General features: G+C 41.5%; 1 protein-coding gene across 1 annotated transcript; it reads left to right on the plus strand.

The window, feature by feature from the left end:
- The first annotated feature begins 30048 nt into the window (after positions 1-30048).
- On the plus strand, positions 30049-60631 carry atp7a (ATPase copper transporting alpha). Its single transcript, XM_017485902.3, has 23 exons — positions 30049-30311; positions 32071-32197; positions 34773-35238; positions 38148-38873; positions 39793-40005; positions 43203-43366; positions 43451-43612; positions 43786-43862; positions 45125-45347; positions 46870-47103; positions 47598-47692; positions 48899-49026; positions 49197-49351; positions 51333-51467; positions 51994-52188; positions 52386-52568; positions 52686-52896; positions 53710-53856; positions 54055-54197; positions 54920-55123; positions 55365-55482; positions 55661-55763; positions 57829-60631. The coding sequence occupies exons 2-23, from the start codon at positions 32078-32080 to the stop codon at positions 58100-58102; spliced, it is 4476 nt and encodes a 1491-aa protein (XP_017341391.1). The 5' UTR covers positions 30049-30311; positions 32071-32077; the 3' UTR covers positions 58103-60631.
- The last annotated feature ends 317 nt before the right edge of the window (positions 60632-60948 follow it).

Consider the following 60948-nt stretch of genomic DNA (forward strand, 5'->3'; position numbering starts at 1 on the left):
ATGCTAAACCTAACGTCTCATTCCCTTCTCAGGGAACAGGGTTACATGCGTAAGCCACACTCTTCCTGTGTTTTTCCTTGGTCCAGTCTGAAAAAATCAAAAACCCACATAAAATTATCCATCCATCCATTTTTTGTACCACTTATCCTACACAGGGTCGCAGGTAGCCTGGAGCCTATCCCAGGGAACTTGGGGCACAGGGTGGCAGACACCCTGGACCATTCACACACTACAGATAATTTGGAAATGCCAGTTAGCCTACAACGCATGTCTTTGGACTGGGTGAGGAAACCGAGTACCAGTAGGTGAATTGGCTACACTAAATTGCCCCTAGATGTGAATGTGGATGTGCATGGTGCCCTGTGATGAACTGGCATGTATGGACTGTCCCACCTCCTGCCCAGTGTTCCCGGGATATGCTCCGGATCCACCACAGCCTTGGCCAGAATAAAATGGTTACGGAAGATGAATGAAAATGAATGAATGAAGTTCTTGATTAATTTTTATCATGTGTATATCTACTAAACTAAACTATCCAGGAGGAGGATATTTGTTTATTGTGGATTAATTATGCCAGTAATAACAGGAAATGGCCTACATGAAAGTAAATGAAGGAGTAAGTAAATGTCATTTGGAAATGCCCTAACATAGGTTGAATGGAGGTGCCCTCCCATGCAAAGTAAATTAAATAAGGCTTACCAGGAAGGAAAGTACCTGTTTGGCGAGACTCACCTGCTCGACGTAGTTGTGTTTACTGTAACAGACCGTAGCTTTGTTTACTGCTCCTCCTTCTCTTAATCCAGCTTGCATACCTTTAAGACTTCACATACATACCCAGGCTGTGTGTGAGTCAGTAGTTGTTACAAAACTAGATGCTTTTTATTACACCCACAAATGTAAACAAGGTTCACAGGGTTTAAAATGATAAAGAAGCCAAACAGGAGTAACATGACCACTTTATCATTACTACACATTGTGATTCGTTTGCATGATATATAAGAACAAGTCATACATAACTTAAATGACAAGACCAGAATGTAAACTGTTGGGTGAAAATAATTGAAATATCTTCAGGGAAGAGAAAATATTTCTGTCAGAATGTGTGGGAATGAACAAGTTGATAGCTTTGTTTTCTCTCAAATGCTGTATGCAGGGTTCAAGAGGTGTTTATTGTGTGCAATGCAAGATTTCATTTAGCACAGTTAAGGAGTCTTTTGATTGATTTTGATTGTCACATGTACATTACAGCACAGTCAAATTATTTTCTGCGCATATCCCAGCTTGTTAGGAAGTTGGGGTCAGAGCACAGAACACAGAACACAGTGTCAGCCATGATATAATGATTATAGCACCCCTGGAGCAGAGAGGGTTAACTCAAGGGCCCAACAGAGGGAGACCCAGAGCCTTAACCGTTGACCTCCAGTGCCCAGAGCAAATGCTTGTTAGTTTTTTGTACCTTTAGTTTGTGGAACATTATTAAGGCACATAATTTGACCTTAAGGATCAATGTTTTACCTTTGAGGATAAATTAACAATGTTTGTTCGTTGAGGAACAAAATGTACAGACTTATTTTCTTTGATAGTATTTTATACATTTTAATTAAAATGTCAAAAAGCTCATAATGCCAAGTTGTGTAGACTGTAGTGTGTGAGACAGGTATGAATAGACCTATATTAAGCCTTGGTCAGAGCCTTTCAGAACAACGCAGCATTTCAAACTGTGACACTGTGGCATTTAATGCTTAGTGGAATGCACTGAGCCCCCATTTTGGCCAGCCACGCCCCTGTTGATGGAGCCTCTGTGGGGCAACGTCCTCTAAGTTCGAGGTTCATGCGTGGTGTCAGGCGGCTGAGGCCCATCTGCAGGCCACGCATACCTTCCTGGGACCTTTCTGTGGTCCTGGAAGGTCTGTCAGGGGCCCCATTTGAGCCCTTAGAGTCAGTCCCTGAGAAGCTTCTGACTCTAAAGATAGCTCTTCTGCTGGCCCTGACATCTCTCCAGCGAGTAGGAGATCTACAAGCTCTCTCTGTTGCCCCTTCCTGACTTGACTTTGCCCTTGGATTAGCCAAGGCCTTCCTGTCTCCTAAGGTGCTTACATCGGCTGCCCACTCTGTGGTGTTGCAGTGCAGGCTTTCTGCCCTCCTCCATTCCCCACACTGGAAGAAGAGAGAATGCACCTGCTGTGTCCAGTAAGAGCTCTCTGTACTTACGTCCACCACTCCGGCCAGTGGTGTAAGTCGGAGCAGCTGCTGGTCTGCTTTGGCGGCAACAGTAGAGGGGATGCTGTGTCAAAGCAGCACATCTCTAATTGGATAGTGGAAGCAATCTCTATTGCTTATGAGGCGTGCGGTCTCGCTACACCTCTAGGCATAAGGGCTCATTCAACTAGGGCAGTCGCCTCCGTGAAGGCTTTGTCCAAAGGGGTATTCTTACAGGATGTGTGCGCTGCTGCAGGGTGGTCTACGCCACACACATTAATTCGTTATTACAGCCTGGATTTTCATTCCACCCCGGGATCAAGTGTCTTGCAGTGACCCTCTGGCTTGGCTCTTTTTTGCCATATTTATATCACGCGACGCGCTTAATTGCCATCCCCCATAGTGTTATGCTAAACCCAATGTCTCGTTCCCTTCTCAGGGAACAGGGTTACATGCGTAAGCCAGACGTTCTCTTCCTGTGTTTTTCCTTGGTCCAGTCTGAAAAAATCAAAAACCCACACAAAATTATCCATCCATCCATTTTTTGTACCACTTATCCTACACAGGGTCGCAGGTAGCCTGGAGCCTATCCCAGGGAACTTGGGGCACAGGGTGGCGGACACCCTGGACCATTCACACACTACAGATAATTTGGAAATGCCAGTTAGCCTACAACGCATGTCTTTGGACTGGGTGAGGAAACTGGAGTACCAGTAGGTGAATTGGCTACACTAAATTGCCCCTAGATGTGAATGTGGATGTGCATGGTGCCCTGTGATGAACTGGCATGTATGGACTGTTCCACCTCCTGCCCAGTGTTCCCGGGATATGCTCCGGATCCACCACAGCCTTGGCCAGAATAAAATGGTTACGGAAGATGAATGAAAATGAATGAATGAAGTTCTTGATTAATTTTTATCATGTGTATAACTACTAAACTAAACTATCCAGGAGGAGGATATTTGTTTATTGCGTATTAAATATGCCAGTAATAACAGGAAATGGCCTACATGAAAGTAAATGAAGGAGTAAGTAAATGTCATTTGGAAATGCCCTAACATAGGTTGAATGGAGGTGCCCTCCCATGCAAAGTAAATTAAATAAGGCTTACCAGGAAGGAAAGTACCTGTTTGGCGAGACTCACCTGCTCGACGTAATTGTGTTTACTGTAACAGACCGTAGTTATGTTTACTGCTCCTCCTTCTCTTAATCCAGCTTGCATACCTTTAAGACTTCACATACATACCCAGGCTGTGTGTGAGTCAGTAGTTGTTACAAAACTAGATGCTTTTTATTACACCCACAAATGTAAACAAGGTTCACAGGGTTTAAAATGATAAAGAAGCCAAACAGGAGTAACATGACCACTTTATCATTACTACACATTGTGATTCGTTTGCATGATATATAAGAACAAGTCATACATAACTTAAATGACAAGACCAGAATGTAAACTGTTGGGTGAAAATAATTGAAATATCTTCAGGGAAGAGAAAATATTTCTGTCAGAATGTGTGAGAATGAACAAGTTGATAGCTTTGTTTTCTCTCAAATGCTGTATGCAGGGTTCAAGAGGTGTTTATTGTGTGCAATGCAAGATTTCATTTAGCACAGTTAAGGAGACTTTTGATTGATTTTGATTGTCACATGTACATTACAGCACAGTCAAATTATTTTCTTCGCATATCCCAGCTTGTTAGGAAGTTGGGGTCAGAGCACAGAACACAGAACACAGTGTCAGCCATGATATAATGATTATAGCACCCCTGGAGCAGAGAGGGTTAACTCAAGGGCCCAACAGAGGGAGACCCAGAGCCTTAACCGTTGACCTCCAGTGCCCAGAGCAAATGCTTGTTAGTTTTTTGTACCTTTAGTTTGTGGAACATTATTAAGGCACATAATTTGACCTTAAGGATCAATGTTTTACCTTTGAGGATAAATTAACAATGTTTGTTCGTTGAGGAACAAAATGTACAGACTTATTTTCTTTGATAGTATTTTATACATTTTAATTAAAATGTCAAAAAGCTCATAATGCCAAGTTGTGTAGACTGTAGTGTGTGAGACAGGTATGAATAGACCTATATTAAGCCTTGGTCAGAGCCTTTCAGAACAACGCAGCATTTCAAACTGTGACACTGTGGCATTTAATGCTTAGTGGAATGCACTGAGCCCCCATTTTGGCCAGCCACGCCCCTGTTGATGGAGCCTCTGTGGGGCAACGTCCTCTAAGTTCGAGGTTCATGCGTGGTGTCAGGCGGCTGAGGCCCATCTGCAGGCCACGCATACCTTCCTGGGACCTTTCTGTGGTCCTGGAAGGTCTGTCAGGGGCCCCATTTGAGCCCTTAGAGTCAGTCCCTGAGAAGCTTCTGACTCTAAAGATAGCTCTTCTGCTGGCCCTGACATCTCTCCAGCGAGTAGGAGATCTACAAGCTCTCTCTGTTGCCCCTTCCTGACTTGACTTTGCCCTTGGATTAGCCAAGGCCTTCCTGTCTCCTAAGGTGCTTACATCGGCTGCCCACTCTGTGGTGTTGCAGTGCAGGCTTTCTGCCCTCCTCCATTCCCCACACTGGAAGAAGAGAGAATGCACCTGCTGTGTCCAGTAAGAGCTCTCTGTACTTACGTCCACCACTCCGGCCAGTGGTGTAAGTCGGAGCAGCTGCTGGTCTGCTTTGGCGGCAACAGTAGAGGGGATGCTGTGTCAAAGCAGCACATCTCTAATTGGATAGTGGAAGCAATCTCTATTGCTTATGAGGCGTGCGGTCTCGCTACACCTCTAGGCATAAGGGCTCATTCAACTAGGGCAGTCGCCTCCGTGAAGGCTTTGTCCAAAGGGGTATTCTTACAGGATGTGTGCGCTGCTGCAGGGTGGTCTACGCCACACACATTAATTCGTTATTACAGCCTGGATTTTCATTCCACCCCGGGATCAAGTGTCTTGCAGTGACCCTCTGGCTTGGCTCTTTTTTGCCATATTTATATCACGCGACGCGCTTAATTGCCATCCCCCATAGTGTTATGCTAAACCCAATGTCTCATTCCCTTCTCAGGGAACAGGGTTACATGCGTAAGCCAGACGTTCTCTTCCTGTGTTTTTCCTTGGTCCAGTCTGAAAAAATCAAAAACCCACACAAAATTATCCATCCATCCATTTTTTGTACCACTTATCCTACACAGGGTCGCAGGTAGCCTGGAGCCTATCCCAGGGAACTTGGGGCACAGGGTGGCGGACACCCTGGACCATTCACACACTACAGATAATTTGGAAATGCCAGTTAGCCTACAACGCATGTCTTTGGACTGGGTGAGGAAACTGGAGTACCAGTAGGTGAATTGGCTACACTAAATTGCCCCTAGATGTGAATGTGGATGTGCATGGTGCCCTGTGATGAACTGGCATGTATGGACTGTTCCACCTCCTGCCCAGTGTTCCCGGGATATGCTCCGGATCCACCACAGCCTTGGCCAGAATAAAATGGTTACGGAAGATGAATGAAAATGAATGAATGAAGTTCTTGATTAATTTTTATCATGTGTATAACTACTAAACTAAACTATCCAGGAGGAGGATATTTGTTTATTGCGTATTAAATATGCCAGTAATAACAGGAAATGGCCTACATGAAAGTAAATGAAGGAGTAAGTAAATGTCATTTGGAAATGCCCTAACATAGGTTGAATGGAGGTGCCCTCCCATGCAAAGTAAATTAAATAAGGCTTACCAGGAAGGAAAGTACCTGTTTGGCGAGACTCACCTGCTCGACGTAATTGTGTTTACTGTAACAGACCGTAGTTATGTTTACTGCTCCTCCTTCTCTTAATCCAGCTTGCATACCTTTAAGACTTCACATACATACCCAGGCTGTGTGTGAGTCAGTAGTTGTTACAAAACTAGATGCTTTTTATTACACCCACAAATGTAAACAAGGTTCACAGGGTTTAAAATGATAAAGAAGCCAAACAGGAGTAACATGACCACTTTATCATTACTACACATTGTGATTCGTTTGCATGATATATAAGAACAAGTCATACATAACTTAAATGACAAGACCAGAATGTAAACTGTTGGGTGAAAATAATTGAAATATCTTCAGGGAAGAGAAAATATTTCTGTCAGAATGTGTGAGAATGAACAAGTTGATAGCTTTGTTTTCTCTCAAATGCTGTATGCAGGGTTCAAGAGGTGTTTATTGTGTGCAATGCAAGATTTCATTTAGCACAGTTAAGGAGACTTTTGATTGATTTTGATTGTCACATGTACATTACAGCACAGTCAAATTATTTTCTTCGCATATCCCAGCTTGTTAGGAAGTTGGGGTCAGAGCACAGAACACAGAACACAGTGTCAGCCATGATATAATGATTATAGCACCCCTGGAGCAGAGAGGGTTTACTCAAGGGCAGAACAGAGGGAGACCCAGAACCTTAACCGTTGACCTCCAGTGCCCAGAGCAAATGCTTGTTAGTTTTTTGTACCTTTAGTTTGTGGAACATTATTCAGGCACATAATTTGACCTTAAGGATCAATGTTTTACCTTTGAGGATAAATTAACATTGTTTGTACGTTGAGGAACAAAATGTACAGACTTATTTTCTTTGATAGTATTTTATACTTTTTAATTAAAATGTCAAAAAGCTCATAATGCCAAGTTGTGTAGACTGTAGTGTGTGAGACAGGTATGAATAGACCTATATTAAGCCTTGGTCAGAGCCTTTCAGAACAACGCAGCATTTCGAACTGTGACACTGTGGCATTTAATGCTTAGTGGAATGCACTGATGGGGGATGGATGGATGGATGGAGGTTCTTAAAGTCTTTACTCATCAGACCCACCTGAGAACCACAAATCAAGTAGTCCCTCAAAAATCTCAAAAAGGGTACTACAGATTTAGAGTTTAATTTACAAACACCACTGAAAGGATAAAAAGATAGCTTTACTGATGAAATCAGTAACTGTAACTCAGTACGGAACATTGATGATTCCAGGCGAAGACTCACATGTAGTACCAGATGTGGCTGACGTACCACCTGAGGAAGTCCCTGCACCTCCAGCCCCTATTCCAGACCCAGACTAGATTCCTGAAGCCCCTTTCATACTTGACGACGAGACAGGGGAGGGAGTGGTGCAGTTGTTAGAGAACGACCGTCACCTGTACGAGCAGCCATTGGGACTCTACATCTACAGGATCTGAGAGATCTCGATAACCTTGCTTATCCCCAGCAACCCCAACGGCACCTGAACACTGTCCCTGTCATTGACATAAACCAGCTAATTCTACAGCTCCTTTCACCTGAATTTTTCACCGAAATTTTCACCAATTCCACAGGTAGCTCATGCAGTTGGACCAGATGTCATTCCCCAAGCTGGCCCAGAGACCATACCCCTGGATGTGCTGAACCGCACCAGCCATCACATTAATACCTGGGTGCTACTTGTAGCCATCATTGTAATAAGTTCTGTCGTAACCTGAAGATAAGACTGTATAAATAGGTCATTGAATCTGTGCTTAGATTCAGATCACTTTTGGGATATCTCATGAGGGGATTTCATGTTGTTTTTTGAACAGTATACTGGATTTTTGCTTCTCTCATCTATCTTGTTCATGGCATCATTTTGATCAGTAAATTGAGGATTATTGTATTGACTAACTAGAGGAAATTCAGCAACCTAGTCGTTTTAGATATGACAGCACATATTTCACAATTTGTTAATGTGTGGTCAATCATGTGACCTAAAAATGGTGACCACCAAGATTCTTTTTACCACTTCCCCCGGCGCAATGGTATAAACCATGTGCAGTCTTAATCAGTGTCGGCAACAACGACAAAGGAGCTACAAAATGTCCCCCTGGCCCCCGCCAGAGTCCGGTGCTGCTATGCTTCGTTGCTCCCATTTCTTTCCATTGTGAAAGTTCATGGACTGACACTGTGTTTTGCGTTTCTGCAAGAGATGCTAAATTTGTCTCGGGTGGAGGTGTGTCCTCTGGTACCAAGACTGGCATTACGTTTGTGTGCTGTAGTGCATCTGCTGCCATATTACCCTTAGTGACAAATGACCCATCTGATTTGTGAGCAGCACATTTAACAATAGCCAATTTGGATGGCAGCATCACCGCATGTAATAGCTCAGAAATGGCCTCACCATGAGTTACAGGTGAGCCATCTGCTCTATGGAACCCACGCTGTGCCCAAATTGGACCGTATAGATGGCATACCCCGTACGCATACACGGAATCTGTATAAATTGTACAAGACTTCCCACTTGCCAAGTTACAGGCTGCTGTTAGAGCCTTTAGCTATGCCAATTGGGCTGAGCATGGCTGACTGACCGGTGTGGTCAGAACCATATCAAACGATGAAAGGTCAGGGCTAGGAGCCATGATAGCGTATCCCGCTGTGTTCCCATCCATCCCCCTGAAACATGACCCATCTATGAACAACGTCAGAGAGGAATGGGACAGGGGCTGGTTTTCTGAGATCCTGTCGTGCTTTTAAATGCCTGATAGAAGTAATGTGACAGTCATGTGGTTAACCCTCCAAGGGGGTTACCATCCTGTCTGCAAGATTTACTGTCTGGCACCTTTGGATGAACAATTCCGGTGCAGAGAGTATTACATCATATCCTGTCTTACGTGCATACATGATTACAAACGCTGGTCTTGTTAGAAGTGCATTGAGGGCATGGGTGGTGTATAAGGTAGTGGGTGGCCCATAGTGATTGCAGAAGCTTTTTGATAAGCAAAGGCTGCTGCTGCTAACTTCCGATAACAGGGTGGCATTCCCTTTTCCACAGTGTCAAGGGAAGTACTGAAATAGGCAGTAGGATGCTTACCTGGGCCTTGCTGCTGAGTTAACATGGCATTGGCGAATCCCTGATTTTCAGAGACATACAAATGAAAAGGCTTCCTGTAATTAGGACCGGCCAGAGCTGGCCCAGAACAGACATAATTTTTTAACATTTCAAAAGCTGTTAATGCCTCTGGTGTCCAGTCAAGGGAAGCATTTTCTTTCTTTTGGTCTACTGCTCTTATCAAAGCCTGTAAAGGAGCCATTTTCAGTGTGACGTCACAGATCCACTGTCTACTATAGCCTACCATCCCAAGAAAAGAAAGCATCTGTCTTACTGTTTGAGGTTTTGGGGCGGTTCTTACAGCCTCAATATGGGCTGGGGCGGGAGATCTATTTCTGCCATGCAACATCCTGCCCAAGTATTCTACTTCTTTTTTTACATGTATTGTTGTCCCTCATAGGTAAATGCAAATAAATGCCTTTAATAAGGATGCAGCAGTATACTAAAGAAGGCTGAACACAAATCTATCACCGTGTACCACTTAGTATCCTCAGGAATGTTCGACAGGAGGGTGTGTGGGTCAGGCACTATAGGCGTTTCTGCCTGCACAATTTTGTTGACTGCACGTAAATCGTGTACGAGTCTCCATTTTTCAGAGTTGGGCTTTCTGACAGGAAATTTGGGAGTATTGCATGGGCTTTTGGTCAGGATCAGTACTCCTGCTTCCAGGAGCCCCTGAATTGTAGTTTTGATTCCTTCCCTAGCTTGTGTAGTCAATGGGTATTGTCTCGGATAGGGTAAACTGACATTAGGTATGACATCTATCCTTACCTGTCCTGTTGATCTGACTAACCCAACATCTGTCTGGTGTTTAGTTCACAAGGTGTAAGGCACTGTTTTGAGCAATGTCTCCTCTTCTTTCCTGTCAGCTTCTGTTGTGAGTACTGGTGAGTGTAGTGACAACGGCATGTGTTTATCTACCCAAATGTGTGTAGCTGCCATGCTATCTACTCCCTTTTGTGAAATTCTTATATACTTGTTGTCTGGTGAGATGTATAAGTAGAGCTTTTTGGTAGTTTTCTATTTCCTATCCCGTCCTGCCTCTCTAACCATAAATCCTAAGTCCTTAGACTCGAAACCCTCTGCTATTATGAGGGAAACATGTGGGACGGCTCCTGGTATGTGATGCCATTCCTTTATGTCATTTTTTAGGAGTACTATGGCCGCACTCCTTGTGGTCCTATTACAATGTCCCCTGTTATCACCTCAAACTGTTTTTGTTCCATCATCTCATTCCACAGCTGCCCATACTCTACATTTTTGCTCTCTTGGTTGAAGTGCATTGTGCAGTGTAGGGGACTTTTTGTTTCTCTGCAGTCAGGTCGTGTTGCTTATATCCACATTTTCCATTGCATAAAAGTTTGTTTCAGTTCAGATGAATCTGGGTCAGTGTATTCCAGCCAATACACTGTCATGTTTTTGTGAGAGCCGGAGCCTGGAGACTTCCTGGCCTACACATGAAAATATGGCACTTGGGTCTATCATAAACGGGGCTATTTTCATGCCATTAAGAGACACCATAATTGTTGGTTCTTGTCTCGGATGCAGTGTGGTGACATACTGCATATGCTCCCCCTCCGAACTCTCTGGGCATCTTCAACTCCAGTTAGCTGTGAGTCCTATCCAAGGTCCTGCTTGCTCATGCCACTGGTTTGGGCCTGGCGGCCCCCTGTGCTGGCTTCTTTGCTCTTGCTGCCTTGGCCGGTTCTCCCACGGGCAAACTTGGCAGTTCCTTCTGATGTGTCCTTTCTCTCCACATCCCCAACATTCGAATGACTGTGTCTTGGGTGCATTACCTTCTCTCTGAGGGCCTGCTGGTGGCCTCTGACCTTGCTGCGGTGCCTGAGGCCACTTCTGCCACTTCCCTGGTCCTTGCCTTTGTCCTTGTCCCCTCATGGGCCTACATTGTGGTGGTCCCTGTTGATTGCTGAGATGGACATGTATCAGAGTGTTGGCTCGAATTTAGCCTATTACCCAAAAACATTTAAAATTCAACTTAGAAGCCAATACTCACATCTACCTCTGAGACCAGTTGGAGATAGAAAAAATACACCAGCCGTGAGTGAGAAGAAGCAAGGGTCCAGCTTTATTGTTTCATTCCACCACACGAGATCCACACCGATGAGAATTCTCAGAAGTGATCCCAATACCCTGAGCTTAAGCTCCAGTATTTATACTGTATTTACACACTAGATAACCCATAGGTTTCCAGAAAAGGCCTATTTCACTTACCCATAGAATTGAAACCAGGGGTTTTACTTTACACATAAAATCAGAACCCAGGCATTTCCAACAACCCAGGAAACAAAAACCCAGGGTTTCTAGTTACCTAGGTTGTCAAAAACCAAGATTCCCATTTACCTAGGTTTTCAAAAACCAGGATTCTCATTTACCTAGGTTTTCAAAAACCAGGATTCTTATTTCCCTAGGTTAAAAAAATGACGTAAGCAAGACGACTAAACAACCGGGAGGGACCTTGGTCTTATCGTTATCTCGAGGGGGGGGCAGCCACCCTTATAACTGGCTTTCTTCATGGTTCTCTAAAAATTAAGGCTTTCCTTGCGAGACGAGAATCTTCACCATCTGAATCATGAGTAAGTTATATTTTCCTTTTTTTCCTGTATTTCTCGTTTATAATTTATTTTCATATTTGCACTATGTTTCTTAGTTTATATATATTTATACTACTTGAAAAGCGGTTTACTGTACTTCCAACTTCTTAATATCATTACAGTTCTACTGTCCTGCATATCCTACTATTCTGTTTTTTATAGTTTCTCTATTACTATAAGATATTATTAAAGTTATTCATGTGTGTTTATGTATGTTGTGTCTACTTGCCCGCCCTTGACTGTACGAGTGTGTGTGTGTGTGTGTGTTTTTAGCACTCCTCAGCTCGTACACTTCTTTTTGACTTTTTTTTGACTATTACTGCTCTTAAATTGCTCGTAATTCCAATCTGTCAATGTCCGCCTAATCCCGCTTCTACGTGTCTAGGTGCCCGTTTTTCCTTCTTCTCCCTTATGTTTATTTTATGACATTTTTTATCCACAACAAGAGGCATCGGCATTGGTGCTGGACCAGACTGTTGCATGTACGTCTGTAGCTGAACTGGATGTTGCATGGGGACCTGTGGAGGTGGTACATAGGCCTGCACTGTCTGAGGTAGGTTGGGAACGGCAGGAACTATTACTGCTGCTTCCATCGTCGGAGCCTGCATGGACGGCTGTAGTTTTCCAGCTTTTTCTTTTTCCTTCTGAGCCTTTGTAAGTTCTCCAAGCTGTGTTTTATACAGGTGTGTTACCAACGCTTCAGTGGCATCCCTGGCTTCTTTTTTCTTCTTCCTGTGCTGTTCCACATGGTGTACCAGATGGGCTTGGAATGTTTCCCATGGTAAGGTGTTAAGTCCAACCACATGTTCGGCTACAGGCATGCATCTCTTTAGCATCATTTTGAATAAGCTTTGATTTGTCTCATTCAGGTTCCACCCTGTTCCCGTTTCTTCTCTCCCCTTGTTCTGGAAATCTTGGATGTACTTTAGCACTGTAAGGATAAAGCAAATAACAGCCTCTATTTGTCCCTCTTTCCTCCGTTAGCCTTTCAGCCTCTTGCTTCATTTACCTGAAAAAAAAACTAGCGCATGTGGTTTATCACGGAGCGTATTCAGGCCTAGAGAGTCTAAATGAACACACTGGCAACTAGAACAATTCAGAGAGACATCTGGTTTAATGCAGATTTCACAGAGGTTTATATACATATACAGAGGTACAAATAGCCGGGGTAGGCGTACTGATGTGTGGAAATAATATGCCAGTTGAACTGTCTGGCCACGTACGTGAAAAACATATTAGGCAATACAAGAACGTACAGGTTTCTGAACATATATGGTATGGTTCGCTTAACAGAAAATAGGAAGTGACATGTTTGCTGTCACGTACACAACAGACAGGTCTAGAAAAGTTCATGAGACAGAAATTAAACTATAACCTAAACATACTTATACATATCTGAGGGAATAGAGAGTTTCCAACAATCACGTTTTCCTCTTATCCCAGCATCATAGCTTCTAGCTTTCCTGGATCCATCTTGGTGGGGTATGCATCTTGTATTACATCCCATACTTGATTTCTGTGTGTTACAAAAGCTATGTGGTCTGCTTTTTCCGAGTCCATTACATTCCTCAGACCTGCATCAGCTAGTATTTCAGCAGCATTGCTTTTCCCTGCCACCTGTGTAAGTATGTCTTTAATGTCTCCTACTGCCAGCAGGTGACCTGTTGTTTTTTCTTCAAACTTAGTTATCCATTTTTGTCCTCCTTGACATATATCTGGAAGTTGGCTTGTCAGCCTTGTCATGTCCATGAATGACCATGGTATGTATTGTATACCTCCTCCTTTAAACACTTTAACTGCAAACAAGCTTCCCTCATTTTCTGTACAATACTTCTGAGGTGGTTTAATGGTTCTTCCGAATCTTGTCTTTTGTGAGTGGCCATCCACATCTCCTCTAGGCATCCTTCCTTCCTCCAGTCCATCAGTGTCCCGTGTAATCTCTTCCTCTGCTTGCCGTAGTCTTTCATCCATCTCTGCAGCACTTTTCTCCAACATTTCTTCTGTTGCCTCCATCCTCTTTTCTACTTGCCTTATGTGTTGATCCACATGCATGAGTGTTTGTCCTAGCTTTTCCATCAGCCTTTTGTCTTGTCTTCTGTGTACTTCTGATTCAGGTTCTGTATACAATGGTCCATTCACCCTTCTTGCCACCAGTTGGCTTCCATCCAGTTAGTTGCTGTCACCTGATGTTAGTGGGCTCTGGGCAGCTCTCTTAAGCCATCCGTTAATTTCTCGTACATTTCCAGGACGGCTTTCGCTATCAAAATTTTCCAGTGTGGTTCTGCCTTCTGGTTGCATGGAAACTCTTCCAGTGGGTTGAGTGTTGGATAGTTGACTGATTATCCCCTTCTTATTTCTCTTGCTGCTGGAGCGATGGTGTGCTGGTAGGTATCCCTATCTCTCTCAAGTAGACATTACTTCCCTCTTTTAATTTCCTCAATTCGACTTCCGTTTTTGCACTTAAAGAAACCCTTGGATTTCCTGTAACACTACTCTCATCTCTTATTGAGCTTTCCCTACATTCTTCTCCCTCTCTTACTATTTTTATTCTACCTACTAACTTTCCTTCTATCAGCATGTCTCCCTCCATTTCCTTCCATTCTCCCTTTCCTTGAATTACTGGCATCTGTGTTATATTAGGGTACAATCTTTCCCTCTCGTAGTGATGCTCCACATAAAGTGAAGGTCCCTCTTCTCTCTGCTCTTCTGTCACTCATTTTCTTTTCCATACTCTCTCATCTTGCCTTACCTTTTTTAATGCTTCCTCTCTCTTCCTCAATTCTTTCCCTTCCTCTTCAAACCAGCTTAGTACTTCTAACTTCTTTACCCTCTTTCCCCTAGTCTTATCATCATTCTTCCCCACTTTCCTCATCATTTCCCTCACCTCTTCGCACTGCTTTTCTGCAAATGTCCCCTCCTTTGGCCATTGCAATGTTCCTTGAGTCCTGTCATGCCATTTTGCCATACGCTTCCTGATATATTTTTCATCATCTTTATGTTTTACCGCTACTATGTCTGCTGGTGTTCACTGACTAGACTTTATCAGTTTGCCGATGACACACCCTTGTCGAGCCATGTGGGTGCTCCTTCTTTCTCCTGGATTTTGGTTATGTTTCGACCAGACCAAATGGACGTTTATCCTACTAACTGTTACCGCTGAACTTACTGGATTCTTTCTTCTGTATTTTTCCGCAAGCGAGTTAATTTTGTCTATTAATATAGATACAGTAGATCCTCTTTCCCACTCTACCTTCCTGAGGTCCACTGTAACTATTACAGTTAGTCCTGAGCAATAGTTATATTGGCTAGGTCTATCTTGAAATGGATCTACTAATAGTTCGTCATCCTCGTTATCTGGATCTTTTATGTATTCAAATAACAGGATGGCAGCCCTAGTTGACCTTGGATCTTCCACTAACCTTCGCAGTACCGAACTAAGCAGCTTAGGTGTCCAAAGCCTTTGCAGTGTTTTAACCCAATCAACCTTGATAAATTCAAACTGTAAATCGGCTAGATTATCCCACTTAGTTATACACCACAACTTAGCCGCAATTAACTCATCTGATTGCCACATTTCAATTCCATTTTTGTCCTTAAATACTTTTTCGTCCCAAAAATGTGTTCTTACTCCTGTGGTTTCAGCAAGTATATCTTGTTGTGCCATTCATTCCTATATGCCTGGTTGAATTCTTACTTCTTTTACAGCCTATAAAACACAGAACACACAACCACCAGAGAAAACTGGGTATGACCAGAGCATAAATTATCCCCACGTGTAACGATACCTGTTGGAGACAAGTGCAGACAGGCAGGGCGGCGTGTGCAGACGCGACGTGAGAGGAATAGCAGAAAACAGACTAATACAGGCGAACAGTCCAACTGGGATAAGGCAAGGAATCATAAACGTGAATAACAGGCAAGAAAGTTCAAGTACCAGGGAAATCTAGATTAAAGCTAAGGCTTGGTAATATCACTAAGTTACGAGAACTGAGCGTTTACTTCGCGAGGGTGCGAAGGTTAACAAGGCCTTTTATAACTTATCAGCCGCACAGGTGTTGGTGATCAATACCCAGGTGAACTTGAGCGCGGGCATGGCTGGGAAGTGTAGTCCCTGTCTGCCATGTTTGTAAGCGGTGCTGCCATCTGAGTATTGCGGCCGCGAGTTCGCCGTGGCGTAACAGCGCCCCCCGCAAAGGGCTCACTCCGGTGGCCGAATCCCTCAGAGGCCTCCCTGTCCTCCGGGGTCCTGGCCTCTCTGGATGAGCCGCATGGAAGTCTTTGCGCAGACTCATATCCAGGATGTCCTGGGCTGGGACCCAGCATTGTTCCTCTGGGCCAGACCCCTCCCAGTCTACCAGGTATTCGAGTTTGCCCCTCCTCCGTCTGGAGTTCAGGAGCTCGTGGACATGGTAGGCTGGGCGGCCTTCAATCTCTAGTGGTTCCGGCGGGTGGTCCTCCGGGACCGACGTGGCCCAGGGGCCCGTTATCACTGGTTTGAGAATCGAAACATGGAACGACGGGGTGATGCGACTGTGCTTCGGTCTGTCCAGCCGGTGTGTCACCTCATTGATTTGCTTCATGACTCGGAAGGGGCCAATGTACTTAGGCTGGAGCTTCTTGCTTGGGAGGTGTGACTTTAAATCTCTGGTGGACAGCCACACTCTATTCCCTGGTTGATAATTGGTGATGCGGGAGGCCTGCACTAGCCATTGGTGGGCGCGTTACCAGACCTGCTCACTCCGGCGGAACCACTCATCTACCGCAAGTGAGGCAGTGGGGGAGGCATTCCAGGGGAATAATGGTGGCTGATAGCCCAGGACACACTGAAGTGGGATTAACTGGGTGGCGGAATGCCATAGCGAATTCTGCGCATATTCCGGTCATGGCAAGAAGTAGCTCCAGTTTCCAGGATTGCTGGCACAGAAGGTTTGGAGGAACCGTATGACCTCCTGGTTAGCCCATTCTGCCTGGCCGTTAGCCTGGGGGTGGTACCCCGACATGAGGTTAATGGTGACCCCCAGCTTCTCCATAAAACTGGCCCAGAAGCGTAATGTGAATTGGGGACCCCTATCATTTACGATCTCCTCTGGGATGCCGAAGTATCGAAACACATGTTGGAATAGGAGTTTGGCTGTGGTGAAGGCAGAGGGAATGGCCTCTAGTGGAATAAGGCACAAGGACTTCGAGAACCAATCGATGATTACGAGTATCACAGTATTCCCCTGTGACTCGGGTAGGTCCAGGGCCAGGTGGGACCACAGGCGGTCAGGCGTGGGTAGTGGTACCAGCCTCCCGGCAGGTAGACCTTGCGGAACTTTGGACTGAGTGCACGGAGGATACAATGCGCTGTACCTCTCTGGGCATATGGGGCCACCAATACTTCTCTGCTAACAGGTAGTATGTGCGACGGGCCCCCGGATGACCCATTGCTAGTGTTGTGTGGGCCCAGGTGATGAGTTCCTGAAGGTACAGTGAGGGAAAAAAGTATTTGATCCCCTGCTGATTTTGTACGTTTGCCCACTGACAAAGAAATTATCATTCTATAATTTTAATGGTAGATTTATTTGAACAGTGAGAGACAGAATAACAACAAAAAATCCAGAAAAACGCATGTCAAAAATGTTATAAATTGATTTGCATTTTAATGAGGGAAATAAGTATTTGACCCCTCTGCAAAACATGACTTAGTACTTGATGGCAAAACCCTTGTTGGCAATCACAGAGGTCAGACGTTTCTTGTAGTTGGCCACCAGGTTTGCACACATCTCAGGAGGGATTTTGTCCCACTCCTCTTTGCAGATCTTCTCCAAATCATTAAGGTTTCGAGGCTGATGTTTGGCAGCTCGAACCTTCAGCTCCCTCCACAGATTTTCTATGGGATTAAGGTCTGGAGACTGGCTAGGCCACTCCAGGACTTTAATGTGCTTCTTCTTGAGCCACTCCTTTGTTGCCTTGGCTGTGTGTATTGGGTCATTGTCATGCTGGAATACCCATCCACGACCCATTTTCAATGCCCTGGCTGAGGGAAGGAGGTTCTCACCCAAGATTTGACGGTACATGGCCCCGTCCATCGTCCCTTTGATGCGGTGAAGTTGTCCTGTCCCCTTAGCAGAAAAACACCCCCAAAGCATAATGTTTCCTCCTCCATGTTTGACGGTGGGGATGGTGTTCTTGGGGTCATAGGCAGCATTCCTCTTCCTCCAAACACAGCGAGTTGAGTTGATGCCAAAGAGCTCCATTTTGGTCTCATCTGACCACAACACTTTCACCCAGTTGTCCTCTAAATCATCCAGATGTTCATTGGCAAACTTCAGACGGGCATGTATATGTGCTTTCTTGAGCAGGGGGACCTTGCGGGCGCTGCAGGATTTCAGTCCTTCACGGCGTAGTGTGTTACCAATTGTTTTCTTGGTGACTATGGTCCCAGCTGCCTTGAGATCATTGACAAGATCCTCCTGTGTAGTTCTGGGCTGATTCCTCACTGTTCTCATGATCATTGCAACTCCACGAGGTGACATCTTGCGTGGAGCCCCAGGCCGAGGGAGATTGACAGTTCTTTTGTGTTTCTTCCATTTGCAAATAATAGCACCAACTGTTGTCACCTTCTCACCAAGCTGCTTGGCAATGGTCCAAGCCCATTCCAGACTTGTGTAGGTCTACAATCTTGTCCCTGACATCCTTGGAGAGCTCTTTGGTCTTGGCCATGGTGGAGAGTTTGGAATCTGATTGATTGATTGCTTCTGTGGACAGGTGTCTTTTATACAGGTAACAAGCTGAGATTAGGAGCACTCCCTTTAAGAGTGTGCTCCTAATCTCAGCTCGTTACCTGTATAAAAGACACCTGGGAGCCAGAAATCTTTCTGATTGAGAGGGGGTCAAATACTTATTTCCCTCATTAAAATGCAAATCAATTTATAACATTTTTGACATGCGTTTTTCTGGATTTTTTGTTGTTATTCTGTCTCTCACTGTTCAAATAAATCTACCATTAAAATTATAGAATGATAATTTCTTTGTCAGTGGGCAAACGTACAAAATCAGCAGGGGATCAAATACTTTTTTCCCTCACTGTACCTCTTCGGAATGAACTGTCTCCCAGTAGGTCAGGTTGCCGGGTTATGTGACCTGGGAACACGGGCTAAGGCTCGATCTAGGGACCACTCCAGGACCCCTACAATACTGGATGGGGGCAAGATATACCCTTCCTGGTCTTCCCGCCCCTCTGGGGAGTGTATGTGAGACAGGGCATCGGCTTTTGTGTTCTTTGTTCTGGGCCGATAGGACAGAGAAAACTGGAACTGGGAGAAGGACAAGGACCAGCGGGCCTGGCGGGACGTGAGACATTTGGCGGTTCTCAGATACTCTAAATTCTTGTGGTCGGTGTAAATAATAAAGGGATGTGCGGCTCCCTCCAGCCAGTGTCGCCACTCTTCTAGGGGTAACTTCAGGAGTTCTCGGTTCCCTACATCGTAGTTGCGTTCAGTGGGTGACAGCTTCCGAGAAAAGAATGCTACGAGGTGCAACTTTGGTTTGTCTCCAAATCTCTGAGACAGGACGGCCCCGACTCCTGCCTCTGATGCATCGACCTCTACGACAAATGGCCTGGAGGGATCTGGGTGCCTGAGGATGGGGGCTGTGGTAAAGGCCTGCTTAAGTTTCTCTAGAGCCTCCTGGGCGCTTGGGGTTCAGAGGAGCTGCCAAGATTTACCTCTCAGGAGGGATGTCAGGGGTTGTGCCACCTTACTGAAATCTCGGATAAATCGTCGATAAAAGTTTTCAAGGCCAAGAAAACGTTGCAACTCCCTAATGGTTCGAGGAGTGGGCCATTCAACAACCACTTGCACTTTGCACTGGTCCATGGCGACTCCCTTCGGGCTGATGATATGTCCGAGAAATGAGATTGTGTGTTGATGGAACTCACACTCCTCGGCTTTCACATAGAGCTGGTATCGCAATAAATGGCGCAGGACCTGTCGAACACATTCGACGTGTTCCTCTAGGGACATCGAATACACCAGAATGTCGTCGATGTACGCGATGATGAACCTCCCCAGCATGTCCCTCAGTACATCATTGATCAGGTTCTGGAAAATGGAGGGAACATTAGCGAGCACATACGGCATGACCAAGTATTCATAGTGCCCGGAGGTAGTACTGAAGGCTGTTTTCCACTCGTCCCCCTCATTAATGCAGATCAGATTGTACACACTACGCAAGTCCAGCTTTGTAAAAATGGTTGCGGACTGAAGCTGTTCCAGGGCCGAGGAAAGAAGAGGCCGGGGATATTTGTATTTCACCGTCACCTGGTTGAGGCCCCGATAATCTATACATGGACGGAGGCCCCCTCCTTTCTTCTCTACAAAGAAGAACCTGGCCAACGCGGGAGACATGGAGGGTCGAATGTACCCCTGCTGGAGAGCCTCCTGGATGTATTCCTCCATGGCCCGCTGTTCAGCTTGAGAGAGCGAGTACATGTGGCCCCGAGGTGGACTGGCCTCGGGTAGGATGTCGATGGCACAGTCATAGGGTCGGTGAGGTGGAAGGTTGCTGGCTCTGTCCTTACTGAACACCTCCTGGAGCTCACTATATTCAGGGGGGACTTTAACCGGGACATGGGACAGGGGGCTCTCTACTGTCGTCGTGGCTACAGGGACCGAAGGCCCCTCAGACAATTGTGTACGCATTACGGGGGACCAGTGGGTAATTTGTTGGTCCGCCCAAAAGATTTGGGGGTTGTGCAGCGCTAGCCAGGGTAGGCCGAGAATGACTGGATGTCTGGTGGAAACAGTAAGGTATAACACAATGGTTTCATGGTGGAGGGTGCTGACTTTGATGTTAATGGGCCAATGGGAAATCTCTCCTCCACCGATAGGGGACCCATCTATGGATTGTCGGAGCAGGGGATGTAAAGGGAGGCCGAGCTTCAGCGCAATCCCTTCATCTATAAAATTCCGCTCCGGAGTCAACTAGCGCTGAAAGCACAAAAGAACGGCCTGAGTGTACTAGTGATATAGGTAACTCAAATGTCTGAATAGAATAAGACTGGGTTAGACTCACCCGGCGACGCAGGGGTCCTTACTCCCTTCGGTCTCTCGAGGCCTCTTGTGGGGGCACTGATGAATGACGTGGGTGTCCTAACCACAATAGAAGCACTGCGAATCGCGCCAGCATCTCTCTCTCTTTCCTCCTCGTGAGTCCGGGCATGCCCCAGCTGCATGGGTTCGGCTGGCAGGACCGGCTCTGTAAGCAGTGGATTACCCAGCGTGTAGAGGTTGGTACGGCGGAGACGGTCCAGCCGGATAGCTAGCTCTTTGAGCTCATTGAGTGACATCTGTTCGCCCCGACAGGCTAATTCTCGCACCAATTCCAGGTTCAGCCCCTGCCGGAAAGCGGTTTTGAGCGCTGGTTCATTCCAACCGCTTCGGCAGTGATGGTGCAGAACTCCAGGGCATAATCCACCGCATCCCGTGAGCCCTGTTTGATCCACAGGAGCTCCTGTCCGGTCTCCCACCCATCAGGGGAATGGTCAAAAGCTCGCAGGAAATGGGAGAGGAGATCAGTGAGTGAGGGTCTGGCACCGCCTCCTTGCTCCCATTCCGTCGTAGCCCATGCCAGAGCCAGAGCCATGAGTCAGCTTACAGGTCTCCGACATGTCCAAGTGACTCTCAAAGAAGAGGGGGCACTGTAATAGGAAGCCCTTACAATGCTCCGGTTCCCCAGCGTATCACTCTGGTGTAGGCAGCGATGGGTGATGCGCTACTGGCGTGACCGGAATGTGCATAGCCGGCGTGACCGGAACGTGTGCAACTGGCGTGACTGGAATGTGTGCAGCCGGCGCGGGCTGGAAAAACGCTGGGGCGGTCTGAAGTGGATGTATAGCTGTAGCGGAAGGAAATGTGGCAGCATTCAGATGTGAAACTTGTTCTACTAATTGCGAGATCTGGTCCCGATGCATAACGATTGCGCGATTCTGTCCATAAAACCTGCGTTCCCACTCTGGGGTGTCCGCTGCCTCCATAGTTGGCGAAGTAATCTGTAACGATACCTGCTGGAGATAAGCGCGGACGGGCAGGGTGGCGTGTGCAGATGCGATGCGAGAGGAATAGCAGAAAATAGACTAATACAGGCAAACAGTCCAACTGGGATAAGGCAAGGAATCGTAAATGTGAATAACAGGCAGGAAAGTCCAAGTACCAGGGAAATTTAGATTAGAGCTAAGGCTTGGTAACATCACTAAGTCACGAGAACTGAGCATTTACTTCGCGAGGGCGCGAAGGTTAACAAGGCCTTTTATAACTTATCAGCCGCACAGGTGTTGGTGATCAATACTCAGATGAACTTGAGCGCGGGCATGGCTGGGAAGTGTAGTCCCTGTCCGCCATGTTTGTAAGCGGCACCGCCATCTGAGTATTGCGGCTGTGAGTTATGCCATGGCGTACAGGAATTCTTTCCTGGCTTGCCTTGCTCCGATATCTTCCCGTCGCTCTACCATTCAGCCCTGTATGTGAAAGATAAATAATACAGAATTTATTAATTATTATACTTTTTGCTTATCATGGGAAAAAATAATACCTTAACGTGTTGTTTATTTATTTATTTATTTATTTTTTATGCCGAAGGACCAACATATCTGGTCCTAAATGAGCAGACCTTCTTCCGCTCCTATCCGGAACACTACTTTGCTTTTCATTGGTTCCCCAAAGTGTCTTGTACACACTATAGTACAATCGACATCTGATGGTATCAAACTTAATCTATTCACTCTGTATTCTTGGGCATTATCCACTACTCTAACTAACTCAGACCCCACATTATTTTTCAGAAATTCCACTATGCTGTTCTCTCTTTCATATGGCCAGCAACTAACCATCTCTTCACATTCAATAACATTTTCCACACTTTCTTCAGTGTGCCATGGTATTATTATAAACTGGTCAACATCCTGATGTTCTGGTTTCATGTTATATGGCCAAAGCCTGTTTATAGTGTAAGATCGTGCAATACCTACACCTCTGTTCCTTCTAAAGTGCTTCTTATGTACCTAATCAACAAGGTGTATTGATTCTCAGACCTTACTAATCTGTACCTTGTAACATGTAGCCAGTCTGCCCGCAATGTACTTTCCGTTAAATCATAATCTGGATTTTCCAGCAGAAGGCACACTATTGGATGATTAGGGGCTACCATGTGCTGAAATTCTGATGTGTCCATTATGCTGTTATCTTCCTCTATGCATATGTATTTTGGCACTAACAAATGTATTGTCATCTAGGAATATTCAGTAGACCTAAACCTCAACTTTTTTTGCTGCTTTATCATAATAGATTTTCATTAATTTACTATCTCAGTCCTCCCTGTAGGTTATCAAGTGGGTAACCATCAAACACATTTTCTCTTTAAGCCAACCTCAGCCTAGATAATATCTATATACTTTCAAGGTTGGAATGCTCCTTCCCCTAGTGTGTCGAGGTGGCTCTGGCAGCGGCACACATATAATATCAAATTCTCTCTGAACTAGAAGCTGATGTATGAGCTCAACTGAGAATGGTGCATCGGGTGCTCTGTGCACCTTATACGTGTTATATAGTTCTATGAACTGATGTGTGTCAGCCAAAGGTGATCACGGGGAAACTAACTGATAATACACCTGCATCTACAGATTTATAACACTGCCTTAGGATACTTATACAATATTATCTACAAATTCATATAATGCTGTCTACAATTTTTATACAATGCTTTTTACGGATTTATACAATGCTGTCTTCAATTTTATACAATGCTTTCCACAGATTTATACAATGCTTTCTACAGGTTTATACAATGCTTTCTACAGATTTAACCAATGCCTTCTACAGGTTTATACAATGCTTTCTATATGTTTATACAATGCTTTCTACAGGTTTATACAATGCCTTCTACAGGTTTATACAATGCTTTCTATAGGTTTATACAATGCTGCAGCAACATACATCGACATTCACTAAATTTCATACAACTTCATTCAATTTCATTCAACATTACACAACTTCACACATTCTATTTTATACTGACATTTTTTATTTCTATTCACCTCAATTCTCCCTTTCCTGAACAAAGCGTCTGTGCTGGGTGCCCTTTTTTTTGTCTTAGGAAAACAATAAAACATAATTTTATTTCAACCAAGCAAACCTGTATGGGTACTCCTTTCCGGACAGTATCTTAGAAAAACAACACTTAAAACACAACTCTATCCTGACCATTCAGACCTGTGGGAAACTCTCTGCCCTTCACAGCGGTATCTCAGGAAGAAACAATACTTAGAGCAATCCCTTAATGCTCAACACAATACTTCAGTATAATACCATAATACCACAATATAGCAATTCCTTAATGCTCAAAACAACACTTCAGAACAATACTTAAAACAAAACCGGTGACTACCCTATGTAGTCCTGCTCCTCCCTTGAGGGCAGCAGTATACACAAAAACTTTTCTCTCTTAATCACTCTCCCCCAACCTACCCGTGACAGACATGTACCTTCCTTAAAGAAAAAACAGTGGTATCCACAGGTGGAAGTCACAATCTGTAGTTAAACATAGATGTGCACACATTTCATTTACCTATGTACTCATATATGCTTTTACACAGACCCGTTTGCAAACGTATATGTCTTTGTCTGAATCCAGTCTTTTTATTATATAACAAATGCAAATTTTTGTTTTCTCAATTGTTTATACTCTACTAGGTTCTTTTAAGGATGCCCACAGAGCTGCTCCATCCCAAGAGCAAGTCCTCTCCTCCCTCACAGACCACAAAAAAATAATGCAGAAGCTTTGATTTAAGGGGTGTTCTGCTTACCTTTTCCTATGGTTGGCCAAGGTTCTCTGGTCTGGATGATGGAGTGGGTTCCCCCCGCCAGGGTCCGGGGCACCCGTTGCCCCTCCTGACTGGCTCGCCAATGCAATGTAGGATAATTTACCCCCTATACCTACACTGACTCTGCTTGCTCACAAACTTAAACTATAAAACTAACTACGCTATCTGACTTGTAATTAGAAGAAATAAAGTAGCCAAACTCACGATGACTGGATTGCAGGCAAAGAAGGTTTATTGAAAGTCAGGCAAAACCTCAATCGACCTTTTCTGGTACTAGGAATACAAATTTCATGGGCAGAAACTTGCACTGAAGTTCAGGGGCAGAACTCTGTCTTTTATATACCTTGAGCATGTCTCCTTAGCTTAAACCCATCCATCATACATGGTCCCCCTGTCCGTACATCCAATCACAATCTTCCACATATATCCTGATTATGTAATTTTCCCATTATTTAAAGATGGTTCCATACTGTCTGTACATTTTTGGTCATAAATTTTCTCCTTATCTTCTATTGGCCCTCTATTTTCTTCGTTAGTGTGGTTGTAAATTTTCCTATTAAGTCCGGGGCCAACAGTTTTCTTAGTAAAAGTCACGTCATTGCTTGTCACCGTACAGTAGGTCTATATATCTCTGCACGAGGTGCTTCCCCATCTGTTCGCTTCTTGGTACCCAACTGTCTGGACAGGCCATTTTTCTGCCCGTATCTTATGCGATGGTTAAATGGGCCTTTCCTATGTTTTATGCACCTGCTCTGTTCTTCATATTTAATGTGTTACAACCCACTATCTTTGTGATGGAAAGATGTGCTGTGCCATATTTTGTGTGCAGGTCGAACTCCATCCCAGAGTTTCCAGCCTGCCCTAGCCTACCTTGCTCCCGCCTCCCAGGAAGACATCACTGATTGACGACCATATATAAAGAGGAAGAGGAGGGAGAATGGTGTGGGATGTTGGAGGTGGTTATGTGGGATTTGTTGTTAGGAGAGTGTTTGGTTTGTGTTGTTTGCCCTTGTGGCTATCAAATTCTGTATTCTGACTGCTGCTCTGGTTTTGACTATTGGTTTTGACTGCTGTAGCCTTCACCATTCGAGGTACCGTCAAATAGCCTGCATCTTTTGATCTAAGTAGGCATGGCAGATCATATAAAACCAAAAGGTCGCTTAGATATTGTGGCGCGAGACCGTTTAGTGCTTTATAGATTAGTAAAAGTATTTTATTGTTAATGCGAGATTTTACTGGGAGCCAATGTAGTATTGATAATATCGGTGTGATATGGTCGTATCTTCTAGTTCTAGTTAGGACTCTAGCAGCTGCATTCTGGACTAACTGGAGCTTATTTATATTCCTACTGGAACATCCAGACAGTAAGGCATTACAGTAATCTAATCTAGAGGTGACGAATGCATGAACTAGTATTTCTGCATCATGTAGTGACAATATGTTTCTTATTTTAGAAATATTTCTGAGATGAAAGAAGGCTATCCTAGTAATATGATCTACATGAGCATCAAATGATAGACTGGAGTCAATAATCACTCCAAGGTCTTTAACTGCTGTACATGATGAAACAGAATGACCATCCAGAGTAACCATGTGATCAGAAAGATTACTTCTAGCTACACGTGGGCCTAATAAAAGTATTTCTGTTTTATCAGAATTAAGTAGAAGGAAGTTAGTTAACATCCAATGTCTAATGTCCTTTACACAATCCTCAACTTTACTAAGCTTCTGTCTGTCCTCTGGCTTCGCTGAAACATATAACTGTGTATCATCAGCATAACAGTGGAAGCTAATTCCATGTTTACGAATAATTTGACCTAGGGGTAGCATATATAAAGTAAAGAGCAGTGGGCCTAAAACAGAACCCTGTGGAACTCCAAAAGTAACCTCAGTACGCATGGAGAAATCACCATTTACATCTACAAACTGATAACGATCGGTCAGATAAGACCTGAGCCAGGAGAGGACTGTTCCCTTAATACCAACAACATTTTCTAATCTATCAAGGAGAATAGTGTGATCTATAGTATCAAAAGCTGCACTAAGGTCGAGTAACACAAGCAGCGAGACACAACCCTGATCGTAGGTCAGTAGAAGGTCATTTACTACTTTAACTAACGCTGTCTCTGTGCTATGATGAGGTCTAAATCCTGACTGATGCATTTCATGAATGTTATTCCTATCTAAGTACGAGCATAACTGCTTTGCTGTAACCTTTTCTAAAATCTTAGAGATGAAGGGGAGATTTGATATTGGTCTAGAGCTGGACAACTGAGACGGGTCAAGATCAGGTTTTTTAATCAAGGGTTTAATAACTGCTAATTTAAGTGATTTAGGTACATAGCCAGTGCTTAGGGAAGAATTGATTATATTTAGAAGTGGTTGAATTACTCCTGGACAAATCTGTTTAAACAAACATGTAGGTACGGGATCTAGTATGCAAGTTGATGAATTGGCTGAAGAGATTAATGTAGATTAACCTCATAAGCTACAATATTGCCTCTGCGCAAGAATAAAGATCTCGGCTACAACGCCATAGGGGTACATTCAGAAAGTGATCAATCCGGGATGGTAAGTCCAACAACGTCACTCGGTGTTAGTATGTCAATCAATAATGTAACAGCATGAATGAAGCTTCTGTCACCATTTTGATTGAGAACAAACATGTTCAAGGATTTCTCAACACAAACATTTCTAGAAAGCTCTATGAAATTAAACAGGTTAGAAGTAAAAGTGTTCAATCAAACAGTCGGGGCGATGTCAAATGCGACATGTAGATGAAATCTGGTAATATTCATTTCCATAATCGTCGTAAGCAACGAAGAAAACCTTGTAGTAAACACATCACCATCAGCACAGTGTACAATTCTCCTTCTAAACAACAAAAAATTTGTGATTACAGGGTGTTTTTCAAGAATTTTGCAACTGAGTTGCATTAGGTACCAAAGCCACCATCATGAACATCCAACAACATTATGAAATACATGATATAAACGTTCTTAAAACAGCAAATATTCCACCAACAAAATCTTTACCAATTACTGCAAAAACTCCATCAAGACACCATGAACAATTGCTACTGCTGAGTGTTTTTCCACTCTTCCAGACGATGTAAAGTATTCAACCAGCAATGATTCCCGCCTTGGATTAATATAATAACTAAAATTCACTTAGTACACAAGGCTTGGGCACATTGACTCTTGTGCATTTGCTGACTTTTGTCAACCGTGGATGTTTGGGATGGTGCATCGTACTGTACCTCAACAGACTTGTCTGTCACACTCATTGTAGCTTTTGAGTGTGAATTGGCTTTAAGAGGTGAATGTTGATGAGTGAACTTCTGCTGAATTTGAATCTGTATTCTTTTGTAATGCTATTGTCTGACCAAAACACAGTCCAAAATCCAAAACTGTATACCAGGCAAGGGTCAGAACACTATAAGGCATCAAACACCAACAGATGAGCCAAATGGCCAAAACACATTCCATGCAATTGAGGCTTGTGAACTTATGCATACTATGACATTGGCAATTATATACTAAAACAGTGACCTAATATACCGTGAGATATGAGGAGTCAACAAGAAATCCAATTCAGAGGTCAGAAGTTGCACTAGAACTCAAGAGAGCATGACCTTTCATGCCAAGGAGGGGTAATGTGCAAAAATGGTGTTGTATATGTCCCCACTCCAACCCAAAATCCCCACCCTTATCTGTCATTCCTACCTCCAATCCTACTCCCCCACCCACTGATCATCATCAAAGATTAGTACTCATACCCACAAGGATTAACATAACATTCATATTTACAGAAAAATATACGGCTAAATGTATGTGGACACCTGACCATCACACCCATATGTGGTTTTTGGGCAGCACACAATTATATAGAATGTCTTTATATGCTGTAGCATTACAATTTCCCTTTACTGGAACAAAGCGGCCAAAACCTGTTCCAGCATCACAGTGCCCCTGTGCACAAAGTGAGCTCCGTGAAGATATGGTTTGCCAAAGTTGAAGTGGAAGAAAAGGTGCAGGCTATTTGTTGGTACCTAGAATAGTGAAGGCTACAGCAGGGGGAAGAGCTTTCTCGTATAAATTCCCACAGTTATGGAACAGCCTTCCAATTCCAATCGGGACTCAGACACAGTCAGTGTTTAACTCTAAGCTTAAAATGTATTTGGTAAATATGGTAAATGGTCTGCACTTATATAGCACTTTACACTGCGTCTCATTCACCTATTCACACACACACCCTCACCCACCAATGGTTGCAGAGCTGCTATGCAAGGCGCTAACTTGCCATCGGGAGCAACTTCGGGTTCAGCGTCTTGCCCAAGGACACTTCGCCATGTGGAGTCACATGGGCAAGGAATTGAACCGCTAGCCCTACGATTATTAGACAACCCACTCTACCACCTGAGCCACAGCCACCCACACAGTATTTGTTTACTCAAGCTCACCATGAGTAGACTTTCTTTTACGCAAAGCACAGTCTTACTTAACAGTCTCTCCCTCTCTCCTCCTGTCAAGCCACACATGATTTTATGGAGATTCTAGTGATCCTGATCCTTTCTGATCTCCAGACCTGCCTGATCTGTTCAGATGCCCTACCTCTGGATGGAGCTCTAATCTACTCCAATTCCAGATGGACACACTCACTGTGGTTCCTGGGACTATGGTTGCTTCTAAGGCCGTGGGACTACAATTACAACATGCAGTTTTGCACTCGGGTCTCCTTTGAACAGTGGACTAGTTCAACAAACAGACTTCATATAAAACCATAATGAACTTTCCTTTATTTTTACACTATCTGCTGTTATCCAGATGGGGATGGATTCCCTTCTGAGTCTGGTTCCTCTCAAGGTTTCTTCCTCTTAACATCTTAGGGAGTTTTTTCTTGCCACCATCACCACTGGCTTGCTCAATTGGGATAAATTCACTCATTTAAAATCTGTATTCTGTGTTTATATATTTCTGTAAAGCTACTTTGAGACAATGACCATTGTAAAAAGTGCTATACAAATAATTTTGAATTGAATTGAATTATCCTAGTATTTTCTAGATAGTTTATTAGGGAACTGTGCATTTTCCCAGATCAATGATCAGAAATCCCCACAGCCATGCCCCAAAAGCTTGTTGAAGGCATTCCCAGAAGAGTGGAGGTTATTATAACAGCAAAAGGATTGGGACTCAGAAATCAGTATGGTCAGGTGTCCACAAAACTGTAATCAGGTTTAAGGCAACAGAGGAGAACAATGGACTAGTATTATTTTTTTCAGCTACAAATTGAATGTACTGTTTCTTAAAATGATTTTATTTTATGCTGCGCAGTCAATAGCGCAGTGTTGATTTTCATGAACTCACTGTAACGTGGAGGAGGACGCCGGTAGTATTGTTTGCAATCCAAATAGCCCGGTATTCACTACTTAACTGCACTACGTAGGGTAGGCATTAAGGTTGTTTACACACTATGTAGCCCACTAGGTTTTAATCAGCGAGCGATTTGGGATTGAGCCGTAATCTGGTAATACGTGCAGTGTAGCGCTTCCTCACGACGTTTCACTAAACTCAAATGGGGCTAGATAGTGTGTGTGTGTGTGTGTGAAGCGACAGTCTCTCTGAAACATTGGGCTTCTTCAATTTCATTAGTGTGGTCATAGTGTGTTATGTTTTTGTGAGTGTTCATCCACCGGAGAGTTGCTTCATGAGGAGGAGTCTCACTAACAAGCCAAGTGTGTGAGAGCTGTTGTTTGCTAACGTCGCCGTGGATACGCTGATTAAAAAAGGTAATAAAAATAAACCCTGTTATTGTTTCCTGCTAGCGGTAAAGTGTTAGATAGCATTAGCCTGGACCTAGAAAACTACGTAGTTGTCGGTAGCTACCTGGATTATGTAATGGGATTTTTGTTGACTTGTTTAGCTTGCTAAATTAACTGGATATAGTTTCACTTTCAAACTGTTCATTATAACATTAATATGTTTTGTATTATTGTGTTTTATCTCTGTTTTGTTTACTTTCTCTCTCTCTCTCGCTCTAACTCGCTCTCTAGCTCTATATCTATCTATCTATCTATCCATCTATATATATGTATATATATGTATGTGTGTGTATATATATATATATATATATATATATATATATATATATATATATATAAACACACACACACACACATACTATATATATATATATATATATATATATATATATATATATATATATATATATATATATAAATTAGAGAGAGAGAGAGTGTATGTGTATAATGTCGTAGCTACCGTGAACATTTTCTATATTCATCTGAATTAAATAACTGCTAATAGTCATCAAAGTTGTGTGATTTCATCTGATTCATCTGAACAGAAAACATCAATATTGTACATATAAACTGTACTGTATTATTATTATTATTATGTTGTTGTTGTTGTTGTTATTTCAGTTACAGAGAAATTTGGGATTTGTTTGAGCCAAGTGCAAAAACAGTTGTTGTTGTTGTTGTTATTATTATTATTATTATTATTATTATTATTATTATTATTAAGTTGTTCAGTATTGTTCTAAGTCTGAATAGAAAATGCATTTAGGAATCGTTAATAATCGGCTTGGCAGATTGTCAGAATCCAAAAACTGTACTGTTTCAATGTTCATTTTACACAGGATCCGTTACTGTTGGATCATTTTATTATGTTCGAAAAAGTGTCAGGTGTCGATAGTTTGCTCAAACAGCTATTGTTTTTATATCTGTGTAATGTTATAGCTATATATTTAACCAGTTTGTTTTTCTGTGTAACCATGAAGGCCTTCAGACTGACCAAAATCCACACAGCTTATTTATAAAGAGCGCCGTTGTAGATGCTGTGAGCGTTTCCCGTATTTATCTAAATTAAATAAACTGGTCATTCGTTTGGAACGGCAGGTGGTGAAACTGTCCTAACAGTCAAGAACTACAAACATAAATTATTTGGCAGATTTATTATTTACTGGTTATTAATTTATAACGATAATGAGTCTTTATTGGTCACATATACATTAGAGCACAGTGAAATTCTTTTTTCTTCGCATTTACATTATTATTACTGGTTATTCTTTTAAACAGCATATTGTTGCCTCATATTATATTGCTTCAGTTTTATGACTGCACTGATTATGACGACGGAGACCCGCTATCCGTTGATCTGTTAGTCTTTTCTAACACGTTCACATGGTTAATAAATTGAATGCGGGTGCCGTGTTCAGGTTAATTCAGGTTGTCCTAATGACGGCTTGGTTAGTTTCTACTTTCAGTTTTCCTCTGGCACGACTTTACTTTATAAGGATCATGCCATGTACTCGTGTTATTACTTGAAAACAACGTATTCTTCCCGGTTATATTGTTTCAGTGTATCCAGTAACCATGCATACCATGTGCGCTACAACCAGTACCTAATATTTGCTTTTCAGGAACATATGAAAGGCTCTTTGTATCTTCTGGTACTTTTTGTTCCCGTATCGAGTTCACCTTTAGCTTTAACGTGCCTTGTGTATTGTTTTTCTGTGTACTAAAGAGGCAGCATGATGTACAGAGGCGGACTGTGCTCCGTGACCCTGTGTGTGGACGGGATGACGTGCGCCTCCTGTGTGCAGACCATTGAACAGCAGATTGGGGGACTGCCAGGTGTAATCCACGTAGAGGTAATCTTGTGCAAATAACAACAAACTATACACGTATTATGACCAGTTGGTAGCAGGGGTATACAGGACTAAGAGTAGTGTTCTGTATTCTTTGTCAACACAAATTCATATCACGGAGAGCTTCTCGGTTATCCGAAGACTTGAAAACATCAACGGTGCAGGAAATATGAGTATGCATTTGAGCGTCCATTGCACAATTTAATGTCAAACTTCTCAGACTGAAAATCTCTGTGTTATATCTACAATGCTTTAACCAGCAATCACTGTTTGCTTACAAGATGTACAAGCTGGAGAAATGCCTGGTGTGTAAACATTACAGTCCATAACAGCTGTCAGAACACATTAAGACAACGTGGGAAAAGACATTCTGAGTATAAAGGAGACTCACTAATGTGAATCTCGATTGATCGGCTTCAGATCGTGTAGTTTGAACTTTACAGACCACATTTCAGCATCTGCACGGTCCTGTATCTTCGTTCTGTACAACATCGAGAAAATCAGACCCTATCTCACTGATCAGGCTACACAGCCTGGCTCTTGTTATCTCAAAACTGGACTATTGCCACGCACTACTCTTGGACCTTCCAGCCAGCTCCAACACACCTCTTTAGATCAGTGGTTCTCAACATGGGGGGCGTGGAGAGATCGGAAGGGATGCAAATTGTTTTCAAGAAGAAAAAAAAAACATAGACAGGGCATCATTTGGGTCCTCGGTGTATTTTATTGCGTTTCAAATAGAATGTGAATAAATGAAAAACCCTGTGTCTCCTCTGTGTTCTCTTTTTGTTGGGGAAAGGCGGAGCTTATCCTACCTTTTAGCTAGCTGTCAGTGCAGACCAGCGTTGCCAACTTTGTGACTTTTCAGACCCCTTTAGCGACTTTTTTTGCTAAAGAAGCACCTAATGATAAATATAGTGACTTTTTGAACAAACTTTAGCGACTTTCCCAATGTCGCCAGTACTGTCCTGCAAGCATGGGGTCTTGCTTTCCCGCTGCACTTACACCTCTCTGTGTCCGCTCTGTTCAGTGAGTGACTGAGAGCCGGAGATTTAACAATGTCGTGGATAACGAGACATGTCGTTTGTCCCAAATAAACGCGGATCTGCAATGCCGTGAACAAGCTTGGTAATTAAAGGGTGATTTGCATTTATTAACATAACCAAAGAAATAATAAGAAAATCAGCGTTACTGAAACTTGAAAAAAACGAAATAACAATCTGGCATGACTCAGAACTTTGCTAAAAGATTGATAAATGAGCCCCAAGCTGTGTAAAGTTAGTTTTTTTTTTTTTTTTTATCTTGTTTTTTTTTTTTTTTTTTTGTAATTCCTCTTTGTGAAGCTGCCTTTGTGGCAAGTTGCTAAAAGGACATCATATTCACTCTATCTGGCTGCTTTCGCAATAACATGAAAGTGCTTATGGTACAATGACTGTCACGATCTTCCCTTACAGTGTCTGCAGGTGCTCTTTAGTTGACCCTCGAGATGAAGCCATAAAACGAGACAGTGCAGAGAGAGAGAGATGGAGAGAAGTAAATGATTAATAATTGACTAATAATAATAGTGGTCTCTCTGTCATAACAAAGCACTAAATCAATGGCAGGTAGTTACTGTAAACCCACTAAAGCCACAGATGAGATTTGTAGGTGTCATTTTTGTTCCAGGAATCAGTTAATGATTATAATACTCTGTATCAGTGGTCTATGTGCACATAGAACACTGAAAACCCTCATAATAGAATTTACTCGTGTCTTCCCCCAGGGATTGTCACGTAATTGAGGAAAGCCATTCATCTGTACGGGTCAGAGATGCATCCAAATGTGAGCCAAATGTTGTTAATGTGAGCTGCCCTTTTCCTTAATCGCTTTGTTCCCCTGAAGGCTCAAGTCAGAGAAACAGATAATGATGTTATGTATGTGTATACGAGTGCTTTGTCCTTTCCAAGGCAGAAACTGGATGTGCCACTGCTGGTCATTAGAGTCGCATGTCACAATACTATTGTCCCTTATTGATGAATGGGGAATAATACTATCTTTGTAGTTGTTTTAGTCTTGAGTTCAAGAGGAACCAGAATCATTTGGACTTGTTGCAACAAAGACCAGGAGTTAGACTTTTCATTTTGGGGAAGTGTCGATGTCTTCTAGCAAATTAAATATCTTCAGATAAGACCCTAGCACATAGCAGACTCTGAATGTTGTTCTCTTCTGTTGCTACTTTAAAGGCCTAGTTTTCATTCATAGAATTCACATGACTTCATATTTCCTTTCTTTTTTTCCTTTTCTTTCTTTTTTCAAAGTTCTCCAGGCTTTCTTGCTGCTCACGTGTAGTCCTGTGCTTGTGGATCAGGTGACGCAGTGGATCACAAGTTCTCACTGAGTCAGAGGAGATTACTGAGTTCTGTGTGTGTGCGTGTGTGTCTAGGCAAACGTGCCAGAAAGCGCATAGATCTGAAGATTTTAAAAACAGTTACATAGACTTCATTGCTCTGTGTTATATTTTCTTACAGCTTTTCATTGGGCAATTAAAGAACGTGTAGTTAAGAATGAACCCAATTCTTCTGCCTCTCTTGTACTATAGGTGTCCTTGGAGCACAAGATTGCCACAGTGATATTTGACCAAGCACATCACACTCCGAAATCTTTAGCAGACGCTATTGAGGACATGGGCTTTGAGTCGAGTGCGACAAACGCTACTCCGACCACGGTTGTTCAGACAGAAACGAGGCTGTTTCCTGTCAGCAGCTGTAGTGCGGTATCTGTCTCTCAGCTCTGCCAGGTCAAGGGTGTACTGGAGGCCAAGGAGAATGGCGAAGGCAGGAACCTCAATGTCATATTCGTCCCAGCTCTTGTGAGTGTCGAGAGAATCCAGGAAATGCTGAACACACTGCCCAACTCTGGCAACACTTCCACAGATCAGGCAAGTTCCCGTAGTTCTGGTAGTGTGGTGTTGCTGAAGATGCGCATTGAAGGCATGACCTGTCTGTCCTGCACCACCACCATTGAGGGCAAGATTGGAAAGTTAAAAGGAGTTCAGAAGATTAAAGGTGAGCCTAAGTACCATCAGTGTGATAAAATGTATTCAAGTTTGCACAGTTGTAGTAGGCCATGATCCACGGGACTTGTTGCTTGATCTTGAAGAAATGTCTCCACTCACCCAAGAGATTTCATCAGTAATTTTTCATCATCATGCATTCATATGTGCAACATTGAAATGTGGAAAGATGTAGACAATGTACATGTATGTACAATTAACATGCATGCTTATTAATTAAGTAAGGAATAAAACATGACGGGGCATGCTGTAATTGGGAAATAATCCATGACAGGGTGGTGTGATATGGCTCAACGTGAAGCTTTACTGTTACAACCCCAAACTGGATTATTTTAAAGTTCTGAAGGGTTTTATTCATTTTGTACAACAGCAATTTGCCACCAATTCAAAGTTTTATTATTTATTAATGACTGACACATTGTGTCATGTTTTTAACCATATACAGGTGCATCTCAAAAAATTTCAATATCGTGGAAAAGTAATTTGTTTTCCGTAATTTTATTCAAAATGTGGAACTTTTCAGATATTCTAGATTCGTTACACATAAATGAAATATTTGAAGTCCTTTTTTTTGTTTAAGTCTTGATTACAGCTTACAGCTCATGGAAATCAAAAATCCAGTATCTCAAAATATTAGAATAAAGAATTTATAATACAGAAATGTCGACCTTCTGAAAAGCATGTTAATTTATGCACTGATACTCGGTCAGGGCTTTAATCCTTTTGTATGAATTACTGCATCAGTGCTGCGTGGCATGGAGGCAATCAGCCTGTGGCACTGCTGAGGTGTTCTGGAAGCCCAGGTTGCTTTGATGGCAGCTTTCAGCTCGTCTGTATTGTTGGGTCTGGTGTCTCTCATAGATTCTCTATGGGGTTCAGGTCAGGTGAGTCGGCTGGACAATCAAGCACAGTAATGGTCAGCAAACCAGTTGCTAGAAGTTTTGGCACTGTGGGCATTTGCCAAGTCCTGCTGGAAAAGGAAATCAGCATCTCCATAAAGCTTGTCAGCAGACGGAAGCATGAAGTGCTCTAAAATCTGCTGGTAGATGCTGCATTGACTCTCGACTTGAGAAAACACAGTGGACCAACACCAGCAGATGACATGGCACGTCAAATCATTACTGACTGTGGAAACGTCACACTGGACTTCAAGCAACTTGGATTCTGTGCCTCTCCACTCTTCCTCCAGACTCTGGGACCTTGATTTCCAAATGAAGTACAAAATTTGCTTTCATCTGGAAAGAGGAATTTGGACCACTGTGCAACTGTGTCCAGGTTTTTTCTCCTTAGCCCAGGTAAGACGCTTCTGATATTCTCTGGTTCAGGAGTGGATTGATTGTATTATAAATTCTTTATTCTAATATTTTGAGATACTGGATTTCTGATTTCCATGAGCTGTAAGCCATAATCATCAATATTGAAACAAAAAAAAAGTTTGAAATATTTCACTTTATGTGTAATGAATCTAGAATATATGGAAGTTCCACTTTAAACTAAATTATTGGAAAAAAAAGAATTTTTCCATGATATTAAAATTTTTTGAGCTGTACCTGTATAGTTACATTTAATGTTATGGAACGTCTGTGAAATGTCTTGCTTTATCGCAGCTGGTTCCCTCACCCGCCACTAATTTTTTTCTTTCCTTTGAAATTAATATGACAAAAAAAATCATAGAGTGTAATGTTACTGAGAAATTGGTAGCTTTCCAATAGTGGAAAACTTACTGTCTGTTACAAAGCGCTGACGCCTGAGACTCCATTCCATAGAGGTTAAACGTCTCCTAACAGAAAGGATTGACCAGTATGTATTTGACAAAACACAAGCGGAATTGGAATAATGTCGAAATAATACATTATTTGAAATAAGCCCTTGTAGTTAGAAAAATATGCACCTACTCTTTCAAAGCTAGACACGGTCAAGTGGTGTAAACAAGGTGCCGCATAGGACACACCAAATTGACCCATGGGTATTTATTGAAGGGCGAAGAAACAACAAAATGCCAATATTGTAACACTCCCTTTACCATAAAACATATTTTTTTGGTCTGCCCTATTATTAATGTAATGGAACAGTGCATTTCATCAGGTCAAACATTGAAAGATTTGTTTTGTACGATGGACCCAGGAAAACAATTATAATTTTTATACAAGCAAATTTAAATAATCTTTTATTGTGTCATGTTGTATAGAAATATCAGATTTTATTTTATTTATTTATTTTTTTTAAAGTTGAATTTTATTGAATGTTTGATAAATACTTTATATTTATATATGAAATAGCCATTGAAGCTGGTATGGCAATAAATCCAAATACAAAGAAAACTAACAGAAAGCTTCACGATATCAGTGATTATACACGTTTCTTTGTTTTAATAACGACCTTTTTAAACCTATTTATTATTGTTAGATTGTGTAGATTGTCTGCCATACAAGTCCCTTTAAATGAGCTGTTAATATCGATAGAGATATTTAAATAAACCTGTGATTTGAATTACAGCCAGAACACCTTCTGACCAATCAGATTCAAGATTTCAATATTACTGCGATATATAGCTTAATCATTTTATGACTGATGTTAATGAACGCATAAATTCATCAATGTTGAATTACCATTTAATATAGGTGATTATAAGTGATTATAATATAGTTGACAAGCTGTTGAAGCAGAACTGGCAAAGTCCCTTTTAATAAGTGACTAAATGTCTTCAAGATTACGAGGCACCTTTACTTACCTATACTACCTAAGAAATGAATTGCTGAAAACATTCGAAACTTTAACAAAGCTTAATAGTTTGCTGTCATTAATTTTGTGAATTATTTGTGTGTGTGTGTGTGTGTGTGTGTGTGTGTGTGTGTGTGTGAATTTTTTATTTTATTTATTTATTTATTTTTAAATTCTCAGTAAATCTTGAGTCCCAGGAAGCCTCGGTGTCATACTTGCCCTACCTCATCACCGTGGATGAGATCATGAAGCAGATCGGTGTAGCAGGCTTTAAGGCCTCAGTGAAGTCCAAGCCTCGTCAGATACAGCTCTCTTCACTGGATCGCCTACTAAATGCCTCACAATCCACACAGTGTTCTCCAGAAGGGAGCACCAACAACGAGGCTTTAGACTTCACCACGTCCATCACCACATTAGTAGACATTACAGGAATGCATTGTAACTCATGTGTGGTGAACATCCAAGACAATATAGGCAAGCTGACAGGAGTCAGTTCAGTGCAGGTCTCCTTGGAGAAAGGACAGGCTGTAATCCAGCACAATCCAAATTTAGTTACGGCACTAGAGCTACAGAGGGCCATTGAAGCGCTGCCACCGGGGAAATTTAAAACCCAGTTAGCTTTACGCAAGGCCGTATCACCAGCTTCTCCCTTGGAACAATCCCTCGCGACGTCCTCTAGCTTCTTGCAGCCGCTGGATTCTGTTGTTCAAATCCACATAGAGGGAATGACCTGCAACTCGTGCGTGCAGACCATTGAGGGCACCATCTCCCAGAGGAAAGGTGTGAGATCAGCGCAGGTGTCTCTGGCTAACCATCAGGGAATGTTTGAGTACGATCCACTGATCACCACATCGGAAGAACTGCGAGCAGCGATTGAGGATATGGGCTTTGATGCGTTTCTTCCTGGTGAGCGTCTGTGCTCATTTTTTACATTATTTTAGTTTCTGCTTTTGTTATGAATTATTATTACAAAATGATTGATTTATAAGGACTGGTTTTGTGTACATTACGAGTGAGACATTTCATGCTCTACTTTAATTTAGGTCCAGAAAAATGCTATCTGTACAAGATTGGTTCCGTAAATTCCTGCCAAAATTGCTTTTATATAGCCACCTTAAAGTTTATTTATTTAGATAACGGCTTAGATTTGTTACACTGCCAAGAACCAGTGAAATTTAAGGTCATCTCGACCGCAAGATCTTTTACCTAGTAAGTCTTTTGGTCATAAAAATAAATAGCTTTTGCAAGCATCTTGCTGACTCTGCATATTGTTTAATGCAGTGCCACCTTCTCATAGTTTGGTGGATTAGATTGTAATGTTTGCTGTTTTTTTAATGAAAGCCCTAAAAGGCCATGCACTGGTATTTTTGTCTTTGTTGTTTTCTCGTGATCATGACTTAATTTTTTAAAATTTGTGTCCTTGACATAATAACACATTGTTTTTATTAATCTGGAGGCAGCAAAAGCTTAACGCAGTCCCACAGCCTCATGGATGAGCAAATTAATTTTTACTTTGATCAGGGACTCACTCCAGCTGAAATAGCTCTGTCTGTCAGTGATTAACAACTTAAACATTAGTATCTGACACTTGAGAAGGAGGCTGTCCGGTCTACAACTTTATCTCCAACGTGCATGCAGCACCAGTCCCATTCATGCCAAGATCACGAGAAAACAACCTTTTTTATGTTGAGATCATGAGAAAACAAGAAAGGAAAAAAACATACTAATGCATGGCCTCCTAGGGCTTCCGTAGTTGTTGGGTCCTGTAAGTTCCTTACCTAACTGAAGACAGTGTGACCTTATTTCTCATATATGTGGTAAACAGAGACGAATTCATTGGTGCCATCAGAAGCGAAAAGTCCTCCATCTGTACAGAAACCTGCTTCGTCCCCCGCACTCTCCACCAAAAAGGAGAAGGAAACGGAGATCGATGCTGAATCGGCAACAAGCACACATTCCAAATGCTTCATCCAGATCGGTGGGATGACGTGCGCCTCATGTGTAGCCAACATCGAGAGGAACCTCAAAACCGAGCCTGGTGAGAGAACTCAAAATGAGTTTTCCCCAAAAGCCTTACTCTACACATACAATCGCAAGCTGACTCGTGAGGCACCGACGTATTTCACAAAGCCATTACCTACCCCATTAACAGCAGAATTTCTAATCTGGATGAGGAATTAAAAACTAGTTTGACTGATTGTCAGTATTTATGCAAATGACGTACGCTAGCTGTTAATTCCTTTTATTTTTGAGTTTGTCACGGTAGCAGTGTGAGAGCCTTTATATGAACTAGTCAAGTTGTAGGTGAAGATATTGGTGATATAAGTGGTGTCGATTTTGGCGACATCATCTAAGCTCAGCTGCTTCAGGGCATTAGTGCTGTCGATGTATATATGTATTTAAGCCTGTACATGAACCCAGGAACAAAGGCAATGACTCCAGTGTCGAGGCCAAAGTTTGCGCTTGCCCCAGCAAACAGCACAACATGATTTTGCTGATTGGCTATTGTTTTTGTCTCATGACTCTGACAGTGATATAGTCATGTTTAAGGTCACAGGATCAGGAGGCAGGGAGAGGAAAGGAAAAAAGTCACAGAGCTTTAGCGGAAGTGAAAGTCACTGTCTGAAGCGATTAGTACAGAAGAATCGTGCAAGAATTAATCTGACCAAGTAAAGACAAGAAGATTTTTTTTTTTTTTTTTTTTTTTTTTTTTTTTTTTTTAAAAAGGGCATTTTTCATTTTAGGTTGTCTTTTGATGCTGAATGTAAATGAGTCATTTAAAACAAATTGTTGTAATACAAGTAAAATATCTAGTAAGCGTTGTGATATGTAATAGCATTTATTCATTGCTGTTGTTCCAGTGACTAGGGGAGAAATGTTTGATGTTAATCCATTTTAAATTAGAAAGAAGTAAAGTGTAATGTAAGTGGAAACCCTGCCAGTGTTGAAAGATCACATGCAGGTAAGGCCTGTCACGATTACTTTTGTTGGACGATATATTGTCCCAGAAATCATTGCAATAAACGATATTATTGTCATTTTAAGACCATTTTTATACCACTGATCTAATGATTAATAAAATAGCATAATAATTCAAGTTCACCCATTCAAAGAGCAACACACTTTTAATTCTTAAGCATATTCAACTTTGGAATTTCTAATGTCAAAAAATAGTTTTTGTCTCCTGACAAAAAATATCCTTTAAATGTCTTCAATATTTCATCATGTCACATTTATTAATTTGAGTAAATTTTACTCTGACTAAAATGGCATAGAATATTAGACAACGGCATTTTAGTTGACGAGAAAATACCAAAATGAGACCAAATATTCACACATTTTGTGCGTTTGCATCATTTTGTGTAGAAGCAAGTTGTAGTATTAGGTTTATGTTGTGTGTAAATGTCTGATTAATGTCTCATGTGTATAGGATGCGTTTGGGTGAGTTAATTCATAAAGCGCTTATGTTTACCGTGTTAGTGTTTATTCACAGTTCAGTTTCAGCTCACGCAGCTTAAGCGGCTCAAACCCTGAGATTACTGACTATGACTGGATTATTTGAAACACTAAAACTTTTCTTTCTACACTTCAAAAAACATTGTTAGTGCGTTGTTAATATCTTGCATGTCATGTTTTTCAACAGTGTGTTTTGATTCAAATCGCTAGTGCTCGCTACACATCTTAAATTCGAACACACACAGTTTTTCATTTGAATGTGCATTTTTATCTTAAATTCAACGAATTTTCGAAGTTCGAATTTTAATTTGACATCCCTAGAGCAGACGAAAGGACATATAGAGGACGGAATGTAGGCATAGAGTGGCCTACAGAAATATTGGCACCTTTGGTAAATATGAGCAAAGAAGGCTGTGGAAAAATTGTCTTAATTGTTTAACCTTTTGATAAAAAAAAAAATTCACAAAAATACTCTGCTCTCATGGATTTCCAAGAATTGTAAACAAAACACAGGTTTATGCAAAGAAAAATATCTTTGTTAAATATGCAAAACAAAGATTTGCCAGACACTACTGAACAAAAGATCAGAAGGTTAAACAATAAAGACAATTATTCACAACCTTTTTTGCTCATATTTGCCAAGGGCATTGTAATTAGTGTAAGCACATATAATGAACACTTGGTGTATAATGTAAGCATTTTTGTTACTGGTTAATTGGACCAAAAATGTACATGCTCACATATTTTGTTGATTTAATGAGGTAATTAGTACAGCAGGTCCTTTACCAGTGGGGTTAATGGCTACGGTTAATAATATTTACACGTACTTTTATTCATTTAGCAGACGCTTTTATCTAAAGCGCCTTACAAAATGAGGAAATACAAGCAAAGCGATATATCAAGCGGAGAACAAGTAGTGCTATTATACAAGATTAATAATTGAGTTCTAGAGAAGCGAGGTATAAGAGCCAGTGTAACTGTTTTTATTTATTTATTTATTTTTGAATATAAATAATGTTTGGGTTGGCATGTTAGGGGTTAGTTTAGCAGTGTTTTAAAGATAGTGACAGATTCTGCTGTCTGGATTGAGGTTAGAAGTTCGTTCCACCACTGAGGAAGAGTTATTGTGAAGGTTCTGGAAAGAGAAGTTGAGCCACGCTGAGTAGGTACCATACCAGGCATCGGCCATTGACCGATCACAGGTTGCCGAGGTTGCTTTTATAATTTAAGATAAACCTGAAGGAGAGAGTTGAAATAGGGGGGTGCTGTTCCAGACAAGGTCTTGTATATGAGTATCAAGTCCTTGAATTTCATTCGGGCGCTACAGGAAGCCAGTGGAGAGGGGTGTGACATGGGTTCTTTTGGGCTGGTTTGCTGCTGCATCCTGAATCATCTGAAGAGGTTTGATGGAGCTGGCTGGGAGGCCCAAGAGTAGTGCGTTGCAGTAGTCCAGTTTTTAGATGACAAGAGCATGGACTAGTAGCTGTTTGGCCTGTTCGGTGAGGTAGGGTTTGATTTTCTTGATCTTATGCAGAATGAACCTACAGGAACGTGCAGTTGTTGAAATGTGGTCTGTGAAGGTCAAGCTGTTATCAAAAGTCACCCCAAGGTCCCTGGCTGTCCTGGTGGGGTAATAATACCTGTGATATAAAAAAAAAAGTGATAATTATCTGGTTGCAGACAACAAACATTTTTCACAATGTATTTTTACTTTTCATATCTGCTTAACTACTGTAGATAATTAGTTGTTAATATTAATATATTGTGGTTTCTACGTAGGTATCCACTCTGTGTTGGTAGCACTGATGGCTAGTAAAGCGGAAGTGCGCTATAACCCTGGTGTCATCGACCCGCTGAGGATAGCTGAGTGCATCAAAGAGCTGGGTTTCACCGCCTCTGTTATGGAGAATTACGATGGCTCTAACGGCACCCTTGAGCTTGTGGTATGTACTCGTTAGATGGTCTTGTTATTGGGTTGAAGGAAAAAGATTTCATTAGCTCTAACAGCTGTGTCTTTGGACCAACAGGTCAGAGGAATGACCTGCGCCTCATGTGTTCACAAAATCGAGTCTAGCTTAATGAAACAGAAAGGTATCGTCTACGCCTCTGTCGCCTTGGCAACAAACAAAGCGCACGTCAAATATGACCCGGAGGTGACGGGCCCTCGGGACATAATGAGATTGATTGAGGTGAGAATTGAGGTTTTAGTTGGATGAGTTTGTGATTAGATTGTGATAGATTTTAGCCATCAAGAGAGAATTAAAAAAAATATATCTGTCTATTTTGCTTGTTGTGATTGCAGTTGAGTCTTAGCACATTTTTAGTTACATTTACATTTAAGTTGCTTTTATGTGTTTGACAGAATTTGGGTTTTGAAGCCTCTCTGGTGAAGAAAGATCGCCCAGGAAATCATCTGGATCACAGCAGAGAGATACAGCAGTAAGTGGAACAGTCCTTTGTTTCACTGAATCACTGAAAACTACATCATTTACATTTGTATTTAATATTTCATGGTAAGGGAATAAAGTAAGTTAATACACAGACTTGTGTGTTGAGTGTACTGTTTATTATGAAACAATATTTCATCATGTGTCCTATATTAGGGTTGTAATATTTAAGGAATTTCCTTGATCAGTTATTGCTAATGCTAACGAACAGTGAAGCACTACATCAGAGCGGTCTCCAGCTGATAATACACTATATGGCCAAAAGTATGTGGACACCTGACCATCACACCCATATGTGGTTCTTCCCCAAACTGTTGTCACAAAGTTTGAAGCACACAATTGTATAGAATGTGTTTATATGCTGTAGCTTTACAATTTCCCTTCACTGGACCTGAGAGGCCCAAACATGTTCCATCATGACAATGCCCCTGTGCACAAAGCGGGATCCATGAAGATTTCCTTTGGTTTGCCAAAACGAGATCTTTTGGTTTGCCAGAGTGTTCTGCACAGAGCCCTGACCTCAACCCCACTCAACACCTTTGGGATGAACTGGAACACCGACTGCACCCCAGACTGCACCTCCTCAGCATCCCGACATCAGTGCCTGATCTCACTAATGCTCTTGTGGCTGAATGATCACAAATCCCCACAGCCACGCTCCGAAATCTAGTGGAAAGCCTTCGCCTAAGAGTGGACGATATTATAACAGCAAAGGTTACTAAATATGGAATGGGGTGTACAGCAAGCTCTGATTGGTGTGGTGGTCAGGTGTCCACAAACTTTTTGACTATATAGTGTACCTATGTATAAAAGTGATTTTCTTTATACATAGGTCAGACATTGATGATGGACTATACAAAACATAAAAAAATCATTGCTGAACCTAACATGTATTAGGCTAATTTGGACTCAACTTTGAATAGCTTTTAGTAGCTTCAATTAACCGAAAAGTAATGTTTAGTAGCTTAGTGCATGCTACAGAGCTCGATGGGTATGCACAGATGCCTCTGCGGTAGTTTAGTCTTGCTTTGATAATTCAGAACTTCAACAGTACCGGCAATGCAAACTTCATAAAATGCTCCCACAATGAAATTGTCGCAGTGCTTCGTTTAAATTGTTTGTTTTTTAAAAAACTTTTAAAACTTTTTCTAATATAAAACCGAAAGTTGTTTTAATTTGATAATATTGTTGTCTAAATTAAATAATTCATCGTTAACAGCACTGTGCCGTACGTTATGTGGTGTTTTCTTCCAGATGGAGGAGGTCTTTCCTCATCAGCCTGGTGTTCTGTGTTCCTGTTATGGGCATGATGATCTACATGATGGTGGTGGACCACCAAATCGAAGTGAGGCACCATCACAACGCCACACCAGAGGACAGACAGATGTACCACTCCAGCATGTTCCTGGAGAAACAGCTCCTCCCTGGCCTGTCCATCATGAACCTGCTCTCCTTCCTCTTCTGTCTGCCTGTGCAGGTAACACACAGCTCATGGAGCCTGCTGCCCTAATCCATGTTATGTAATATGAAGGGTGTAATAATCCTTGTTGGGGTCTTCCTGTAGAAATGAAAGTTCTTTCTGTGGAAAAAGTTTTTGTTTTGGATTTGGAGTATGAAATAATGTCCAATATTTCATTAGCACGTCAACAACGTTGGTTTATCATCATCAGTATAAGAGACGAAACAAAGATTGGTTTAACTCTGGCATTGGAGAAATTCAGAAATTCAAGAGAAGAGGAGCTGCTTGTGTGACTTGACTGAATGCAGCCGCAGTTAAAGTGTCACGTCACATCACAAACTGCTGAATGTCCCAAAAAATATACAGTTATTTTTAGTATCATCAGTATGTCTGTGTTGTTTTTTTTTTTTTTTTTTCCCCTCCATCCTCCAGCGTGAAAATTACAGGCTGAATTACAGTCTGATCATTTCAGTCCCGCCCTAGAACACATGTCCGTGATTTTTCTATGTAGATGCCTTATAGTGGGGAAAAAATGTTTGACTGTTGTTACTTGTTGGATTTAGTGTCATGGCGCACTTATCAGTGACCCTCTCCCAGATATTAAACACTTCCCAAGCTGCGAAATGGCAAATCGATGCTTTGGAAGAGGCATGTACTTGGTCTGGGTGGTAATCCTCAACTACACACCAGTGTCTCTTCTCTACTCCAGCGCCTCTTCGACTGCTTGGACACCATTTTGTGAACGGAGCGTGATAACATGACCATGTGACATAAACATCCGGATGCATGGAAAATGCAACCCACTGGAAATTCCCTCTTCTAGTGGTGATTTTATTGCTCTCCGGATGTGGGAGTTTTATCACTGAGGGAGACGCTTATAAAAAAAAAAAATAAATGAAAGATTCCCCCTGATTAATTAATCCAATCCGAATAGGGCTTATTTTTTTTTAAACATTGGAATACTTCGCAATGACGTATTTTCAATTCAACATGTTTTAGATCTTCTATTTGCTCACTAATGACTCTTCTTTCACTATCACTTTGTCCTCCATGTTAGTTTTTCTTGTGTGTCGTCCATCTTGTGATAGGTCGGGAAGTATAAAGTGCTTGGCGTCACTTGACGCTTTTCTGAAAAGTCTAACTGTTTTTTGGGGGCTTTTATTTTTTCAACTTTTGGAAGTGTTTTGCTGTGACATTAAAATGCTGGCAGCATGTTTTAAAAGTGGTCACGTTCCAGCCACTTTGTGACTGCTTCCCGTAACATTACACCTAAAACATGCGCTGGTGATTGAGGAATAAATGCCAAGTGTGAAAGCAGACTTACTCCCTTATATTTTGCACGATTTTGCAGAGAAGTTCTCCAGACTGTTTAACATATTCTAATGTCAAGGTTCAGGATTTATGTATTCGGAGTCATGGCAATTAATGTGGAAATTAAGCATTTTAAAAGAGCACACCATGACCCATACAATGCTCTGTCTTAGATTTTAGAGAGATGTAATCATCTAAATGGTTAAAGTTTGCACTCTGTTTCTTGCAGTTCATAGGAGGCCGTTATTTCTACACCCAAGCATACAAAGCACTGAAGCACCGGACTACCAACATGGATGTGCTGATAGTCCTGGCCACTTCTATAGCCTTCAGCTACTCTGTGGTCATTCTGATGGTGGCCATGATAGAGAAGGCAAAGCTAAACCCCATCACCTTCTTTGATACACCACCAATGCTCTTTGTGTTCATTTCACTAGGAAGATGGCTGGAGCAAATAGCCAAGGTACAGCTCCTTAACATGAGTTTAAAAAAAAAAGCTTATTTTACCTTTCTTGTTTTTAATGGGATTGACTTGCTAATAGTATATTATATCATCTTATTATATATTATCTCGCATCCTGATGGAAAAAGAAAAGCGACACTCGTAATTGGGATGAAATTCAAACGTTGATTGTGTAAATAACCAACACCTGTCATTCTGCAGTACTTTAATATTTTGTATCAGCACCACTTGCAGTCACAGTTGCTTAACAATTCTGGGAGATGCTTTTATCCAAATCGAGTTACTGTTCAGCTGAGCAGATCAGATGAGGGTTCTGTTTCTTGTTAAAGGCTCCCTTGCCAGGATATGTTCAGACCAGTATATCCTCAGGGAGGTTGTTGTCTTAAATGCAGATTTAATCAGTTAAAAAGGGAACAGACTGAACACGTAATAGATCTATCAAACATTTTCTTTGGGAATAATGATGATTTCTGTCTGTGTTTGCTTCATCACAGAGTAAAACATCAGAGGCTCTGTCCAAGCTGATGTCCTTACAGGCGACCGAGGCCACTGTTGTCACTCTAAATGAGGACACCATGACTGTTTTGAGGTACCTAAGGTTCTTCTCTTTAACTCCAGTTCTCTCTGTTTTAAACACATAACCCACTACCATTTTAACATTCCCTTGCTTACTGGGTTTTTCGGTGATCCTGAGATCATAATGACCTGAGGATTAATATTAGAGATGCACCGATACTAAATTTCTCAGCCGATACCGATAACCGATTATTCAGAGTGATATCGGCCAATACCGATAACCGATACCGATAGTTCTGCCTTTTATGCCTTCTTTTAAATTAATAATAATTAATTCCACAATTCTGAAAGAAATGCAAATAAAAACTTTATTTTCTCCATTTCAACAAGTTGTTTCACAGTAACTGGTCTCATAAACAGAAAACGCATTACTCTAACATTAACACATGAACTCAATTCTGAAGATTAAAGTAAGATTTCTTAACTTATTGAATGTTGTTAATTCATATTAACATTGACTGAATTGTAAAAAACCTCCTGTTAGTCTCACGTTCACTCACCACAAACAAAAGCATTTCTACTTCATCATTAACATCAAACGGGTATTATATAATATCAACATTTTATATATTAACTGGATATGAAATACACTACTCTACAAATATACATTTCTCTGTTTTTTGTCAACTCATATTCATTTAAATCTTTCAACAGTGTACTGTTGTATTAATTCAGCGCGACCAGCTCAAGCGACGCGGCAAAAATAAATTAGACTCGGCACTGAAACTCCCGCTTCACTGCTGCAGCGTCCGGTGTAAAATTTTATCAGTGCAGAGATTACAAACTGCAGTTTTATTTTCATTCCACACAAGAGACATCATCTTTACACACAGCACGGAATCGATGTGTTTTCCCGCCCTCTTTTGATTGACAGGATATAATCGGCCCTGATCATCGGATGTTTTTAGACTATCGGCCGATGGCGTAAAACCTTGCCTTTATCGGCCGATACTGATTATTGGTCGATACATCGGTGCATCTCTAATTAATATACGCATTTCCCATATTTGAGGTACTACTTTGTTATCTTAACTGTTACATTAAAGGTAAACCTCAGTTAAAATGGAAGACCTTGCTCCTCCTCTCCTTTTTCGTTCTTCATTTTATGAATGTTGGTGCCTCTCACTCAACAAGCCCTAGGAGATCCACACCCTTCATTATTTTGAACAAGGCAACAGATTAACCTCTCTTCCTGTGTTTTTCTCTCTCGCTCTCTCAGTGAAGAGCAGGTGGATGTGGAGCTGGTGCAGAGGGGCGATATAGTGAAAGTGGTGCCCGGAGGAAAGTTCCCGGTAGATGGGAGAGTAATTGAAGGGCACTCGATGGCAGACGAGTCGCTCATCACAGGTTAGGCATATGTAAACCTTCCTAATTATGCTGCATGCTAATGATTAAGAGAATCATTCATTTTTAAGTTAATATGCAATATGAAGAAATCACTCACTCGTGTGGATATTTTGTTGTTTACTGATCCTGGAAGAGAAGCGGATTGTTGTTAAAACTGTGCTGTGCTGCAGGTGAAGCCATGCCTGTGACGAAGAAGGCAGGAAGCACAGTGATCGCAGGTTCCATCAACCAGAATGGCTCTCTGCTGATCCGAGCTACGCACGTGGGCACAGACACTACACTCTCACAGATCGTCAAACTGGTGGAGGAGGCCCAGACCTCAAAGGTGCATTTATTAGAGAATGTCTTTGTGCACATTTTGAAAATAATTTTATTTATATATCTTATTAATGAATATAAATAATTTGTATTGTTTTGTACTAAAGAATGTCAAAGCACAAATTACTTTGTTCACTGTGTACATTGTGTTTATGATTTTATATTTCTAGAGTATTTATTTATTTGTGTTTGACAGAGTATATGTGAAACACTCCATCATTTTATGTCACTTTGATCCAAAACCACGTTGATTTTTATGTAACGGGGTAAAGACAAAAGTCACAGCTTTCTGATATAACCCCAATTCTGAAAAAAGTTGGGACAGTATGGAAAATGTTAATAAAAACAAAGAGGAGTGATGTGTAAATGTACTTTGACTTGTATTTAAACAAACAAAAAAATATATATAAAGACAAGGTATTTGATGTTTTACTTAATCAACTGCATCATTTTTTTTAAGATAAACATTTATTTTGTAATTGATGCATGCAACGTATTCCAAAAAAGTTGGGACAGGGGCAATTTAGGACTAATAGCGATGTGACAAGTTGAAATAAGAAGGCAATGTGAAACAGGTGAGGCAATCGTCTAATCATAGTATATAAGGAGCCTCCAAAAAAGGCCTAGTCCTTCAAGAGCAAGGGTGGGTCAAGGCTCGCCAATCTGCCAACAGATACGTCAGTGAATAATCCAACACTTTGAGAGCAACATTCCCCAAAGACAAATCGGTAGGATTTTGGGCATTTCACCTTCTACAGAGCACAATATAATTAAAAGACTCAAGAAATCCGGTCGAACAAGGCCGAAAACCACTTCTGAATGTGCGTGATCTCCGATCCCTCAGACGTCACTGTCTTAAAAACCGTCATGAGTCTGTAATGGATAACCTGACATGGGCTCGGGAATACTTTGGTAAACCTTTTGTCAGTCAACACCAATCGCCGCTGCAGCCACAGATACAAGTTAAGGCTTTACTATGCAAAGCAGAAGCCGTACTTCAACACTGTCCAGAAGCTCCGCCCACTTCTCTGGCCTCGGTCTCATCTGAGATGGACTGTAGCACAGTGGAATCGTGTTTTGTGGTCCAACGAATCAATGTTTCAAATAGTTTTTGGACAAAACAGCCGTCGTGTTCTCCGGGCCAAAGAGGAAAAGGACCATCCAATCTGTTAGCAGCATCAGGTCCAAAATCCAGCATCTGTCATGCTATGGGGGCGTGTCATTGCCCATGGCATGGGTAACTTGCACATCTGTGAGGGCAGCATTAATGCAGAAAGATATATATATATATATATATATATATATATATATATATATATATATATATATATATATATATATATATATATATATATATATATATATATATACACATATACACATATACACATTTTGGAGCAACATATGCTGCCATCCAGACGTCGTCTTTTCCAGGGACGTCCCTGCATTTTCCAGCAGGACAACGCCAAACCACATTCTGCCTGGATTACAAGTGTATGGTTGTGTAAGCAGAGAGTGTGGGTGCTAGCATGGCCTGCCTACAGCCCTGCAGCCAAAATAAGGCAACGAAGGCCCTGTACATTTACGCAGCTGAAGAAGTGCATAATGGACGAATGAGGGAAAATTCCGCTTGCTAAACTTAACCAACTGGTGTCTTCAGTCCCTGAACGCTTAATAAGTGTTATTAAAAGAAAAGGTGATGTTACACAGTGATAAACAGTTGACTGTCCCAACTTTTTGGAGTGTGTTGCAGTCATCAGATTTGAAACGTGTGTATATTTTCAAAACTAAATTAAATTCATAAAGTAAAACATCAAATAATGTTTTCTCAATATAGTACAGAGAGAATTGAATTTTCAAATAACTGTCATATTTTTTTTCGTGCATTGAGTAACTAATGCTTATTTTGCAGAGACTATAAGTCTGCACGGCTAAACGACAACCCCCATCTTTTGATTTCTGATCCACTTCTCTCTCTTGACCCTCAGGCTCCCATTCAGCAGTTTGCAGATAAGATCAGCGGCTACTTTGTCCCGTTTATCGTAGGCGTCTCTGTGCTCACCCTCCTTGCCTGGGTTGTGATTGGATTTGTAGACTTCTCTGTGGTGAAGAAATACTTCCCAGTAAGTGTTGCTTTGCCTCTCACTCTACAAACATAGACCCTTCTCTGTGCTTGTATCCTTTCTCTGCAATCACACTTGGGTGCGGACCAAAACAGCTGACCCAAAAGAGTCTGAGTGAGGTCGTCTTAGTCCAGTTCCTACTGAACTCTAGTGTGGTTTGATTGCAGTGAGAAAGCTGAATTGCTGAGCCACGAGGTACAAACTGATTCACAGGACAGAGCTGCAATAATGTCATGTATAGTGAATATTTGTACCAACGAACTAAAAAAGAAAAGAAACGCATAAAAACATTTTTTAGGTTCTATGTGCAGCGTGAAACCAAACCAATTAGCAAACAAAAAAAAGTTTCTATTGTTGCTCTGATTCAGACTCATAATAGGTGTGAAAGTGCCCTTAGAGAATAGCATTATTTATTAAATACCTATGTGGTAGAATATAATAGTAGCATTGTAACAAAGCTGACTTCATTATGAAGCTCGTGCATAATACGACTTCACTGATGGATGTTTTTTTTTTTCCTCTACAGGATTATGATAGGAGTGTGTCTGAAGCAGAGGCTATCATACGCTTCGCCTTTCAGGCCTCAATTACCGTGCTTTGCATTGCCTGCCCTTGCTCTCTCGGCCTGGCAACCCCCACAGCAGTGATGGTAGGCACAGGAGTCGGGGCACAGAACGGCATCCTCATTAAAGGCGGGGAACCTCTCGAGATGGCACACAAGGTGAAGGAGAAAGAAAAGGGCTAGTTTTTGGGAGTGTCTGTGTGTGTGTGTGTGTGTGTGTGTGTGTGTGTGTGTGTGTGTGTGTTCAGTCACACAATTTGCCATTTGATGTCAGACATTTTATTTTGGCAAATGTACTCTATAACTTTTTCTCTACAAAGAAGGAAGATCTAAAAAGTGTTTGATCTTTGCCTCAGATTCAGTGTGTGGTTTTTGATAAAACGGGCACGATTACCCATGGAACCCCCAAAGTGGTGCAGGTGAAGATGGTGGTAGAGGGGAACCGAATGGCTCGCTCCAAACTACTAGCGATTATGGGCACGGCGGAGAACAACAGCGAGCATCCTCTAGGGGCCGCAATCACCCACTTCTGTAAACAGGTCTGTTCTTTTACCAAATGAACGAATGCTTCTGTTGAGTCTGGCTGAAGGCCGTGTCTGACCGTGAGGAATGGAGTGTGCAGTGTGATCTTATTCTGGGCTCATATTCATTTTCAGGAGCTCAGAACGGAGTCGCTGGGCACTTGTACTGATTTCCAAGCAGTGCCGGGTTGCGGTATCAGGTGTCAGGTGAGCAACATGGCGAGCTTGCTGAAGAAAGAGGACAGCAATGGTGAAGAGAACGAGCGCAACGCCATCCTTGTGCAGATCAGCGACCCCAGAGCCAGCTCCAACTCTCATCCTCTCATCATGGACCCTGAGCCACTGAGTGAGTCATCTAACCTGGTTCTGGTTTTTTTTTTTTAAAAAAAACCCAAAAAACACGTCTGAGTGTTGTCAACAGTTACCTTTTAATGCTTAACAATTAGTGTTTATAAATAATGGCTATAAGTAAGACACGTACTATAAATTTAAAGTGGTTGTGTTTTTGTTTTGCACTAGCACGTCACATTACCACTTTTGACAAGCGACATAGACACTGAACAGATATGAGATATGTTTTGAACTTGACTGCTCATACTTGTAGGAATTAAACCAGACTGGGAAATGAAATGAAATAAATCTATAAAAAATCTCCCCTTTCTCAATGAGCTGCCTTCAAGTAAATCATGAAATAATCAAAAATAAATGCAGGTGATTAGCAGCAACCGAGGATCTGCTACAGAAGCTGCTGGTTCATGTTTAATATGGTGGATGGGATAGACATTATGGGTGGCTAGATGGACAGGATGGATGGGGGAAAAATGAGTGGATGAATAAAATGGATGAGTGGATGGATAGACGGGATGGATGGATAATACGGATTGATTGATATTTGGATGAAATGTGTGGATGAATGGACAGGATCGATTGATTGGATGGTGAATGAATAAAATGGATGGATATAATGTATGGACCTATAGATAAAATGGATGGATATGGACTAAAGCATTAAGTGGCATTCTTACAGATACAATATTTTTATTTAACAAATAATAATTTTTCACAAACGGTACACGCCTTCATGCAGGCTAGTCATTTTATTTGCAAAAGCTATTCAGTAGTAAAAAAAAACCCACATGTTTCTGTTGTGGTGTTTCAGCTTTGGTGCAGTCGGCCTCATACACCGTCCTGATCGGGAACAGGGAATGGATGAGACGCAACGCCCTGCATATACAGCCTGAAGTGGACGAGGCCATGATTGAACATGAGAGGAGGGGAAGGACTGCTGTACTGGTGGCTGTGGATGGTTAGCAAAAGCACCAGCCAGCATAGTTTAGCATCATATATGATATATTTATTTAATAAGACTGTAGAAGTGATTTAATCTGGGTTCCATTTTCATGAGATGAAAGTGTTTTATTTGTGTAGGCTCTGTTATCCTCACTCTGTTATGCTATAGTTTTCTCTCCTCAAGCACCTCCTGTGCATTTTCACCTGTGCTCAGGTGTGCTGTGTGCCTTGGTTGCCATAGCAGACACGGTGAAGCCAGAAGCTGAGCTGGCTGTACACACTCTCACCTCTATGGGTCTGGAGGTGGTGTTGATGACTGGCGACAACAGCAAGACAGCACGGGCCATTGCAGCACAGGTACAATACCCTCCTCTCTTTTCAATATGAATTCAGGCCACCTAGTAACTCAAATTTCACTCTTGTATTCAGCCCATTTTCTTTTTTGTGTGCCGCCTTTGATATGTAAACGTTTGAAACTCAACACAGCTGTCCTCTTTGTTCAGAAATGAAACCTGTGTGTAAGAACTAAAACCTATTTTAGCTACTTTGCACCAGTCTGAAGCTTCTGGCACAGCAGTACAACTTGTTATGCAGAATTTTTAAAAACATGTTTAAATAGTAACGAATACAGCATTGAACAAAAATAAAACCACAGCGTAAGCACCTGATTGTAATCACAATGCACCTGTCTTGACTTTACTGTGTTGTTCTGTAAACACTGGTAACGTAATTATGGATGGATTTACGTATGGATAGAATTGGGTGGATGAATAGACATTATGGGTGGATGGATGAATATGATGGATGGACAGGATAGATTGGATGGATGGATGGATTGTGGATAGGATTGGATGGATGGTTGGACGGACAAGATGGATGGATATATTGCATGGGCCTATAGATAAAATGGATGGATAAAATAAATGGATGGATATGGATTAAACGATGAAGATGTATTATTAATATATATATATATATATATATATATATATATATATATATATATATATATATATATATATATATATATATATATATATATATCTCAACAAACTGGTGCTTTTTGCCCGTGTCTGTAGGTTGGCATCAGGAAGGTGTTTGCCGAGGTGTTGCCCTCTCACAAGGTGGCGAAGGTGGAGCAGCTACAGCTGGCAGGGAAGTGCGTTGCCATGGTGGGAGATGGAGTGAACGACTCCCCAGCTCTGGCCAAGGCAGACGTGGGTATCGCCATTGGCACGGGCACTGATGTGGCTATTGAAGCAGCAGATGTGGTGCTCATCAGGGTGAGAGCTGTCACACTGTAGTGCTCAAAAGACATTTTATGTCCTCTTTATTTTATCCACAGCAGTGTTTTGACAAGAACTGAGTTTTTTTTTTTGTTTGTTTTTTGTTTTTTTGTTTTGTTTTTTTAACAGTGGAGTACAACAGTTATCTAATATATTTTGGTATTAATATGAACAGACTTTGTGGTATTTTAATATTCTTCTGCTAACTCTTTATAATACTTCCTGTCTGTCTTTGCAGAACGATCTCCTGGATGTTGTTGGGAGCATTGACTTGTCAAAGAAGACTGTCAAAAGGATCCGTATTAACTTTGTTTTTGCACTCATCTACAATCTTGTAGGAATTCCAATTGCAGCCGGTGAGCACATACATTGGGAGAAAAAAATGTAGATTGAAGATCAACTCGTCCTTAACAAGTGATAATGGCACCATATAGAATGGCTTGGTTGCATTTTCAGCTAATAAATAGTCACAGATGCTGGGATTGCCCTGACATCTTGATCCAGGTATGTTAATAGCTGCTTCTCTGTGTCTAGGTGTGTTCATGCCTATAGGACTGGTGCTGCAGCCGTGGATGGGTTCTGCTGCTATGGCTGCATCTTCGGTGTCTGTGGTCCTCTCCTCCCTTTGTCTGAAATGGTGAGTGAATTGACTGGTCTGTAAAACATGTTATAGTCTGCCTGGATTTACCCCCAAATTATTAATTTTAAAAGCCTAAATAAAATACTTTAAAAATCAATTAATATTATTATTGTAATATAATAATAATAATAATAATAATAATAATATAGGCATCTCTGCTTTCTACTTAATGGCTTGCACCAATATGTCAGCCTTTTCGAGATTAATTTTAAAGGACAGATGTTTATCATGATGAAAGCATCCCACGTCACACCCCTCTTCGTCTCCCCGTACTGGCTTCCCGTAGCCACTCGCATCAAATTCAATGCCTTGATGCTCACGTACAAGACCTTGTCTGGAACAGCACCCCCTTATCTCAACACTCTCCTTGAGGTTTATGTTCCCTCACGCAACCTGCGATCGATTAACGACCAACGCCTGGTATAGTACCTACTCAGCGAGGTACAAGGTCCCTTTCCAGAGCCTTCAAACTGACTGTCCCTCAGTGGTGGAACAAACTTCCAACCTCAATCCTGACTGCAGAATCTGTTACTATCTTGAAAGAAAAATGGCTTAAGACCCACCTCTTCCGTGAACATTTAACTAACCCTTAACCCCAATAAAACAATTAAAAATCTGCTCCTGGATTCTGTGCACTTTGCTCCTCTAGCACTTAATTAAAAATTTTGTATGGTCGCACTACTTGTATTGTTCTCCGCTTGATGTATGGCTTTGCTTGTATTTCCTCATTTCTAATTTGCTTTAGATAAAAGCGTCTGCTGAAGGAATAAATGTAAATATAAAACACAGCAGTCCCATTGATGCTGGTATTCTAGCACCACCTAGAGGTAGTCCAGTCAGTTAACACAGGGGTTTTCAACCAAAGGACAGCAAGATAAACTCAAACATGCATGTCTCCCCCCTGAGGCATGTAGACGATCTCCTTGGCTAAGCAGGCAGAATGTTTTGTTTTTTTTTTTTTTTTAAATGGATCATTGGCTTGTCAAATTTAGGCATGTAATTTAGGGTTTTTTTTTCCATCAGAGGAATCCATATGCAAGATTATTTAAGCCATTGTGCCCTCCACATTAAGTGCAGGGCTACTGTGGAAAAGGCAGGAGTATGATGAAAGGTACAGAAAATACATTACATGGCCAAAAGTATGTGGACACCCAAACGTCACACCCATATTTGGTTTCCACAAAGTTTGAAGCACACAATTGTATTGAATGTGTTTATTTCCCTTCACTGAAATTAAGAGGCCCAAACCTGTTCCAGCATGACTATGCCCCTGTGCACAAAGCGAGCTCCATGAAGATTGTGGAAAGACAAATTGGAGTGGAAGACCTTGACCTGACCTCAACCCCACTGAACACCTTTGGGAACTGGAACACCGACTGCACCCCAGACCTTGTCAGCATTCCAACATCAGTAGCTGATCTCACTAACGTTCTTTTAGTTGAATGAACACAAATCCCACAGCCTCTCCCCATCCAGAGTAAAGGTTATTATAGCAGCAAAGAGGGGGCTAAATCTGGAATGGGATGTTCAACAAGCACATATGGGTGTGGATGGGAAACTGTCCACAAACCTTTGGCTATATAGTGTATGATTTCACATGCCCTATCTGTATGTACAGTGTGTATGATGGTAGTTATATTGTTTAAGTTTGATGGGGGTGGTAAGGGCACATATTCAAAGTAATCCAAAAAACAGAGAGGAATGCCACCATCTACCCTCTTTAGAGGACCCATAAGACTTTGTTCCTGTTATTAGATACCATAAAAGAGGGAGAATGCAAACTAATACAAGTGTGAAAATCAGTTATAAGACAAAACATGACAAAAAAAATGAAGAAAAGGAAACACAAATACAGTAATACAGATACAAATAATATCTACAAAGTAATATGAATAGTAATAACATGGACAATCTGGATAGCAGGGATCTGAGTATATGTGATGAACTAATAATGTTCCTACATTGGACATCTGTTAGTTTCGCATGCAGAAAGATGTAATATAATACAGTTTGTTTTCCATCCCATGAGCGATGTCTTGTGTCTTCTCACTAATATCAACAGTTACACTAAGCCCAGTGCTGAGAAGCTGGAGCAACAGAGATGCGGGCAGCGGAAACTGGGCAGCCTTTCAGACGTCAGCGTTCACATCGGCATGGGCGAACTGCGCCGTCCCTCGCCCAGACTTAGCTTACTGGACCGGATCATCAACTACAGCCGAGTCTCTATCAACTCCCTACGCTCAGACAAGCACTCGCTCAACAGCATGTCATTGAGTGAGCCTGACAAACACTCGCTGCTCGTAGCCGGAGCTCACTGCGATGAGGAGATCGTCTGATGGGGCATTACCAGGCGCGACGTGACTCCTTAACACACCTCAGTGCCTGTAGCCTGTAGGGAAGGAACCAAAATGTGATCTCATCCACACACACACACACACACATACACATACACATACACATACACATACACATACACACACACACATACACATACACACACGCACACATCACACCAGTTCTGCTTAATGCTGCATGACTCGCTGGAAGTTTGTGCACCAGTCTCCATGTCTCTACGGCACCCTGCGTGTATCTGGTGTGATCTTAGAGCCAAAACTGTAAGGAAATAGTAGGCACTGATCATGTGGCTGTTTTGTTTTTGTTTTTAAACTGACAATCTACATACCAACCCAAAGAATTTTGGACATGCCATATTATATTTCTTAGACAAGTGTATTGAGTTTTAAAACTTTAATTGAGTATTTATAATGTCATTTATTTATACTTTATAATGTAGGAAATGTAACAAAGCATGTTAGTGATTATTATAATTTTATTTATCCGAATATTTTCCAGTGACAATTTTGCGTCTGATCATTGAATGCACATTAGTTACATTTACCGTGCTCAGTGTTCAGTGTTCACATACACATACTGCTTTTTGCCCAGTACTGAACTCAATCTGTTTTTTATTTTTTATTTTGGGGCTTAAATATCGATATATTAAGATACAACACATTCCAAAGAGGCGTTTGACCTCTTCTGTCTAAAGAAGGAACGAAACACCTTGAGTGAAAATTGCTTGATTAAAATTGTTAGTAAGCATGGAAGAAACTAATCCTGCAGGGTTCCTCTGTTGTATCATGTCTTTGATATAACAGCTGTCTTTTTTTTTAAATACAGATGTTACTAATACGAGAGGTGGAAACTCAAGTCCTTGCTGAAATTATTAGAAGAAACCATAATCACATAGTTGCTATTTATTTTTTCAGGTGTGCCTTGATAGCTGATCTTGATCGAGTAATCGAGTCAATGCTAATTCTAAGTGCTTCTGTCACTGATATACTTTCTTATTTGTAAGGTTTTCTACATTTTCAAATATCATCACCTGAATTGTCCCTGTAGCTCAACCCAAAACACTACTTTAGCCTAGTTATGTTATATAATGTATGGGAGAATAGAGAAACTGCCCATGAACGAAACCAGGCAGTGGTAGTTCAGTGGCTACAGGCTCTATCGGAAGGTCATGAGTTCAAACCCCAGCACTTCCTAGCTGCCACTGTGGGGCCCTTGAGCAAGGCCCTTAACACTCTACTGCTCAGATATGTAAATGAGATAAATGTAAGTTGCTCTGGATAAGGGTGTCTGCTAAGTGCCGTAAATGTAAACCAATCGAATCATTTTAGGATTTAGATTTCTAAATGATCACACTAAAGTCACTGGGACGAAAGCTACTTAGGAAATCAAACTTAAGTTTAATTAAAGTTAAATGCATTAGGGTTCTGTTGTGGTAGATACACCAAGGTGGCAGTCAGGTGACAGGGTGGGAAACAAATACAACGGACAACCTCTGAAGAAACTGCTCGATGAACAGAAAGATAGTGGCAGCTGATTAGCACAGGTTCCTAAATTGGAGAAGCGGTTTACATAACTGTAAAAATGATAATAATAATAATAAATAAATGGGTAACATTTTATGAAGCACTTACAGAGTGCACTGGTACTGGAGAGACCAGTTTCACAATTATATGAATAATATTAATGTCTTAAAGAATAATATTAATGAATAATAATAAAGTCAACTTTATTATTATTATTTATATGGCACAATGAAATGAAGTAGCAAGCCCTTAAATTAGGCAAGTAAACAAATGCAAATATGAGGTAGTTAAATACTGGTCAAATTGTATGAGTTCTGGTTTCAGCATATGAAGACCCTTTATTAGTGTGCAGATGAATAAATCAAAAATCATCAGAAATTGGATCTGAAATTTTTAGGCTTCTTTAGATTCAAGGTGGGAGTTGTGGTTGTTGTATCTATTTGCTAGTACTCTATGGCCTGCTCTTATAGATTGTTAATTTCTTATGGTAGATATAGAAAAAATAGTTCCAATTGAACAACATGCATTAAATCCAGACATTCAGAATCTACAGCTCTTTCAGAGACAACTGACTATCTGGGATTTGTGCCTTTCTATGAACAACGAACTTGTGAAATGTGTCCAACCCTTAAAGTTCTGTGGCGGGGGAACATGGGAAGTTGTGCTACTGTGCCTTTTTTGAAAAATATACAGTCACTATTTTGAAGGTTTTTTCAAGGCCCCAGTAGAGAGAATGAACCGAAATGTAGGCCTCGTGTGTAATCCATCCCTTTATTATTTCACAGTGTTTTCACTGCAGTGAGTTGCTGTATTTATTGCTCTTCTCACCAGTTGTTCTGTAGGTTAACGTCAATTTGAAGCTGTGAGTTAATGTAATGTATATTACACAGATTCGGCAAATTTTATGGTTGTTACGCAACACAATATATCAATAAGCTACAACGTACGGGCTCCATTTCATTTGTAATAAACAGTTGAACCTGTGCATTTCATAAAAATATGGTGTCTTCATTCAGCACAAAGAGACCTTTACTGAAAATACAATCAAATATAATGATAGTTTTGTTGTTTGTTTACTTACTTACTTAAATTATTGGATTGTATCACTGTTACCAACATTGAGATATTAAATAGTCGTATCTCTTCTGCTAATGAGAACTTTATCACAAGATGGCACCCCAATGATATTAATGTGCTGATACTTTGTTTTAAGGAATCACATATTGATTTAATTTACTGAATGCATGCAAATCCAAAGCTTCATTGAAATGACTGTATGCATTTCCAGTACTGCCAAAGCATCA

The sequence above is a fragment of the Ictalurus punctatus genome, chromosome 14 (assembly GCF_001660625.3).
Source record: "Ictalurus punctatus breed USDA103 chromosome 14, Coco_2.0, whole genome shotgun sequence".
Classification (NCBI taxonomy): Eukaryota; Metazoa; Chordata; class Actinopteri; order Siluriformes; family Ictaluridae; genus Ictalurus; species Ictalurus punctatus.

Bases quoted from the DNA above. Each gene is read 5' to 3' on its own strand.
- atp7a (XM_017485902.3), top strand. From the start codon at position 32,078: ATGATGTACAGAGGCGGACTGTGCTCCGTGACCCTGTGTGTGGACGGG. The intron at 43,613-43,785 runs GTGAGAATTGAG...TGTGTTTGACAG, and splicing joins ACATAATGAGATTGATTGAG to AATTTGGGTTTTGAAGCCTC. The intron at 49,352-51,332 runs GTGCATTTATTA...CTTGACCCTCAG, and splicing joins AGGAGGCCCAGACCTCAAAG to GCTCCCATTCAGCAGTTTGC.